Source organism: Harmonia axyridis, chromosome 1, assembly GCF_914767665.1.
Source record: "Harmonia axyridis chromosome 1, icHarAxyr1.1, whole genome shotgun sequence".
Classification (NCBI taxonomy): domain Eukaryota; kingdom Metazoa; phylum Arthropoda; class Insecta; order Coleoptera; family Coccinellidae; genus Harmonia; species Harmonia axyridis.
In genome coordinates, this window is record NC_059501.1 from 43,517,166 (window position 1) to 43,589,254 (window position 72,089).

General features: G+C 36.5%; 3 protein-coding genes and 1 long non-coding RNA gene across 4 annotated transcripts; 1 reads left to right on the top strand and 3 right to left on the bottom strand.

Moving 5' to 3' along the window:
- Positions 1–6,990: 6,990 nt before the first annotated feature.
- On the bottom strand, positions 6,991–8,585 carry LOC123670663 (the record flags this gene model as incomplete). The annotated part of the gene is made up of 1 exon (XM_045604182.1): positions 6,991–8,585. A coding segment is annotated over one exon (651 nt), but the record flags the coding sequence as incomplete, so codon positions are not given.
- A 9,491-nt stretch (positions 8,586–18,076) lies between these two features.
- Positions 18,077–20,892, top strand: LOC123671449 (zinc finger MYM-type protein 1-like). The gene is made up of 2 exons (XM_045605309.1): positions 18,077–20,361; positions 20,457–20,892. Exons 1-2 carry the CDS (start codon positions 18,492–18,494, stop codon positions 20,807–20,809), a joined length of 2,223 nt encoding a protein of 740 aa, XP_045461265.1. The 5' UTR covers positions 18,077–18,491; the 3' UTR covers positions 20,810–20,892.
- Positions 20,893–36,596: 15,704 nt separating this feature from the next.
- On the bottom strand, positions 36,597–39,941 carry LOC123670676. The gene is made up of 3 exons (XM_045604200.1): positions 39,785–39,941; positions 38,427–39,467; positions 36,597–36,673 (listed from the first exon to the last, which is right to left on the bottom strand). Exons 1-3 carry the CDS (start codon positions 39,939–39,941, stop codon positions 36,597–36,599), a joined length of 1,275 nt encoding a protein of 424 aa, XP_045460156.1.
- Positions 39,942–52,536: 12,595 nt separating this feature from the next.
- Positions 52,537–54,172, bottom strand: LOC123671450. Its single transcript, XR_006746099.1, has 3 exons — positions 54,085–54,172; positions 53,900–54,015; positions 52,537–52,868 (listed from the first exon to the last, which is right to left on the bottom strand). It is a non-coding gene; the product is annotated as an uncharacterized LOC123671450 (long non-coding RNA).
- Between the last annotated feature and the right edge of the window lie 17,917 nt (positions 54,173–72,089).

Genomic DNA, 72,089 nt, shown 5'->3' on the forward strand with positions numbered 1-72,089 from the left:
TCTCCGGTCGGTACTTGTAATATGACATTTTTTCTGAATGAATTCTTCTTTCCTACTGCATCGTTTCTCTCTTTATATTAATTTCCTGCGAACATTTGACATCCTCCCGTGATATGTTGTATTGTCTCATTTGTTGGACACCCATATCGGCATCGATCGTCAGTAATAGTTCGATCCTTTATGATATGCCTGCAGTAATTTCTAGTTGGGATCACTTGATCTTGGATGGCTAAAAGAAACCTTCCGTTTCTGGGTACATTGCATCTGATGTGAGCCAATAGTTCGACGCTTCAATGTCGACATGATCCTGGTTCACCTCGTTGAAATGTCTTCCATGCAGGGTCTTCTCTCTCCATCTTTCCAGTTTTTCTTGGTTTGTCTGGTGGTTCAATGTAAATTGCTCCTTGTGAAGTTGTAAAGGTGTTGATTCGTCTGCTTCACACAGTATTTTGTAGAACTCTGATGTACTTGCTTGATCTCTGAAGTATTCCTGTAGGCTTTCTATCTGCCCACTAGCAAGTTCCATGATGTCCGTAAGACCTCTGCCTCCTTTATTTCTCGGCAGTGTAGTCCTCTCAGTGCTGCTTTTCGGATGGTGCTTGTTTGCTTTTGTCATCAACGTTCTCATTTTACGTTGGAAGTTTTCGATGTCTGTTTTGCTCCATGGGACTATACCGAATGAGTATGTTAGAATTGAACATGCATATGTGTTGATGGCTCTCGTCATGTTCCTGCTGTTGAGGTTTGTTTTTAAGATTTTTTTGATTCTCCTAATGAACTCAGTCGTTAAGTCTTGCTCCATTCTTTGGTGGTTGATTCGTCGGTTCTGTTTCATTCCAAGATATTTATAAAGATCATCCGACTTCATTGCTTCTATTTGCTGTCCATTTGCGAGAGTGATCGGTTCATCTTGTATTCTTCCTCTCACTACGCTGAGAGTACGACATTTGTCTAATCCGAATTCCATACCTACATCTTTCGAAAAATGTTCCACTAGTTTGACCATAATTTCTAGGTGGTTCTTATTGCCTGTTATCAGTTTCAAATCATCCATGTACAGCAAATGATTGAGGGTGGTAGTATTATTATTTCCTTTAATGTTGAAACCCTTTTCAGTAGCGTTTATCTGTTTAGAGGGTGGGTTCAGCGCCAAGCAGAACCATAAAGGGCTCAAGGAGTCTCCTTGGAAAATTCCCTTCTTAATTGGAATCAGTTTGGTTTTTATGGTTGCCGTGGAAAGCTCGATGTTCGTTTTCCAATTGTCCATTGCAAGCTTTAGAAAATTGGTTATAATTGGATCGATCTTGTATATCTCCAAAATTTTCTTCAGCCAGCCATGTGGAAGTGAGTCGAAAGCCTTTTTATAATCAAAATAAGTCATGAAAAGATTTCTACGTTTCTTGAAGGCTTGGTTGCATATGATGGAATCTATTACCAGTTGTTCCTTCGATCCTTATGCATTCTTGGAACATCCTTTCTGCTGTGTTGTAATTATTTTATTTTTCTCGCAATGTTTGTAGATACGAGATGCTAAACATGATGTGATGATTTTGTATATTGTTGGTAGGCATGTTATAGGTCTGTATTTTGATGGATCCATAGTGTTTTGAAAATCCTTCGGTATTAGGTAAGTGATATCTGTTGTTAAAAATGTTGGCATTTCTGTTGGATGATTTATTATGTTATTTATGTATTCGACTAGCCTGCCGTGCAGACACCAAAACTTCTTCAACCAGAAGTTGTGAATTCCATCTGGGCCTGGAGATTTCCAATTGTGAGTGTTCTTCAATATTTCCTGTAGTTCTTCAGACGTTATTACACTATGTGGCATACTTTCTATGGTCTCACATGATTTCTCCTCTCTTCTTATCCAGCGCGCTTTGGAGTTAAAGGGAGTTGGTGTTGACAGTTGATCGGTCCAAAAACTCTCCATATCTTCGGCGCTTGGAGGACTCCCTAATTTTGTTGACGTTTGTTCATTAAGCATTCTATAAAATTTCTTTTCGGAGTTTTCAAAAATCATATTGTCATGTTTTCGTTTATAGCTCTCATTGTATCTTCTCAGTCGTTCAGAGTATACACTTAATTTTTGTTTGAGTGTATCTAGAGTTTCTTGAGCACTCTCATTGTTGGCGTCGTAGTTTGCATGTCGCCTATGGCGATCCATAATTGCATCCACTATTTTTTGTAGTTTTCTCGACGGAGAAACTTTTTCAAATTGTGTTAACCTTCCTATATCTTGTCGGAGGCCATGTACTTTTGCTTCTAGCCTATTTTGCCAATGTGGTTTGTTATGCTGTTTTTTCTGTGGTGGTTGCTCTTTTCTAGGTTTTGGCTTCACGCCGAGCACAGCTGATATTGTAGAGGCTGCACAGTAGGTAATAAGATGCAATGACTCTAGGTTCTGGTCATTCGAAAAAAACGTTGGAATTATCTCTTTGTTCATTATGTGCAGAATATGTGAGAGTTTTTTCGATGTCTTCAGTCTAGGAAGAATTGGTCTTTTGAGAGGATCAGTACCCTCGAATTCTATGAAATATCTATTCATTGTAACAGATAATTGCTCTAATAGATCTCTTCGACTTTCTTCTAGGTTTTCCATAGTTGCAGTTTGTATATTCCGCCATTGCTCATCTCTTACTAGTGCCAAATCTCCGCTGTTTTGTTCCTCAGTATTAATTTGTGCATTTGTGTTGTGTTTGTTTTCAGCACAATCGTAGTTTTCTTCAATTGTCACTTCGTTGTTAGTGAGGTTCCTATTCTGTAGCCTCAGTTGGACTTTTTTTATGGTGTTAAGTCTCTCTTCGGGTACAAGTTTATTTCTCAATATGACCCGGTTTTGGTCGGCTACTTTTTGTTCAGAAACTTGAAGTTCGGGATAGTTTCTGTGGAATTCTGCAAACAGCTTTTGCAGGTAGCCTATTTTATCCTTTTCCATATTAGTTACTTCATAGTATATGCGCATGATCGTTTCATTTATCGAACTTGTCCAATTCATGCGTCTTCTTGGTAGACCTGCTTGGGTGAGTGCTGGTTGGGGATCCTGCACAGCACTTTCAGCAGTTAGAGAAACACGTGTTATTCTTCTCCTAGAATGTTGAGATTGTGGAGGCGTAGCATTTTGTTCGACAGACGCCCGTCTCCTTAGCACTCTGTCACCGACGTCCCGCATACTGTCATGTCCAGCGCCGGCTCCAGACACGCCCTGACGAACCTCAGGCAGCGGCTGTATATTTCTATTCCTTAAATTCACCATCATTCATGGGTTCCTCCGTGTCGTGGAGGAGACGGCCTTTGATCGCTTTTTACGATCCGCAGACCTACGGTGGGAGAATTCTTGAGCTGCTTTCCACACGGCTTCGTCCGTTACCCTGGACAGGGACCCTTCGACAGGTTACAGCTTCCCGGGTCAGGGAGATCCTGGAATCTGCGGTGGGCAGGAGTCGATTCAACTCTCCTGATAGGTGAATAGCTAGGGATTTTCCTACCCGCTACCCTACCCTACCTATTATTATTATTGTATGCATATTCATTTTGACGTTTTCTATATAGTGTACTCTGTCTTAAGGAAATAAAGAAATATTATTATTATTACCGGGGAGTGAGAATCCAGAGATGTTGTCCGCGAGTTCAGGCACTGAAGCAAACACGTTTTGACGGAACGTCTATGGACAAAACCGTGCTGGAACTCAGGGATGATATCGTTCGAAATCAAAAAAGGCACCATCTGCTTACAGATGGTGCCTTTTTAACGAGTCTACGATATGTTGATCGAACTACTATTATTTCAATGGCATCATACAACAACTTCTGAGTGGTATGATCTGAAATACAACTATTAATTACTTCCGTTTTATGATGTGTTAAGTTTGTGATGGTATTATCTATAGAGCTTCCCTGTTCAGCTGTTATCCTAGTGAGCTCTGAAATTGTGAGCGATGAATTGAATGTAGCCAGCCATAATAGAAATTTATTGCATCTCACGAAAATGCCAAAATGGTTTCTAAATTAACTTGAACAGTGGCATCGAAAATGGCGACTCAATCAGTTCAAGTCACCTTCACAACAAGAAAAGCCTCCTGTCAAAATATTTGAAAAAGAAATAACAGTCGACACCAAAACAAAATACCTCGGCATACATTTAGACCTGCGCCTCAATTGGAGACAACATATTAATGTTGAAAAAACGGAATAAATCTGAGGGTCCGTTAAATTTCTCGGCTCATAGCCAGGAAATCTAAATTCAACCTTCGAAATAAGATACTAATTTACCAGACAATCATCTAACCAATATGGACATACGGCATCCAATTCTGGGGTTGCGCCAAAACATCAAATATTCAATCATACCAAGTCTTCAATCTAAAATATTACGTTCATTGGTTAATTCACCTTCTCCAACCTCATCATCCATGATGATTTGAGATTCTCATATGTTACCACCGCAAAAAAAAACTACTCGAGGAAATACCAACAGAAGCTAGAAGGACATGCCAACCAGCTGATCAATCAAGTGATAGAAAATCCATTAAACTCACGAAGGTTAAAACGGACATGGCTAAACGACATAATGTGATATAATTTCAAATTCATTCTGATTCCAATAATAGTTAGGAAGTATTTATGTTTAATACCTTTTCATAGTATATGCATACACAAATACATTTCACTAAATGCTGTAAAAAGTAGATTGTAAACCACAATGAATACTGAAAAAAAAAAATAGAATATTTCGAGTTATTGGGATAAAAGGTTTTCAACAGGCTTTCTAATGAAATAAAGAACTGAAATATTTAAAATTCAATTTTCAATAATAATAATAACTTTATTTCCCAAAGCAAATACTTTACAGTATAGGTATATTGCAGAAGATCGACGTCAATTTAAAAAAATAAGATTGTTATTTTGACGAACCCTTCAAGATTTTATAGTGAATAAATATTACTACCATAACTCGATACATTGCTCTCCTCAATACATTGAATGTTCTAGAAAATCTTGAAAACTTCTCAGACCCCAAAAAATATTGAATATCCTTTTCTTTGCACAATATTCATCCAGACGCACTGAATATTTCACACAAAACCGGCATCTTCAAATTTTTGTGCAAAATGTTTGCCAGTGTGAGGGACCCTTTAGTTTGTTGTTTTGCATTACTGGAATGGAGTTGGCTGTCATTTTATATTTGGCAATAGGTTTCTGTCAACATGTTAATTTTTCTTTTCTTATTTTCAATATTACTAGTAGAGAGTAGATCCAAATCATCACAACCACGATCATTAAATATACAAACTTGCTCAAATCAGTCACAATACAAATGGATAGTTTCTATTCAAAGTAACGAGAAACATACTTGTAATGGTGTGATTCTTGATCAGAAATCTATCCTCACAACGGGACTATGCTGCCTGGAGAAACTCAAATGCAGTGAACACGGAAATTTCGACCACTTGAAAATTATTCACGGAACTGCAGCAGAACAAGGATTTCCTACTGGCGACAATTGTATGATTACAGGAGTCGAAAAATGTATCATACATCCCAACTTTAAAAAGCAATATGGTTTCGTGGAGTACGATACAGCAATTATTGTCTTGAAGCGTAATATGAATCACTTCACGATAGCCCCATTCTACGAAGATAAAAATTTAGACAAGGATTTTTCAGAGTTCTGTACCAAAGGCAGTGTAGTCGGATGGTGGCTACATGATAAACAACAGAAACCGAAAGCCTTGTTGGAATGCTTTTCTGTAACTATTAAACATTTAAAAAAATGTGCTGAAGTGACCACTTTTGTGTATGTCAAACAAAGTAAAAATCACACATTAACTTGCAGTTACGATGCTTCTAACAGATATGAGGTTTGTTCGGCATTTTATGGAGCGCCGTTAATATGTGAGGGAAAAATGGTGGGGATGGTGTCCCATAAATACAATTTATCTGAGCAATGTTTAGAAGTATCTCCATTCTATTATAGCAGGTTAGATTGGAGCTGCAATTTCAGGAATCATTATGTTAAAGGGCAAACTCGCAAGAAAACCGCTAGATCTATTTTGAATAAAGCAGGAGAACCAAAATGTGTTCACAACGTACCATTCTGGTTACTTCTTCTTATAATTTATAATATCGTATCACACCAAAATAATGTGAGATGAGAAATAAAATATTTTTCCACATGTGTATAGTTGTCCTTGAAAATGAAAATAATTTATTATGATGACCATAAGTACTATCAATTTCAATGTTTTCTGTCATGAATGCTTCTCGAGATCTCTCAACTAATTAGAGCTTGTACGAATAAGGGGAACCTGTATCCCATAGTGGGAAGTGTAGCACTGTTTATTATTTACCAACATGTGATATACCCAGCTAGGTTAGGTTCGGTCAATCGTTATACAGTAGAAGGAATGGTTAATTAATACTCTGCAGACTCATCAAAGGGTATTTATTTCTTACGCCACACAGAACTGATCACAGATGATATCTCACATGATGTAATTCAAGAATGTGAGCATCGAATGAATGAATTACAGAATACTACTGAATAAGATCATTATTACCACTTCATGTATCTAGCGACATGATATATATTTAGTATTTATATTGTATATTCACAACAACCTTGAGAGTTGATAAATACAACACGATCGACAAAGGTAAACATAGTAAATATATTTATATTTTAAGATGGTGTTTGGTTATACGGACCTTGTCGTCTCAAGTATGAAAATATACAGGTTTTCATACTGATACATACTACAAACATGATTGAATGATGGATGGTCTCCCATAACCAAAAATTTCTTTTTCGCCCCGGGACTCGGAAGGTATTGGATTCTAACCACTAGACCAACATTTCTATTCCTCTGTGAGACTGTGAAACTCGGAACTCCCGACACTCGGCTCTCTGTATCTTGTTAAAGCTACAGTTCCGAGTCCCGGGGTGAAAAATAAATTTTTGGTTATGGGAAACTACCCAATCATGTTGGTTCATACTAACATACAGAGCCGGCGCGAGCAATTTTGCCTGAAGCAAATAATTTTATGGCGCCCCTGCTGAACAGTAACAATAACAACATGACCTCCTTCATAAAACGCACCCTCTTGCCACACAAAAAAACATCACCTGCTCCAATGATAGTACAGAACTATCTACTTCCGATGAAGAATCTTGTTATCGTGCTTAAAAAAATTAAAATCTAGTGAATAAAGAACATTGAAATATTTTAATATACTATTGTATCGAGTTTTTCAAAGGTTTTTTAATTAAATATAACAGCCACTTACACTGTAGGTACACAAACTGGGCTAAATTGCCGCCCCTCGAAGAGAGGCACCTGTTTCACCCCTAACATACCGGCCCTGCTAACATATACTAACTAAGGGCCCCCGCAGACTGCAGACTTTTTATCGGCCGATAGTTTGGTCGGGTTGGGCAGAAAGGGCGCACACCGAGCCAACAAAACAGTTTGGTTGGTGAACAGGGCGCAGACAATGCTACAGCCGGCCGACTATTCTCGAACTAGTTTGTAACTGACTGTTGAAGCGGTCGCACAATGAAAATATTGTCCAGAAAAATTATTGCTCTCATCATACTCCGGAGGAGGAAAATCAAGAAGAGATTCTGAGAGTATTGGGTGCATCCCATTCTCAGTGATAGATTAGTTAGTGGAAAATTTAACACTATGCATTCCAAATTACTTGATTACCCGAAAAAATTTTTCGCCTATTATCGAATGAGCATTACCAGCTTCAATGAACTTGTCAAGCTAATTGGTCCAGCAATAGCGAAGGAGGATACAAATTTAAGACTTTCTATACCTGTGGAGGAGAGATTGAGCGTTACGATAAGGTAAGATAAACCAAAAATACTTCTCAACTATTTTTATTAGAATTAATATTACAAAATTTGGCGTTTTGAGAAATGAAGTAATTTACAAGTCATATATTTGCGATTCATCTGAAAAATTTGAATAATAAGACTGGGTTGTATCGTTGGAGTTGCCAGGTGATGAAATGTTTTGAGTGGTTGTCGGTTGCGAAATTGGAAAAGAGTACAAGGGTTGCTGTACTCTGTTGTACGTACATGTTGGCTTCGAAGTAGACTGAACGCACCTAGCTAATCTTATCTGTTTAAAAACGTTAAGAATACTGATTTTAGCATCAAGTTTTTCTTCTGCGGTTAAATTTTGGAGTGAAGGGACCAGTGACAAAGCAAAGTTCACATCTTCATCAGTATTAGGCTCATTTAATGCCTTTAATAATGCTTCATTCACGTCCGTCTGCTTCGGTACATTAGGTCTCTTTTTCCGCTGACGAATATGGGTGGGAGTGGATGAACCAGCTTGATCATCATCCTCATAATTTGATAGAGAATTGTCCTCTTCCAGGTTACTTTCAGTAAGTCGATTCTCCATGCATGGAAGTAAAAATAATAACTGTTCAAAGTAGACATATCTACGCCTTTTATTCGCAGCTTGTCCCGACTTAGTGTTCTTTTGAGCGTTTAATTCGCGACGAAAGCAATTCCTTAAATTAGCCCATTTTTTCTGCACATCACGACCTAAAAAATATTGAAATTTAATTATTTTTTAATTTTATTAATTTTCAATTTTTTACAGATATTGGAATATAATCAATTTTTATTTTTTTTTTACAGATATTTGGCTACAGGAGCTAGTTTCAATACATTATATTTTGATTATCTGATGGGAGCTTCTACAATACGAAATATTACTAAAACTACATGTGATCAAATATGGAATATACTTCAACCATTGTATATGTCAACCAAAGAAGAAGGCGACTGGATTAAAATCGCAGACGAATTCTATAGTCGCACAAACTTTCCAAACATCATTGGAGGAATTGATGGCAAACATATACGGATGATACAGCCAGAACATTCCGGTTCATCATATTTTAACTACAAAAAGTTTTTTTCGTGCGTGTTAATGGCTTGGACAGACGCAGATTATAAATTTGTGTATATAGCCGTTGGTTCTTATGGAACAGCTAGTGATTCGGAAATATTTAAATCATCAGAAATGGGTAAACGGCTGTCCCAAAACCGATTAAATATTCCCTCCGGAAAGCATTTGCCTAATGTCGGAGATGTTATTCCATTCTCTGTCGTAGGGGATGAAGCGTTTGGACTTGGCAATCATATACTACGTCCTTATGCAAAAATAAATTTAAACTACACCAAACGAATTTTCAACTATAGACATACAAGAGCTCGACGAATGGTTGAGTGTACTTTTGGGATTCTTGCTAACAAATGGCGTATATTTCACCGACCAATGGATGTCAATATCAATTTTTGTGTCAAAATAATTAAAGCTTGCTGTGTCCTGCATAATTATGTAAGGATCAAAGATGGAATAAATTTCACAGAAACTCTCTACAATTGTCCCATGAATAACTTAACTATAAATGAAGACAACCGAGGAAGAAATAATATGAATAACGTGCGACAGTACATGTCGTCATACTTTATTTCTCCCGGAGGCGCGATTCCGTGTCAATATAACAAAGTGTAATAATTGTAAATAGATAAATAAATAAATAAATAAAAATTCACATAAAACTCTAATATTTTTATTTTTACGTTCCTACCTTTGTCTGTTTTTTCCTCGGCGCTAAGCCGATTCCAATCAAGAACAACTGCTTCGCAAACTTCCTCCCACAGTTTTTTCTTCACATTCGCGTCGGAGTACTCTTTTAAACTTTTTTTATAAAGCGCAGGTCTTTTCTCGACTTCTTCAATCAACTTTTGACGGAATTTTCTACAATCAACAATTGTGATTTGGGCGACGCCATATTCAAAATACACGCACACGACGCAAAATCACAGAGGCCGACTAAACAATCGTCATGTATGCGCAGGCGTGTATGCGCCAATACTGATTAAACAGTAGGCCGATAGTTTGCCGCCAGATTAGTTTGAATGTAATCGGGTAGCACATCAAACTTTTTTATCGGCCGATACTGAATCGCTGTAGTGTGCGCATGTGCATTCCTCTCCATACTGATTAAGAAGCCGACCAAACTATCGGCCGATAAAAAGTCTGCAGTCTGCGGGGGCCCTAATACTAACGTATCAGTGCCCAGTGGGCTTTCACACACAAGTAGCATGCGACGTACGACCTGCTGACAGGAAGCACGTCGCAAACTGCGACACTCTAGTTCATTTTCATACCAAAGTCACATAGTGCGACTTCATTTATAAGGTTTCTGCAAGTCTACAACCACTGCAATGCACAATTAAATCGTAGAATTTTAGACACAGATGTGTGCCCTCTAGAATTCTTCTTACAATTAAGTAGAGCATTCGATTGTGTCGTGTCTATAATCATATAATTTCAAATTATTAATTTCAATTTCATTGTTTTTGAGCTTTGAGGTTTTGGACCAATTTCGCGAAACCATAATATTAATACTGAAAATTTTACCATGCTGAATATTGTGATCATTCATTATTTACAGGCTAAAATAAGGCAAAACATTTTCACTACTAATATGGCTGCGTGAAATTGTTCAAAAAAACGGAAATACATCTTTTGAATTGAGATTAATATTTTATGTAATTTTTGTTGAAACTATTGAAAACATGTATCATATAAAACAGCAAATTAACATAAGACAACAAATACAAGCCAATCGATAATATTAGAATATTGATTATCAAATAATTGTTAGCAAAACTTGAACTATGATGCAGAAAACTAAACTGAAATATGTGCATAAGATAAGATAATTTTTATTGTGCTAACAATAACAATTTGCAGTCTGTTTACACTCTTCAAAATAATATAAATATAAAATTTATATACAAATCAAACAATGAGAAATATAGAATTAAAAGGTCATAAAATGGACAGAACAAAAATATAAATATTGTACAAAAATATATATAAATATAACATATAGCTACATATATAAAGTATATACACTGCGCAAAAGAATTAACGCACATTATGGAAATCTCAAATTTATTCTACAACTGAAGGTGTTCTCAATGATAATTATTTTTATCAGAATTATGCATCTGAAATCAGTTGTTTTCGATCAATTCTAGTGATCAATAGTTTTTTTTTTTTTCGTTTGATTTCCTACACTCGATCGCTTTGCAACGCGAAAGACGCAATTTGACCCAAGAGGAATGTGCCCAAGCGGTAGTTTTGCGAGAAGAAGGGTGGACATACACAGAATTGCAGAAAGGTTTGGAGTTTCCCATACAAGTGTGTCCAGAATGTTGCAGCGATTCAGGGAGACAGGTATGGATGTCCGAAGACCAGGACATGTGTAGACAACTGCCATTCAAGAACGTTAATTGAGAGTTTCGTCGTTGCGACAACGGTTTGCAACCGCTCGCCTCCTTCAAAATCAGCTTGAGCAAACTCATGGGGTGCAAATTAGCACTCAGGCAATAAGAAATCGCCTCAGAGAATATAATTTAAGGCCTCGTGTCGCGGCAAGAGGCCCAGCTCTTACCCCAGCCCATCGAAGGGCGCGTTTGGATTTTGCGAGAGAGCATATCCATTGGGAAGAGGCTGATTGGGAAAGAGTGCACTGAGCATATCTTTCATGTGGAAGTCTGTATACAAGGGAACGTCGATCACAATGGTAGAGGCAGAATTTAGACTCATCTGTGAAGAGAACTCTTTCCCAATCAGCCCCTTCCCAATGGATATGCTCTCTCGCAAAATCCAAACGCGCCGTTCGATGGGCTGGGGTAAGAGCTGGACCTCTTGCCGCGACACGAGGCCTTAAATCATATTCTCTGAGGCGATTTCTTATTGTCTGAGTGCTAATTTGCACCCCATGAGTTTGCTCAAGCTGATTTTGAAGGAGGCGAGTGGTTGCAAACCGTTGTCTCAACGAAGAAACTCCTGTCCTGGTCTTCGGACATTCATACCTGTCTGCCTGAATCGCTGCAACATTCTGGACACACTTGTATGGGAAACTCCAAACCTTTCTGCATTTCTTGTGTATGTCCACCCTTCTTCTCGCAAAACTACCGCTTGGGCACATTCCTCGTGGGTCAAATTGCGTGTTTCGCGTTGCATAGCGATCGAGTGTAGAAAATCAAACGAAAGAAAAACTATTTATCACTAGAATCGATCGAGAACTACTGATTTCAGAATGGAGCCAATACATTCAAAATCTGATAATCTCATCTTTTTTATTCCTACTGGGAAAAAACATCTGTATTGAAGAAAAACGTTGAAAGTGGATAAAATATGCATGCATAATTCTGACAAAAATAATTATCATTGAGAACACCTTCCGTTGTAGAATTAATTTGAGATTTCCATAATGTGCGTTAATTCTTTTGCGCAGTGTATATACACACATACATATATCACAGTGAAGGTGTAGTGCCCGACTCTAGGAATTTATCGAGTGAGTAAAATGCTTCATTCTCTAAATATTGACGCACAGCTTCCTTGAACTGTTTCAAGGGCAAACATCGCAGATCCTGACGAATTTTATTGAAACATATACATGACAACACGATATAACTCTTCCTCGACTTCTCCAGTCTTACATGTTGCGCACGCACGTCATCTTTATACCTAGTGTTATGACTACGAGTGTCGCCATTTTTAGTCAAGACATCATACCTCCGATAGGCATACATGACACACTCATAAATGAAGATCGACGGAAAAGTCCTCTGAAAACGGAAGATCCTTCCACGACCCGAACAATTACCCCAGACAATGACAGAATATCGCAAATGCGATTCTATCAAAGAGTGATGAGCAACTTTGAGTATTCTGCCTGAGATATCTACCGACACACTTCTCAAGACAAAGATATTTCTTACAAGCTTGCCTGCTACAATGTCCACATGATAATCCCAAACGAGACGTGAATCCAGACTGATTCCCAAGAAACTTACATGGTCACCAGTATTCTCGAAATTGAAACTTTTTAAACCAAACACCATCTTTCCTGTTTTTTTCTACATTGCAATTAACATGTTGTCTAAGAACCACTGTTTTGCTCTCGACTCCACCGTGCGCCCCAATTCCTCTCGTCTCTCCTCAATGTCAGGAGCGACAGTCAAACAGGAGTCGTCCGACAACAAAATTTGCTCGACAGATCCCATAAAATAAATATTATCATTAATATAAATGAGGAAGAACAACGGTACAAGAACAGACCCCTGCGGCAAACCAATTCCCAGGGGCCTCTCCCCAGACCACCGCCCATCCAAATAAACTCTCTGTTTCCTGTTATTAAAATAAGAGTCCATCAATGCCGTACTTCTATCTGTAAATCCGTAAAATTTTAGCTTTTGCAGAAGAACAGAGCGCACAACGCAGTCGAAATCCTTACTTAAATCGAGAAATATCGACAGTGAAAAATGACCCTTCTCAAAACAACTCATAGTGAAATCTATGAAACGTAAAACAGCATCAGCTGTTGTTGATTGTTTTCTATAACCAAACTGATTATTGTAAAGAAGTCCATGTGTCTCAATATATAATCTATTACCTGCTTATATATAATTAATACAAGAAATCATATAAAATATTTCCCCACGGTAATGATATTCGACCTCACTTATCCGTAAATAGCTGTTCCATAATAAATTCAAATTTATATTAATACGGAATATTCCGAGTTGAATCAACAATCAACCTCCAGAGGGCGCATTACCAACCGAAATATCCAATGGTGTAAATTGAACCGTTACATCTACTAAAATAAATAATATTTCCCAAAGTATGAGCAATACATAGTTTTGAAATTGAGTAAGCTATGAAGAATACGCTACTTTTCATAGCAATTGTAGGAAAAGAGTTCTGTGAGAGGACAATAAAAACCTGTGGTAAAGTGTGACAAGATTCCGATCTGGCATTCCCCCCATCATGTGGCAAAGAAATTCTCTGCCGACTCTGTCCCTCCTCTCAACAAGACAATTTCTGTAACAAAGGAACCACCCTAGGAACTAACAATTCATCCCCCAATGATTCATCCTCTTCATTTCCTCCATTTGACCTATGTGAGGTCTCAAAGAAAACCGCCGTTCTTCATTATTATTTTTCAATAATCTTCTGTCTAATCCTGACATTCCCCCATCACTTGAAGATACAATAGTTTCCCCATCTGCAACCCCGAAAATCTTCTCAAGACCTTAACAGTTACCGCCCATTGCCCTCACCTCATGCCTGCTGAAATTACTAGAATCCTCACTGGCCACTAGAATGGAGAGAGATTATGAACTCAGCAAATGAGCAACAATTTGATTTGAGAAAGGGCAAATGTATGAGCAATGCACTTTCTGCCTTGACAGTCCCCATTTTTGTAGCATGAAATTTCCCTTGTTGTGTTTCTCGAAATCAAGCTTACGACTCCGTCAACTTAAATTTCTTAAAAGCTATTCTGATAGACGAAGGTATTCCCCTCCAGGTAGTCAATCTTTTCGAGATTTTTATTATTGGCAGAAGGGTTTTCTTTCTGGATCCCTACCTCAATGAATTGGTTTGTCCAGAAACATCTTACCTTGGTGTAGCTCAGGATTCACCTGACAGTAGTCCTCTCTTGAAGTTTTTTGTAAAGGACCTTGTGTCCTTCTTGAACATCTAAGTAGTTGAGGTTCTATAATATGCAGAGAACACAAATATTATCCCTACTGGTAAATCCTTCAAGGAATCATTTGACAACATTTCTCAGGCATTATCGACAATGGGCACAAAGTAGGGGCCTCTCCATATCGGCTGAAAAATCTAAAGCCATGTGCTTTCACAAGAGAAAGACCCTAATAATTTTCCCGCTCTGAATATCTTCGGATGCGATATTGCCTGGCCACCTCTACTAAATACCTTGGAGTGACACCCCAGATGAACTTAGACTAGTCTCATCATGTTGATTATATGTACTCGAAAGCTTCTAAAAACTTCAACGACATGAAAGCTCTGTTTCGTACTTGGTGGGGTTCACACCCCCATACCCTACTAACCCTGTACAAAGCAATAATCCTTCCCTTCCTGGAGGGAAAAAATATGGATCCATATTTTTGGGTCGGTGCCCAAATGCTGCGCTTCCTCGACTCGATCGCATTCAATATTCTGCAATACGTGTGGCATTGGGATACATGAAATCCCCTCCCGTTAATGTTTTGCTTGCGGAGAGCAGAGAACCCCCCCTTTCCTATCATCCTACCTGGTTAGCTATCAAGTATATCTCAAAGTTGGCCAGATCTCAACTAATCCTCTGATGGAGAGAATCTCTTTCCTCGCATCCTGGCGGCACGCATAGTGTGCTAGATCTACTCCTCCCATACTAGAGGCCTCTTAGTCTTCTCCCTGACGTGGACTCCTTTGATACTGAGGTCCCTTTTTCGTTATTGTAAGCCTGTGTGCATATTCTTTTTTTTTGTTTGCCTCTGTGAAAGCCTTAATTGTTGTTTTACATGTAAGTAGAATATCTAACCGTTTTTTGTATTCACTCACCTCTGTATTATGGTGATATTGCTCGCTTTTTTTTGTGAGAGCGCCTTTTTTTTGGAGCACGAAATATCAAACGTCTTGTGAAGCATTGCATGAAGTTGTCCTATTTCTTATCAACTTGTGACACCCCTAAATCAAATACTGTTTTCCAATCTTGCTCACCTAATCTATTTTACATATAGATCCTTGTTGGTATCTTCATTCATTATCCTTTTATGGGTGTATATAGGTTTCCTCTGCGAGTTTCTTAATTTCAAGTTTATGATTTGAGCTGTGTTCTGAATATTCTGAAATAGTTGTTGCTACAGTATGTCAAAGTCCCTGATATTTGTTATAATATTAACTGTACATGTTTTGCTCGTTGCTTCGTCACCGGCGTGAACTAAGCAGCCACTTTTCAGCAGCCGAATTCATTCCAGCAGCCAAACGACCAGTGGCGTCGGTAGAATTTGAAACTAACGAATAGATCTGTTTTTGGGGTGCAACGCAAGAATTTGCTTCTTGAGTTCACTTGAACGACTTCAGTCAAGTTTTTATGACATTTCAATGCACAAAATAATATTATAGATGAACTTTAATTATGCTGATCAATGAAACGACGAGGTATATACAAGTATTTTCACGAATGAAACCTTGAAAAATGTTTAGAAAAGTTGATATTTGGAATACTTAATTCTTACATATATAAACACGCTTGTGACAGTTCGGCAAAATCACAACCCAAACGGGACCATCTAGAGCAAAAATGACAAGAATAAGACCCCCCTCAAAATCATCTCGATATCCCAAGAAAAATCCAAAACCTTGGATTCTCCTCGCGGTTTTCGAGTATACGGGGTGTTTCGGATTATTTTGACATTTCAAGTCCCATATTTCTGTGGTATCTGTGGACATGTTAATAATAAATATTCCATTTCGATATATGAACGTTCTTGAGAAAGTTTGCAGTTTCCAAAATTGTTATTTAATACTTAAATAAATGCCGACAGATAAAATGCAAAGTCTTCGGCGAATCAAAAATTCGATAGATATTTGTCAAAATTTGGAAATGAACATTGATATCATCGAATGCATTTTTCTCAGTTCAGGTTCGTTTGAAGGGTTTGTATTATTGATTCAATTGGTTGAATGTTACTTCATTTCAGGAATTCTTCGTTTATTTTCCACAAACTATAAAACTACATTCTCATTCGTGAGAATTTGAATCTATTGCGACAGCAGATGGAACTACAAAAGAGAACAGAAGCTTTATTCATCAATTCGGTCTTGGATTGGAGTAAAAGTTGTGTTACTATGAAACAGTATTAAACAGATAGAAAAACTCCTTATAGATAATTCACAATTAGCTTTATTACTGGAAAAAAGAGCCAAGTTAGTCAGATGACATTCAAAAGTTTCCATGTGTTTTTTGAATACCTAAAATATACACTTTTACGACAGAAGAGTGCAAAAATATAAGTGACCAATCCGTTTTTGAAGAATTTGAGTGCAGTGCTGTTGAATTTATAATGAATAAGTCCAATCTTTCATACGAATAATTTCAACTATATGTACCCTGTTATATTTTTTGCCGCTCAACTGAAACATGTATTAATAAACCTTGGAAATTGAAGACTCTCAAATATTCATTCGTTAACATGGCGCCACGAAACAACACCGCTTCCGATGTATCGTGCAAGAAATGCACAAAAGAAGTTAAGATATTTGTGTTATGAGGAAAGTGTGAGTCCAAATATCACCCTAGTTGTGTATTAAAAATACCTGGTACTTTTGTGAACTCGAAAGGTACTGTTATTTGCTGTGGAAATCAACAAGAGTGTGAAGGTAAGATCAAAGATGACGAAATTATTCGATTAAAGATGAGGATATCGAATATTAATGAATCACTGTTCGAGAAGTCAATTATTGAATCAAATAATTCTGAAAATTTGGAAGTTGTGGAAGTTCGAGAAAATATTGAAACTAATAAAGCCGCTGTCAGTCTCGAACATGGTGAGTCCCATGTTCTGAAAATAATTATTGATCATAAAGATTACATAATCGCTGAGTTAAATGACAAAGTCGACATTCTCAGAAAGCATATAAGTCTTTTAGAGAAGTTAGAGGTCCCTCGCATCGAGAATAATAATAATAATAATTCTTTATTGTCATAACAAAGTGTTACATCATTTATTACATTGTGCAATAGGTGAGCATATCACTAAAGCGATATCTTCCTGCCTACCTAAAAAATGTGTTAAAACAAGATATGACGAGACTCATTGCTTATGGCCACTAATCTAATACAGAACTAAAATTCGACTACACACGACTGAGGATACAGGATTGGAAAGAAAGGAGAAGGGAAAAGCGAAATTGCACAGCGCGATGAACCTACCTTCATCTTTATATCAAAGTTCGTTAGTAAGTAAGTACTTCTTAAGAGCAATCCTAAATGATGAAAAAGTAACACTTCGAGTGATAGAAGGAGGAACATGATTCCAGAGCTGGGAGAACCTCAACGAGAAATTGTTGGACATAATACTAGCCCCATGTGCTGGTATCCTGAGAGTAGTATTGGAATGGGCTCTAGTATTATAGAACTCACCACCCGGACCACGAAGCAGGGCCGTAGCCAGGGGGGGGCATTATGGGGCAATGCCCTACCTTTAATTTTCAATGCCCTACCTTAAAAAATAGTAACAATTTAAATAATATTCAAAGGAAATTTCATTATGTGACGTGAGGAAAAAATTATCACTCGCAAATCAATTCTGAATTAATCACGAGTTGTTAGAGATTGCGAACTACATCAATAGAGTGCACCGTGGTCATTGTATATATACAGCACGCTGTATTTTCAGAAGCACCTCATGTGCTTATTTTCTTGATTCCGCACATAGATGGCATTTGAAGTATGTATGGGACCTGTACTGGAATATACGCCCCTTGGTAGGGGGATCCCCATATAACCCAAAATAGAGTTTAGCGAAATAATTGTTTGTTTATTGAAGTGAAGTGAAGTGTTGATTGACTCATTTAGCGATGGATATAAGGACTTTCTTTACCAAAAAACGAAGAGTTGAAGAGGGAATTCATCACGATGAACCCCATTGCTCAAAACCCACTCCTAGTTCTATGGAAACTAGTTTGGCAAAACAGGTTGGTAGAAATAGAATTAACTATGGTATTCCTTCGGATATTGCACGAATCGGAGAACCGATAAAACAAATTATTTTAAATATATATCCCAAAGAAAATAATAGGGCCTTTGTTGCGGATTGGTTTAAGCGATATAAATGGTTGCAGTATTCGGTCGAGAGAGATGCTGCTTTTTGCTATCCTTGTCAACAATTTTTACCCCATGGAAGCAAACAAAGTTCTTATACTTCCACAGGATTCAGAAACTGGAAAAATGCCAGTGATACAAGAACTGGGTTTCCAAAACATGAGAAATCAATTCCTCATACACAAGCCATGGCGATGTGGCAAGACAAACTACGCAGAATATCTACAGGTAGCAGTGTCGAAACTTTGATAAATCATGAAGTTTTAGAAAAAAACCGGTATTACATGAAATCAATTGTTGAAGTTATACAATTTTTAGTTGTCAACGAGTTAGCTTTGCGAGGAAATTATGTTTTGGAGGAAAAAAAAGAACAAGGATTATTTCAGAATTTATTTGAATACACGTGCATGAAAGATCCGAATTTGAAGGAGGCTTTCAGCCATATACCACAAAATGCGACATATCATTCACCGGAAATTCAAAACCAAATAATTCAAGCAATGGTTCAAGTAGTACAGAACTCCATTGTCAAAGATATCAAGGAATCTGACGTGAATTGGTTCACTCTAATGGAAGATGGAACGAGGGATAAGAATAATCGTGAAAATATTGCTATAGCAATACGTTACGTTAAGGATGGAATCGTCAATGAGTCGTTGCTGACAGTTACAACAACTGAACATCTTGATGCAGCAACATTTACCGAATTAACTTTAAACACTCTTACGAAAAATGGCATTGATCTCTCCCGTATGCTAAGCCAATGCTATGATGGAGCAAGTGTTATGAGCGGAAAAGTTTCAGGAGTTGCGACTAGAATAGAGAATCAATTGGGCCGAAAAATTCCTTATGTCCACTGTTATAACCACCGCTTACATTTAATAGTTATCAGGACTATCTCTGAAATGACTTTCATCCGTTTATTTTTTGATCAATGCATCATGTTACATGAGTTCTTTCATCATGGAAAAATAGCTGCAATGTATGGTGGAAAAATAATTGGCAGATTACTCGAACAACGTTGGTCAGGACACTTGGCGGTTACAAAAGTTGTAAACGATAATTATTCAGAGATTTTGCTAACTTTAGATAAAATGAAAAATGACAGATTCAATGGTGACGACGTTGCCAAGAGTGTCGGCATCAAAAAAATTATGCTTAATTTGGAATTCCGAATGGCTATGGTTGTGGCCAAAAAAATACTATCCATGCTTCAGCCTGCAGATGCAAGTTTACAAGCCCGAAGCGCAGGATTGAAAGACGCCCTAATAATCATAAATTGCGTCCAAAATGAAATCACAAAATTGAGAACAGATGAAATGTATCATCAAATTTTGGAAGAAGCTAAATCTATGACAAGCATTGATTCTGAAAATAGGACTCACACCCAAAAAAGGCAAGTCAGAAGATCTAATCGCATGGATGACTACTTGATGTTTGACTCTTCCTGTTCCTCAACGAAACAAAATGAAGAAGATCAACCATTTAAATCTGAGTATTTCGAAACATTGGACATACTAGTTGCTGAATTACAGAGAAGGTTTTCAGACAACGATGATCTGTTAAATTCTGTAGCGAGTCTCGATGAGTTGGATGTGAACAAAATGGAACCTTTGAAAAATTTAGGTGAGTGTAAGGCAATTAACAAAATGATGTTGCTGCTTCTAAAATATTACGCTTGTTTATTCATATTCAATTCACAATTTAAATTAACTTTTCAGGTATAACAATTCCATCAAATGAAGAGGCTACAGTGGTTAAAGCTTATTTGAGTCGTCGTGAGGATAAAACAGAAGACATAGTGCAAGTTTTGTACAGACAGCGAGAGGCTTTCAAAGATACATATGAACTCTTTGCATCTGTGGCGACCATAGGATGTAGCACTGCTGTTTGTGAATCTACTTTTTCAACCTTAACTGCAATCAATAGACCTCAGAGGCTGTCAATGAGTCACGAAAGAATGGCAGGCATGGTATTTCTGGCCTTTGAAAAGAGAAGGACTCAGTCTGTTGATCTGAATGAAGTCCTTCGCATATTTAATAATATGACAAATCGAAGGATTCAGCTGTTTTGAGGAAGTTTTTTATCATCATTATATTAATCACAACATGTTGAAAGAAATAATATAAACTGAAGAAATAAATATTTTTATATATACATACTACCATACACTCAAAAGTAGGTACGATGAAAATTGATTCATCAGATCACATCGAGTACAATTTTTTACTTCTGCCCTACCTGTAACCTTCATTGCCCTACCTTAAATTCATTTCTAGCTACGGCCCTGCCACGAAGACCCTCGCAGAGATATCTAGGCTCACGAGCTCTCATAACTTTGAAGCCCAACAACAACAGTCGCCAATAAAGGCGTTGCTTTATTGATAGCAATTTGAGTTCCCGACGAAAACTACTAACATGATCGAACTTTCTTAAACCATACACGAATCTTATGCCGGCGTTCTGCAATCGGTCGAATTTGCTGAGCTGCTGCGACGTCAGTCCCATATAGGCCACATCCGCATAATCAATTATGGGCAGTAACAAAGAATAAAATAGGGACTTTCTTACCACAAGAGGAAGAAAGTTCTTTAGGAGGCGTAGCTGGTGCATAGTGCGATAAAACCTTCCGTGGACAGAAGCAACCTGAGCATCCCATGACAAAGTTTCATCAATCGTTATACCAAGATTACTCACGTTGCGAGAATATGGAATATTACCTACTCCCATTGACAAAAATTCCATGTCCCTGTGGATTTATCTTACTCAGAGACATACGGGTACCAATTATTATGGACTGAGTTTTAGCAGGATTCAGTAATAGACACCCCAACTTGAGGCCACCTGAGATAAATGTGCCAAATCCTCATTGATCGACAGGACACAACTCGCAAAATTCTCTACAGTAGTGTGCAAATAAAGCTGCAAATCATCAGCAAAGAGGTGGTATTTACACTTAATATTTTCCATAAGAGAAGAAATATAAATGGAGAATGAAAGAGGACCCAAAACACTACCCTGCGGGACCCCCAAACGCTTTACTGAAATCTAAAAGTACCAACACGGTAAGTAGCTTACTATCCATTGCCTCACTTATATCACAGGTTATTTTGGTTAATGTTGTAGTTGTGCTATGTTCTTTGCGGAAGCCAGACTGAAACGGATTAAACAAGTTATAGGTGTTCATATATGATTTAATTTGTGAATGAATTATTTTTTCAAATATTTTAGAAAGTGTGAGCAGAATCGAAATGGGTCGAAAGTCTGCTACATTGTTAGTATCATGCTTTTTCGGTAGTGGTATTATCTTGGCATGCTTCCACAAAGTAGGAAAAACTCCGTTAGAAAATGAAAAGTTATATATGTGTTCTAAGACTGGGAGTATTCCATCAACAATAGGTTTGATGAGAGCCGTACCGATATTATCCAAACCTATCGCCTTCGATGTTATATCCTCCAGTGCTTTCTTGATATCATCGGCTTGAACAGAAGCAAAATCAAAAGGAGGTCTAGAAGGCAATGATGTGGTGTATAGTGATTTCAGCGTGGCCCTTTTTTGGTCATCACTCAAAGTGATAGGAATCGAAGAGAAATGATGAGCGAAAACGTCTGCATCGATACCATATGAATGACTAGGCTTCTGAGATCCTATGCCTACAGAACGAACGGTTTGCCAAACTTTTTTGGGAGAGACATTGGTGAGATTCTTATGGAAAAATTCCCGCTTTTCACTTCTATACAGATGATTACATCTATTTCTCAATACTCGATATGCTTCCCTATTTTCTACAGTGGAGTTCCTCAGATAAAGCGACTTCATTTTATCGCGTTCCTTCATCAACCTTTTTAGACCTTCGCTCAACCAGGGGCATGGTGGGTGTTTTACTCTTACCGGTCTAAGAGGTGCTACATTGTCATAAACTCTTAAAATGTTTGCGTTAAGATATTCAACTTTTGCATCAACCGTAGGCATCCTATATAACGGATTCCAGTCGACTCTACTAATTTCATGTTGAAACACTGTTTTATCAATATTAGTTAGGTTACGACAATTTATGACAAGTGGTTTCTTTTTGGGGCGCTTGAAATTAAGTGCAGCAAAAATAAGGTTATGGTGAGAGAACTGATAGGCGTCCCTTTGGCCGTGCGTATAAATTTTGTTAGGACTGGAAGTCACAATCAGATCGAGCAGCGTACTAGAGTTAGGCAAGTGATGAGTCGGCAAAAAAAGGCACTTAAGAGAAAACAATCAATTCTGGAACATTACTGGTGGCTCCGCAATAAATCCTGTGAAAGCAATTGAGCAGCAAACTGCACTTTTTGTGTCTAGAATCTCTACCGACACAACTATAGATCAGTTCACCTCCATGGTGAAGCATGCTTTCCCAGAGGCCGAATGCCAATCAGTCACATCAAGGTTTTCTGACAAGTATAGTTCTTTCAAGGTTGTTATAAATAAAAACAATTTTCAACTGGCCAGTAATTCCGATACCTGGCCAAAGGGAGCGTACATTTCAGAGTTTTTTCAAAGGAAGACGGGAATACAGATCGCAACCTAGAAAATATGACATATCTCAAAAACAATGGATCTAAGAGAACGAAAGATATTACGTATATGGGCCTGATGCATTTAAATGTTCAGAGTATAAGAAATAAAATAAATGATCTTGAATGTCTTATCTACTCTCAACAAACGAAACTTGATGTAATATAATCAAGATGGCCGTTACGTGCAGCAAGTGTTTTAAAGCTATTAGTCGTTGTGACGAATCTATACCATGTTCTAATAATGGTGCCCACTTCTTTCATACACAGTGTGTTGATATAACCGTTGACAAACTGGAAACTATGAAGAAATCAGGAGCTATCAAATCTTGGTTGTGTGTTGAATGTTCATCATTGGACATAACCTCAAAGACAGAAAACATTGAGAAAAGTTTATCGGATGCGAGAAAACTCCCTATCGATGAATCACTCGGCAGTATGGAAGATATAATTGCTAAGTCCTTCAGAAGTTTATTTTTACCTTTGTTCGAAAGTTTAAAATCTGAAATTTCTAATCTTCATGACGAAGTTTTGAGTCTAAGATCTGTCAATACCAAACTTCTGAAATATATTGAAGACTCCAATATCAAGGTTCCACCCTCATTTTCCGAAGTGATTAAATCAAGTGTGGATAGTAGCGTGAAACACAATAAAACTAAAAGAGATGATTCTAAAGTCAAAATTAATAAACAAACTCAACATATCAAACCGCCCTCGAAATCAAGGGAAACTACAATCCAAGTGGAGACGGATGTAGGTTCTTTTCCAAATGTGATCGAGTCAGCAGGTGAAAAGGAGAAAGAATTTATTCTTGTTAAAAACAAAAAATCCAGACGTAGTGACAGAACTATTGTTGGAAGTGGGAAAGCTGAAGAAATGTCTATTAAAGGTGTTCCAAAATATGGATATTTACACGTTTGTAAATTGGATCCTACACTGAAATCCGAAATGATTATAAAACATCTCAATAAAAAAGGTTTCACTGGTATTTTATGCGAGAAGTTGGAGTCCAAAAGACCTGGCGAGTACTCATCCTTCAAGATTACGGTTCCAGCTGATAAGTTCGAAGCATTAAAAAGTCCAGATCTATGGCCTGAAGGTAGTAGACTGAATCATTTTTTATTCCGTCTCAACAGAGGCAAAATACCGAATACAATACAAAATGCATAATTTTGCATCAAAATGTTCAATCTTTAAGAAATTGTTTACTTAGGTTAGAACAGTTTGTAAACAATCATAACGCATGCTTCGTAGCTGTCACAGAACATTGGCAGAGTTACTCTGAACTCGATGTACTCCATATGACAGGATATAAATTAGTATCTAAATACTGCAGAGCGATTGGAAGTCATGGTGGATGCGCAATTTATTGTAAAAATGAATTTGTCTGCAAGGAGCGCGCAGATCTTGTTGGGTGGAGTGTGCCTTATGTTTTTGAGTGTTCCGCTATTGAGGCTTCTATCCGTAAAGAAAATTATGTGATTTTGTCGATTTATAGACCAAATACTTATCCCAGGTGTGATATTGATTTATTCTTTGAAAGAATGAATTTAATTCTTCAAAAACTCACGTCTGAAAATAGTCAGTATATTATCACTGGTGATTTTAATATCAATATACTTTCTTGTAATTTAGAAACACAAAAATTCATTTCACTTCTGGAAGGTTATAATGCCAGTCTAACTATTTTTGAACCAACTCGTATAACACCAATTTCTTCGACCTGCATTGATAATGTAATCACAAATTTGAAAGACTACGAAACTGCTGTAATCCAATCTCATTTGTCTGACCACACCTCCCAACAATTTTCATTCACAATTCCAGATACTGCTTCTAAAATTAACTCAAAACAAATTCGATTGATCAATGAATTTACTATGCAAAAGTTCCTGGAATTGCTTTCTGCCGAAAATTGGAACGATCACTCAATTATTCAAAACAATATTAATGTGGATTATGTTTGGGATAGATTTTTCGAAAGATATGTATCTATATTCGATAGAGCTTTTCCCCTCGTTCACATCAAAGTTAAGAATTTCCACAAAAGATATGTTGATAGATCTCCAGAGATAATGAATATCAAACACCGACTAGACTATCTATACACAGTGTCTCTGTTTCGCCAAGAATATTCAGGTCTATATAGAGAAACTAAGAAATTGTATGACAAAAGCCTCAAAATTAATAAGACTAATTTTATCAGAGATCAAATAATAAATTCAAGAAATAAAAATAAAACAGTTTGGAATCTAATCAACCAAATAACTGGCCGCAAAACTAAAAGTAATGGACATATAACATCTGACAATCCTCAACATCTTTCTGAATCATTCAACAAATATTTCATAGATATATCTAAGACGTTGAAAACTCAGAGTTCCACTAATTTCACTTCTGTTTCAGAAATTCGTCCGATTAGTAAAAACTTACGATCCTTTTATCTGTTCGAAATTTCTGCAGAAGAGGTTATCAAAACTGTCAGTAAAATGGAAAATAAAAGCTCCTTTGGCTATGACGGAATACCGATGACTGTCATAAAAAAATCCATCAGGATCATCGCGGAGCCCTTAGCTCATATAATTTACATGGCGTTTAAAGAAGGTGTGTTTCCACAATCTCTGAAAATAGCAGTGGTGAAGCCTTTTTACAAGAAAGGAAACAGTGAAGACCTTGAAAATTATCGTCCGATAAGTTTGTTGACTTCTTTCTCCAAAGTATTTGAAAGAATACTAGTAGATAGACTTTTGAATTTTTTTCATAAGTCTCACATATTTTCGAAATATCAGCATGGGTTTTTGAGGACCAAGAGTACAGAAACTGCGATCTTTGAACTAACGCGCTCAATTCTCCAAGCCGTGGAGAGAGGTGGTGTCCCGGTGGGGCTGTTCATCGACTTTTCTAGAGCTTTCGACTGCGTGGTACATAATAATTTGCTTCGTAAGCTACAACAATATGGAATAAGAGACAAACAGTTAAATCTAATGAGGAGTTACTTAGAAAACCGGCGTCAAAGAGTGTCCATTGAGGTAAACGGAATTATCTACGAGTCATCTGATGAGTTGTTGGAGGTTGGTGTTCCCCAGGGAAGTATCATGGGGCCTCTCCTCTTTCTGATTTATATCAATGACTTGCCGGAGAACGTTATGACACATGGAAAAGTTCAACGGGATGTTCCTTCCATCGCACCAATCGTCGAAGAGTGCTACATGTACGCAGATGATACGAACCTACTGATCACCGCACCTAATATTGCTGAGAGTTACGAGGTGGCCCGAAGATCTTTTTCCACAGTCTCAAATTGGTGTCTACAAAACCAACTCTACATAAATTCTGCTAAGACGCAGTGTGTGATTTTTGGTACATCGCATTCAAAAATCATAAAACCAGAAGTTATTGAACTTATGGGAAAGTCCATAAACGTATCTACCAGTACCAATTTTCTGGGAATAATATTAGACCATCAGTTGTGTTGGTCAGAACACATAATTTCTATACGGAGTAAATTAAACTCTGTTCTCTATACACTGCGAATTTTGAAACAACAAGCAGACTATGATTTACTCAAAACAGTGTATTTTTCCAATTTTCAGTCTGTACTGTCTTATGGAATTATCATGTGGGGCAATAGCTCTGACATCATAAAAATTTTTGTTATTCAGAAGAGAGCCTTGAGAACCATGCTCGGTTTATCCGCCAAAACATCTTGTCGAGGGCATTTCAAAAGCCAAGGAATCCTAACAACCACGGGACTTTATATCTTCAAATGTATCCTTTTCCTGAAGAAATATGATCACTACTTCGAGGGCTATAGAAATCTGAATAATACACGACGAATTTTTCCTTTCCATTTTCCCATGTGCTCTCTTGTGTTAACTCAAAAAAATGTTGAATATATGTGCCTCAAATTCTTCAATAAGCTACCAAAAAAATTGCAAACGTTATCTGATTTCAGAGAGTTTAAGAATGCTACTCGAAAGCTACTACTGAACCTTGAACCGTACTCTATAAGTGAGTACCTGGATAACGACCTCCATATTTGAGACTTACTTCTGTAATTTTTTTTTTTCTGTTTCATCCTTAAGGTCTTTTTGTACTTTGACTTGTTTTCTATTCGGAATGTACTTTGATTATGAAAATAAATTTATATTATTATTATTATTATTATTATGCCTGACCGAACACTGGCTCTTTTCTGATGAGATTGCAGGATTCTGCATGAGGGGTTGGCAAGTTGGTCACGCATACGCTAGATCCAACTCGACGAGAGGAGGTTCCATGATTCTAGTTACAAACTCGACGACCTGTAGCGACGATTTTCCAGCTTTAGATACCATACGTCAACTAACTTTGGAGGTCCACTGCGAGATATCAGCAATTAAACTAGATAAATTAGGTATCATAGTGGTATGTATATATTCGTCTCCTTCTAGGGATTTCAACTTGTTTTTTCAAATATGGATATTCTATTATCACATTCGAATGAATGTAATTGTAAAATTTTATGCTGTGGTGATTTTAATGTTAAATTTAATTAATTCTTCAGATAATGAGGCAGAAAGCCTCCGGAATCTTCTGTTGTCCTACGGTTTCGGACAAAAGGTATTTAGACCCACCAGGAAAGAAAACTGCCTTGACAATATCTTTATCAATTTTGATACTCATAGCGAGGATGTCAAGGTCTTGAAAACTGTGTTTTCGGATCATGATGCACAGGTATTTCAAGCCAGTACGTTAACTGGTAAGTTTTCATATCAGTACAAGAAGGTTAGACCGCTCACGCAGATGGGATTTAATGTCATGCATCAGGTCCTTTCGGAGAGCTCGTGGAATTTCGTCGATTTTGATGGACCTGACGGTTTGAGTATCGACGATTGCTTCTGTAAGTTTCACAACATTATTGTGAATGCTTTCAATCGCGCCTTCCCGGAGAGGATGGTCAGGGTCAGATGCACGGATGTTGGCCACGGTTGGCTCACTAACGAGCTAAAATCAATGAGAGAGCACTTACTTATGATTCAATCGATGCATTCTCACTACAAATCGGAGAATTTATACATGTTAAAAAATAAATTACGTTCTAATTACCGGAAGGCCATCGAGAGCGCGAAGACAAAATTTTTTGACGAAATTATCCTTAATTCGACCAACAAAGCTAAGACCACTTGGCAAGTTATCCGTGAACATATACATGGAAAATCAAGTGGTTTGGAAGGTAACTTGGGCGCTGACGAATTCAGTGATCATTTTACTTCTTGCGTCGAAAGGGGAGTTGAAAATCTTCCCGCTTCCGTTTTGCCATTCCACCATTCCTTCAGAACACAAGTCTCGCCGGCATTGCAATTCTGTTTTCACGAGGTAGGCCAAATCACTATTAGGGACATTGTTTCGGGACTGAAAAATCGTCGATCAGCTGACTTCTATGGACTCTCGGTACGAGTCATAAAATCTAATATCAATTCGTTGATCTCACCGCTAACTAAACTAATTAACAGATGTCTGGTTGCCGGTGTTTTCCCAAGCTGCCTTAAAATATCTAAAGTTATTCCGGTCCACAAGAAAGGAAATGCCGATGATCCCAATAATTATAGGCCAATATCCTTGGTACCGGTATTCTCGAAAATATTCGAGAAAATAATATCGGGACAGATAGTGCATTTCTTCGAGAGCAATAAACTGTTTTCCGCCTCGCAGTTTGGTTATAGAAAGGGAAGAGCTACAACTGATGCTATAGTCGAGTTTGTCAATTATGCAGTTGATTGTTTCGAGCGTGGAAGTCATTGCTCGGCATCGTTCGTTGATCTAACGAAAGCCTTCGACTGCGTCGCTCACGACAAGCTCCTGATTAAACTCGAAAATTATGGATTTGGTGGATCCGCGATCAGTTTAATCGATTCTTTTTAAAAGAAAGATCTCAAGTGGTGTATATAAACGGCAAATTCTCCGGATTAAGACCCATTCGGACAGGTATAATTCAGGGATCCACACTTGGACCAGTTCTGTTCTTGATAACCATAAACGACCTTCCCGAGTTCGTTTCTGAGGCCAGAACACTGCTTTTTGTCGACGACACCACGTTTAACATTGATCACTCGGATATCGATTCCTTGCTGCTGCGATCACGTATGGCGCGTTTGAAGGCTACTGAGTGGTTCTCTCTAAATGGCCTTTGTATAAATAGGGAAAAAACTCAAGAACTTGTGTTTAGCCTGAGGGATATCGGGGGGAGCAATAAGCTGAGTTCTGTTAAATTCCTTGGAGTTTATTTAGATTCCAAGCTCTCTTGGGCAGACCATGTAAACTTTTTATCTGCCAAATTAAGTAGCTCGATTTTTGCGCTGAGAACTATGTCCCGCTCTCTTTAGAGGAATGTACTCAGGTCTTTACCTATATACTTGGCTTTAGTTGAGACGCACATGCGATATGGTATACTGGTGTGGGGAAACAGCTCCCATGCCAGCGCCATTTTCCGATTACAGAGGCGTGCAGTCAGGATTCTGGGCGGTCTTTCCTATCGCGATTGCTGCAGGGATACCTTCAGAAAATTGAATCTCCTAACATTTCCATCAATTTTCATTTTAGAAAATATAATGTATATTCACAAAAAAAGGATGATTTCCGTGTCCAATCGGATATACACGATCATGACACAAGAGATAAGTCCCTTATTACAAAAGACTTTTTTAGACTAAAAAGATCACAGCAAGGGCCAGAGTACTGGGGAATTTCCCTTTATAACAAACTTCCGGGTGGGGCCAAGAACCTGCCAACGAAGCAGCTAAAGTTCAAGCTGATAAAGATTTCAACGACAAGAGCTTTTTATTCACTTGACGAATTTAATAAGATGACAATGGACAACGAAGATTTTTTATGATACTTTGATCGTGAAATATTTATTTAGTAGGCATGTACCTTATATGTGTGTATGTTTATTTGCTTTTTTTACCTGTATATATATTTGTTTGCTTTTTAACCTATGTATACATTCCCACTGTATTGTATGACTTTGTCTATTTATACTCATTTCTGGACTTGTGAAAACAATTCTATTGTAACTCACCAATAAAATATCTATCTACCTATCTATCAAACTAATAACCTGATTTCTCAAAAAGGTTCCACCTAGATATGATATTACAATTGCTTATGAGGTAACACAAGCCATGGGTATTTGAAAGGCAAGTCTATTCATTCTGTCTCCTTTTAGTTTGTTTATTATAGCTATACTGAATATTTCTAAAAAAAATTCACTTTAGATGTGAATTAATTAATTAATTTTTTATATGACTAAATTTGAGAAAGACATTCTTCTAGACATTATAAGTCTTTTGAATAGTACTTTGAAGATATTGATTTAATAATGTATGGAATATATTCACTGGTCTTCTTTCAGTTGGCAATTAGTTTTTCTTCAAATGAATATATCCATTTTTTTGTGAAACAATCAAATTATTCATCAATGGCGAGGATATACATATAAAAAATCAGTTGAAATACTAGTCAAAATGTTACGACAGAAATAAAATTTAAAGGATCATTCAGTATATGAAGAATTTAAACATGGCAGTTACTTTTGAAATTGGTATCAATTTTCCAGCAATTCAATGAAGCTATAAAATACTTTAAAAAGTAACTATTTATTGAAACTTTCCATGTCATGAATGAATGATTAAACTCACATAAAAATGTAGATACCTATTTGTTCACCAAAGTTTCCAATCTTTCAATCGTTATAGGAATAGGTGCTCTATGGCCAGTTCAAAAATGCTATCCTACTGATTTATTCATTGCAATACATATTTGAAGAATATAAACAATTACTATACTACCTTTTTCATAATTTCTAGTGATATTCAACCCTAAACATTTTTTAGCGTTCCCTAAATTTTTTATGATAAAATTATCACTTAAATTTTCTATCAGATATATTCATTCAGAATAAACATAGGTTAAAACAAAAAAGTCATCCACGTGCAATGCAACAACAGTTAGCAAGTTATTTTTGGATTGTAAGTACAATGCTCAATTGTTGATCTTTTTCAACTAAAATCTGTCAAAATTTTATTTACTATATAGGACATAAATTGCCCTGTTCAATTTACTTCCAAGTAAAACCCAGAGCTACAAGCTTGCTCTATAACGTAGCGAACCATCACTATTAAGCTTTCGTTCAGCTGTCCTCCACTGAATCAGAATTATCTAGTGAAATTTTTATATCATCCCTTATATATGATTACTACATCTCGACTGGTACTAATGACATTGTTGTTCTAAATATATGCAACCTACCTATATAATTGCAAATTATATATTGTATTATATTATAAATGATGAATATAACCTACTATTAATCAAAATTTTAGATTTCAAAAGGGATCCTTCCTTGTATTCTAAATATATTCACATACAACCTATATAATTGTTGATCATATATTTTATTTCTTAATAAATTATGGAATAGAAGAATAATTTGTTGTTCAACTAAAAAAAGTATTGATGAACCTTGAAAATGAGGGACTTCTTATAACCTGATTTCTCAAAGATGTTACACCTAGATACTGTATTACGATTGCCTATGAGGCAACATAAACCATAGGTTTTTGAAAGGTAAATTTATTTATTCTGCATCTTTTCAGTTTATTAAAGCTATACTCAATATTCCTAAAACAAAAATTTCATAGATCTTATCGAATGATTATCTAAATTCAATATTTGTCAAAACTGAAAATAAACATTGAATGCAGTTTTCTTCATTTTAGGTAGTATTTCTATTGACTGATAATAACTCTCACATTTTGATTATGCATTTTTCCCCAAATTTTTCAAAGAAGAAAGAAATTGTCATTACTAGAGAAATGCGAATTTCAGATTTCAAAATGTCTCATTTCTCCAAAAATGACTAATTACCACTTCAAATATATACACCCTCTATAATTGTTGATCAAATACTGTATTTCTTTAAAAATTAGTTAATAATCAGAGGCTTCAATCCCAATTTTCAGACTCGAATTGGTCCAACATCTCTAGATACTTCTAATTGATATTCGACAAATAAATATCCTGTATACCTAATTATCCATCCAACCGAAAATAATCCATCTTCTGAAAAGAAAAACATAACAATGTTTTGTTTCTGCATTCAGCTTTCCAATTACATATTGAAAATATTCTCTACTTACGTTGTATATTTTGAATGAGTGAATTAAAAAAGACGATGCATGAAATATTTCTGTAATCGTTCAATTAGATTCCTTTCTTTTTTCTGAATTACAGAAGAAAATTTTGAAAAGCTTGACATGCGTCTGACTAACAGTTATGATGGAATCGTTACTAATAACTAGGGATGTCACATTGTTACGAAAAGAACCTAACAGGTTCTTCGCAACAGGTTAGCTCAGCCTGTTCTTTTTAAAGAATCAAACCTGTTCTTTTCGAACGATTCAGTGCTTCTGCGCAATGATCAATTGAATTTTCTCTCGAAAGTAGGAGCTGCTATAGGCGAATCAACATAAGCGCTACGCCACCTGGTGACAATCAGAGTAACTGAAAATGTTGACATGGTTCTTGCCTCAGAGGTTGTTGCATTCTGCTTTGTTTTTGTGTGATGTTCAACAAATATTTATATATTTTTTAAATCATTTTAATAGTTATGAGTCGTTCGAATCGCTTTTGTTCAGTTCCTCAGTGTTCTTCCTGGGAAAAAAAAGTTCAAATATCAAGTTCCATGCTTTCCCTCAAACTGGTAATAAATATCGAGTTTGGTTGGAAGGGAAATTGGGGAGTAAAGTGCTGATGGATCGACAATAAGCGTGGCAACTGAAACTCAAAATCTATAAACCAGTGACAAGAAATATGAAAGTATGTTCCCAGGTTCCCTGCACTTTATCTATGATGATTATTTTTATCGAGGTAAGCACTGATAGCACATGAAATTTTAGATTATATTTATGGGGATAATAATAATAATCGTTTACAGATTCCAGTTCTACACAGAAAATATTTTTGAAAAAGACTGCTGTGCCTTCCAGAAATCTTCCTGTTGGATCTACTACCACAAAGGAAGAACCAGAATGTTCTAGTAGTAGATCTGAAAGATTGAAACAAAGAAATATCAACAAAGAAAAACTTGTTTGTCATCAGTTTGAAATAGAGTTGATCAGGCCACCATTTTTAAAAGATGAAAAACAGTTGAGTACCGAGGAAGCATTGTTGAATGCTAAAAAAAAAGTTGAAGATATATTTACAATTGCTTGTGCTGTAACCGATTTGTCCAATTCAATATTTGCAGAACATAGATTTTTAAGGAATTAGATTATTTAAAAATAATGAGATACAGCATTTTCCAATTAGTATGCAGCAAATGGACTAGTTGTTCATTAATTGATTCTTCATAAAAATTATTTATAACAGACAATCAAAAAATCATACTGAATTTTTTGTTTCTAAGTCTTCAAATCTAAGGTACCTTTACACAATAATGGAAAAATTCCTTAGAAATATTTGGACATGTACTCTGAAATTCTATATATTTTTTTTCAGGGCACACTGATGATACTTCTCTATCACATTTTAATTATTTTAGAATAGTCGTATAATATGCTAAAAGAAATTCATTTCATAAATGAAATATTTTCAATTGAATTGTCGCAATAATATAATTGGATAAATAGGTATTAATATGAGTAGTTTTAAGTAACCCAATTATATAAATTTATTTTCAAAAACATTTTATGTAAATTGAGTTATCTCTTAATAAATAAATAAAAATGGATATGCGACTTTCTATAGTATTCCTAAAAATATTCAATACATTAGCATTGCATTTTGTTGGGACTGTATGATTGAAAGGTAACGTGAAATCATCAATTCGGATGAGTAAAAAAACCTTTCAACTAAAGTTTATTAGTCATGCAAAAAACATGTAATATTTTTATTATGTGACCATCATTTAAGACTTTTTCAGCTTCATAAACACTTCTAGAAGTGTTTGTGTCTTTAAGATAAGATACCCAAAGTATTCTACTAAAGTCAGTCTTGCCATTTGGACCAAAAAAGGTACTATTAGAATCCTGTAGTATAATAATGTTAATAGAACCGTTCACATATTATATGAGCACGATTGTTATTCGTCAGTCTTCCATCCTTGCATAACTTTCAATATCACTAGACTGAACTGAAACAAATGATGATACCTACCGGATTCACCTAAAATGATAATATTATATACACAGTAACACACTTGTTCACTATAAAAGTCTGAAAAGTTTTTATATTTATTGTAAAATCAAATTTTACTAACGCAAATACACAAACAACTAATACAACAAAACAATCCAATGTCAACATTTATAGTTCTACGTCTGCTCACCTTGGCGCTGCATTATTATTTCAGATGAACAGGTTCTTTATTTGCCTGTTCCGTAAAGAACAGATGAGCTGCTCAATGCTCCTGTTCTTTAAAAGAGCAGGTTGTTGGTTGTTCCGTAAAAAGCGAAGCTGCTCCCGTTCTTTCAAAGAACAGGCTGTTCCGAAAAGAGCAGTTGCTAAACTGAATGTGTCTGTTGTCACTAAATACATTTGTGCCTGTTGTCAGATATGATCCCGTTCTTTGAAGTGAAAAATAACGAGTTTCAGGCTGTGCCGGGAAGAAAAACAAATGAATCGTTTTGTTAAGGAGTATTATTGAATTATTTCATCTGATCCGTAGGAAGGAAATTGAGAATGAGAAATAAGACAAAAAATTCCTAGTTCGAAAATTAGATGATGATTTTTGTATCCCATTTTGAATAGCAATAATGGAATTGAAAATTGGTCGTTAATTGAAAATTTTTCCGATTATACTCAACTATTCATTGCATACTCTACTATTCAGTGAATATTGATTAAAATCCGAATAATTCAAACCGCAATTCATTCATAATTCCTAGAGCTAATTCGCAATCAAAAATTACCTACCACCATACATCTATAAAAATCCATGACCCCGGTGGGGTTATTATTATTATTATTATTTGAACTGGGGTCGTTTTGCTTCGGTAAGCCTTCCGGGAACTGCGACCATACAGATCTTTTGTTCACTACCCTACTCATTCATAGAAACCCAGGGAGGTCGTCAACGACGTTAATAAAATTGACAACCTCCCAAGGGGCCTTGGCCATTACCTCTCTGGTATCCAGGACCGGCTTGCCCATGTGAATGGTTCTTAGGCCAGCCAGCTCTGGACACTTGCATATCAAGTGTTCAGCCGTTTCTACTTCCGATCCACAGAGTCTGCAAATCTCGTCTGCTGACTTACCCATACGGTACAAATGATGTTTGTACCGACAGTGCTCCGTCAGCAGTCCCACCATCACCCGAAGCTCCGCTCGTGAAAGCTTCAGGAGTTTTCTGGTGCAAGTAGGTGAAATCTTCACGAATTTCTTTGCCTGAGCAAGTCTAGGAGTGTTAGTCCAGTGGATTGTCCTACTGTTCAACTCCCATAGCTGGACCGCAGCTTTGTATTGGTCTTTTCCTATCCCACAGAAAGGCTCAGGTCCAGCAGGTCTTAACCTTGATGCACTTTTTGCAAGCTCGTCCGCTCTCTCATTTCCTTCAACCCCACAGTGCCCTGGTACCCATAGTAGAGTCACCTTATTTCCTCTGGCCAGTTGCTTTATGGTGTTACGGCACTCCCAAGTCAGCAGAGACCCCTGACAGCACGATTCCAGGGATCTCAGCGTGGTTTGGCTGTCCGTGGTGATGTAGATATGCGCCCCTTTGAGGTTCATTTTGAGACACTCCTGGGCGCATACATAAACAGCCATTAACTCGGTCTGTAGAATCGAGGGCTCACTTCCCAGGGCTTTAGAGACCCTCAGTCTAGGTCCATATATCCCAATGCCGGTGCCCTTCTCTGTTGATCCATCTGTAAACCATATGGATGACTTTTTGTCCAGACGATTTATGAAACTTATTGCACTATGACGGTCATTTATAACCGTTTCAAAGGGCGTTTCAAAATCGTAGGTGGTTGGCATAATAATTATAATAATAATAATGCCTTTATTGAAGAGAATAAAAAATATTACAATTCCAAAAAAAAAACATCAGAAAAAATCAATCACAGGGCGGAGTTCAGATGGTGATGAAGCCATACACCCCTGCTCTTCCACTCAAACCCTGACGAAAAATATATGAAAAAAAGCTTTATACATCTCGAGACAATAATGATTGAAAAAGAAAAAAAAATGACATAACACAAAGAAAAAATTTCAATAACTTTCTGATTTCAAAATTTAATTATGAGTGAGTCATATGTGTCAAAAAAAAGAAAGAATTACTGATTACTGAGCCCGCACTGATCCCTATAAACTACATCCCTGACTTTAGCTCTGAAAGATGACACAGACAAATCTACAAATGAATTACAAATATATCTGTTATAAAATTTATAAATGGAAAAACTAAAAGATCTTTCAAATAGTGACAGCCTATGAGGAGGAGGGGATATAAGTCCTCTACTACGTGTGTTAAGATTATGTACATCAGACCTGAATGTTATCTTTCGATACAGATACGATGGTTTTTTAGACAATAGAAAACGGTGGTAACAGACTAAAGCTCCCACCAGAAATCTGTTACGCATGTTCAACCACCTGACATCCACCAATTTATGACTTATATGATCAAACTTTCGAATTCCATAAATGAACCTCAAGCAAGAATTTTGAATTCTCTGGATAGAGTTCAAGGTCACTTGATCCAAACAGGATATCTGATGATTTTGCGAGGAGGTTTGAATCTAGTTGATTCAGTATCCTCATATGTCCAACCCAGTTCCCAGGAAGGAGCTTTCCATTATGGGAGATCCTTATTGCTTCGAGCAGGCTACATTTCCTCACATGTAGGTGTAAGGGAGGCAAATCTAGTATGACCTCCAGCGCTGCCGTAGGAGCTGTGCGCATAGCTCCTGTGACACCAATGCACGCCAGCCTTTGCATTTTCTGCAACCTGATGCGTGTGGCGACCTCCTCGGTTTTTGACCACCATGCTAGAGATGCATAGGTGACAATAGGGCGTACCACCGCTGTGTATAACCACAGTACCATTTTCGTTTTCACTCCCCATGTCTTTCCAAAGAGTCTTTTGCATGCCCACATAGCCGCCGTGGCTCTGGAAAGAGTGTTATCTATATGTTTCCCCCAGTTCAGTTTACTGTCTAGGATAACACCTAGATATTTACACTCACTAGAGAAGTGCAGAGTCTGACCATTTAAGACCAGAGTTCTGAGGTCGAGATTCCTTCTTCTAGTGAACGGGATTATTGATGTTTTCGAGGGGTTGACAGTAAGCCCCTCTTCCCTGCACCAATTTTCAATAGTTTTGAGAGCAAGTTGCATTCGGCTACTTATTGGGCCCCCATGCTTGCCTCTAACCGTCACCACTATGTCGTCGGCGTAAGCCTGGACGTTAAATCCGCCTGTTGTAAGCCTCTCCAAGAGGCCATCCATGACCAAGCTCCACAGCAGGGGTGATAGAACCCCTCCCTGAGGGCATCCCCTGCACGTCAGCACAGTCACTTCGGTTTCTCCCAGATAGGCTGTAACGGTTCGTCCTTTCAACATAGCTGATATCCACTTAACAGTGGAGGGTTTTATCCCTTTCCTTTTGGCTGCATTGCATATGGAGGTATGTAGGGTATTGTCAAAGGCCCCTCCGATATCACCGAACATTGCAAGCAGAATCTCCTTTGCGTTGAGGGTGCCTTCCACCTCTCTAAGAAGATGATGAAGGGCGTCTACAGTAGATCTACCCGCCCTATAAGCAAACTGTTTGCTGTGGAGTTTTAAACTGCCTCTTATGTTGTTGTCAATTATTTTCTCCATGGTCTTCAGGAGAAAGGAGGTGAGGCATATGGGTCGATAGGATTTAGGTTCTGGGGAGCCTTTTCGACCCTCTTTGGGTATGAATACTACCCTCGCCTCCCTCCATGATTTCGGGATATAGCCCCTTGTAAAGCTGGCCTTAAAGAGCTCAGTTATCGGGGCTATAAGCACTTCAACACCTTTCTGAAGCATGGCTGGAAAAATATCATCCATGCCTGCTGATTTGAAGGGCTGAAAGCTCTTTATCGCCCATTCAATTCTTTCTGGTGTGAATAGTCTACCAGCTTTCTGAGAATCCCACCTGGTGGGGTTGTATACTTTACCAGCGGGGGCCCCATCTTCACTGGTAATCTGCCTGGAGTCAGGAAAGTGAGTCTCTAGTAGAGCTCTTAGGCTCTCTTGAGGATCATTCGTAAATTCACCACATGGCTTCTTTATTTGGCCAATTGGGTTTGAGTGATCCTTAAATAGTACCTTTTGAAGTCTAGCTGCTGGGGCCGTTTTATCTATTCCCTTACAGAAGCTTCTCCAGGACTGCCTTTTGGCTTTCCTGACCTCTTTGTCGTAGTTGGTCAGGGCTAGTCTGTAGGCATTCCAGCTGCCCTCTCGCTTAGCCTTGTTGAAGGCTTTTTTAGCAGTTTTCTTGAGCTTTTCAAGATGATTGTTCCACCAGGGGACGTCTCTGGAGATCGTTTTATTCCTGAGTGGACAACTGTTTTCAAATGCTCTCTTCAGACATGATGTGAAGTGAGCAGAGGCGTTCTCCAGATCCTCATTGGAGCTGATGTTGTATTTCAGGCCCTTCAGATCAGAACTCATGTGGGCTATGTAATGTTCCCAGTCTGTCTTCCTGGGTATCCTGCACTCAATATCAGCTGAAGCAGTTGCTTCAACGTTGAATTCTATTGCCATATGGTCTGACATGGATGGCTCTTCTGAGACCCTCCAGTTCTTGACCATCCACGCAATAAAAGGTGTCGCCAGTGTAAGGTCAATTACTTCCCTTCTGATCGCATTCATGAAGGTAGGACTATTACCCACATTTACTATCTCTATGTTAGTAGAAAATAGAAAGTCAAGCAAATCCTCACCTCTATGATTTATATCTGTGCTGCCCCATACTTTGTGGTGTGCGTTCGCATCGCAGCCCAGAATCAGTTGTTTCTTCTCTATGCGGCACCATTCGATGAGGCGTTGTACTTCCTCAGGTGGTGGGCTGATGGCGTCTCCTGGAAAATATCCTGAGGCGATAACAAGCTGCCTCTTGATGTTCTCAGTTCGCACCTCAACCAATGCCGCAGCAAGATCCCTTGTCAGGAACTCTGTAAGTGGAAGACAGGTTAGTCCCCTTCTGAGTATTATTAGGGCTCTTGGACTTACTGCCTTATCGCAGTATATCGTCTGATATACTTTGTTTGGTGGGCCTCTTACTTGGCCTCCATTGATCCAGGGCTCTTGTATCAGCCCTATGTCAACATGCCTTCTAGATGTTCTCCATCATAAGGCACTAGAGGCTGCCTTCGAGTGCTGAAGATTTATCTGAAGGCATGTCAGACATCTGCTCCTTATGAGGTAGGATGTCCGCTAGGCTTTTCGGAAGGAACCGCCGGTTTTTCTCCGTCGGACCCCCCCTTATCACGCCCTTGCGGATCAGCCCTCCCCCCAGAGCTGGTGGTCGGTTTTATGGCCTCTTCATTTCCTGGAGACTTCACCACCTTCTTCTTTACCTCCCCTTTGGGCCTTTTCGACGCCGGACCAAAGGTTGGGGCCTGAAATGCTCCTCTCCTCTCGGCCATTGTCTTTGGTCCCTTAAGGCGAAGATTTGTTTGGGCGAAAAAGGAATTTATCTGCCAATTCTTTGCTCTAAGTCTCTCGACCGATGTTCTATCAGCCGAGATGACAATCTCGAGCATGGGTCCTTGGTCCCCTTCGAAGGACTCTCCAGCTGGAGGTTTTGAGCCCTGCGTTCTGATTCTCTACCGCCTTGAGAATTTTCTCATCGGAGAGATCATGGCTGTCGGGGAGATATCCGACCAGGATCTCCGGGTGAGGCAGTTCTGCCTCTTCTGCTATCCTTAGATCAGCTCCCTCCCAAGGTTTGAGTTTTGGCTGTATGCTCTTCAGCCACTCCACAGTGTCAGAGCATGTCAGCCCAAGCCAGCCTGGCCTCATATGCAGTTGCTGGAACGTAGGCGTTATGGCGTCCTCGTTCCCCAGTGCAATAATCTCTTCCATTAGCGATTTTTTGATGGTCATTAGTTGGTCCATTTCCAAAATCACCTCTGGAAATTTTTTGTGCATTATCCCCACCTTCAGACCAGCGTTAGCCTGGCTGTAGGTGGGCCCATCTGATGCGGGACCCTTGGGAGTTCCTAAGGGCTGAGCCCCGGAAGCTCCCGAGGATTGAACTTTGGAGGCACCCGAGGCCTGAGCCCCGGCACCTCCTGAGGACCGTGCGACTTTTGAAGCCTTGCATTTGGCACTCTTTGGCTCCTTGCCTTTAGGCGTGCTGTCCTCCGACCTATTTCTCTTGGTCCCTCGGCCTGTTTTCTGCCTTGGACCAATTGGTTTGGAGGCTTCTTTCCTGGCATCGTCAGAAGCCATCCCTTTCTTTAGGAGGAACTTCATCCTCCTTGTGGCGGCCCCGGAGAGTCTATGTCTCCTGACCGTCAGCTTTTCGAGGCCAGCTACGACCTCTTCATCGCTGCTCTTCAGCAGCATTTCCTCCGCCATGGGGTCAGGACTTGCGCCCTGTTCCTCAGGCTGAGCGAGGCTTTGCTCTTCCTCGATTAGCACATTAGGGCTAGTGCTAGACCCTTCTTTAGTTTTTTTCTGTTTGGTCCATATGAAGTCCCACGTGCAGCTAGGGAATTTCAGTCACCAGAGGCAGAGCCCTGCATACCCCTGGAAAGCCAATTAAACCAGAGGTCGCCTGGTATCTGGAGTTCGCATATTCAGGACTAGATCCTCCCACTAGCCACGCAGACTTCGGCATACGCTGTTCCACCTTGTCTTGGGGAAAGTTTTTATTGTGTCTTTCATACACTCGGTTCAGGCGGTTACGCCAAATCCCCCGGCATGTGTCCTCTGCTCGCGAGGCATGACCACAGACATCAGATTCCACATGTCGGTATATCAGGCATGAAGTGCTGATCCCTTGCATACCTGGCATCGTAAACTCCGTGCAATACCCCAAGCCACGACACTACAGCAGGGTATGGGGAGTCGCACCGCGTTGGTCAGTGTCGGTCGATCACTGCCCAACTCTCGCCCCGAGGAGGCTGCGGTGAACCATGCCAGCACAGACCTTGGCATGGCTGGGGTCGACTAATCCCCCGAGAGGGGTTTGAACCCGCTGCTATCGGCATCTGGTCGACTCCATAAAAGAACAGGTAACCAAAAGAGCAGGTTAAAAGAACAGGTTCTTGCAAAAGAACCGAACAGTTCTGAACTGTTCTTTCATTTAACCTGTTCTTTAACAACTCTAATCGTTACGGCAACAACAGAGCATGTCAGAACTGTTTTCATTATACCTGTTCTGCAACTCGAGATTGGCATTGGATTCAGTTTAGTCCTCCTGAACATACACAGGGACATTGATGTTGACGAGGACGCTGTGATTACAAGGTTTTCAAAGGGTTCAAAGACCAAATTAGGTTTTGTATTGTAGTTGCCAATTGTCTTCTTTTTTTTTTCATATTAAACAATAGATTTACTATTTAATTTTCTTCAATTTCTACCTGAATGGTTGAAACCATGATAAGTAAATTGATATATTATTTTTCTTCTGTGTGGGAAGTTTCGTTTGACACTGGTATAGTCTATGGTTAGGAATGAAATTGTCAGAGGTTATCGGCGATTTGAGATAATTTTGAAAGATATTTTTTTTTGGAAGAGAATTTGACTTGAATTGGAGAATATATGATCTCTAATCATCCTTGTTATAGGCGATTATTTCTTCAATTTGAGTTTGGTTTATGGTATTGTGAATGTTTCTGGGAAATACGTTTTATACGTGATTATGAAAGTTTTCTTCCACAAGGCCCATCTCTTGTATTGAATTTACTCTGAAGATCTGAGAGGATTCGCTTCCCGGTGATTAGTTCGAACAACTGTTGAAATTACAAGAAGAATATCAAGAAGATCCTTTTCCCTCGAACAACAACTGAGAGGTATAAATTCCTTTTTATTTTGTGAACGATGTCTTATAGTATTTTATTAGGGTCCTTGTGCCTGGATATCTTTGAGCATCCTAGTGCCTGGTAAGAGTCTGGTTGAATTTGAAGAATCCTACTGCCTGGTTACGTTCAGGAATTCTAAGTCTGGTGTATAGTTTGGTTGGAGTTTATGGTATTATTTTCTGGTATATGGTGGTGAATTTCTGGTGCAGTTCTGATATATGGTACATTCTGATATATGGTACAGTTCGAGTAGATAGTATATTGCTGGCATATGGTGTAGCTCGAGTAGATGGTACATTCTACGTATAGAGATCTCACCGTTAGATTTGCTGTCAAGTCAACCTTCAATATTGATTTCGTATCAGGTAACCAGTGCTTGCACTGGCTTTAATGAGAATTGTGTTAAAATTTAACTTTGTAAGTAACGATTTAGTGTACTGATAGTAAATCAGTCATTTGAATAGGAATTAACGGTTTTAATATTAATTGTTATATACTGTCGAAATTGTACACAGTTTGCGGTGAGGTGCACTTCACTAACTGGCCATTTATTTTAACAGCTATAATACTTGTGTATCGCTTCAGGATTTGTAACTGGAATTTATTATTACTTTATTCAACCGGCTATTTTATACCAGCCAGTTATTGCAACCACTGTATTTGTATATTCCTTCAGGATCTTTGGTTGAGTTCAATCTTCTTGTTCAACTTGGTTATTTTGTCTGGTTTATTATCTGGTTTAGTTGGAGTTTGTTGAACTCCGTTTACGTTTAGTTTTGGTACTGAAGTTTTAGGTTTAGCCTAAGCCGAGTGTAGGCTGATATAAGGATTCTGTTTTCAGGATCAGTTAGGTATTATAGGTTGTAGGAAGCCCTTCTGGCATTTGTTGTTGATTATAGTTTTTAGGAAGCCCTTCTGGCATTAGATGTTGTTATAGTTTACAGGAAGCCCTTCTGGCATTTGTTAGTATTAGGTTAAGTTTTTGGGAAGCTGTTCTAGCTTTTGGTAATTAAAAGAATTCTTTTTCATTATTTTTTTTTTATTATCAACCACTGCAGAAATTTTAATTTTATTAAACGTTTGACTTGAGTGATTTGTTTTATTGCTACTCTGGTAGAGGAGTACGCAATTTATTCTTAAGACAGGCATATCTCTACCTGGCGCGTATTATTACCTCCCATCTAATTTTGAAGAACTCACTCCCATCTTCACTGAGTGTAGTCGCGAGCCGAATTTTAGGCTTGTGACCGGCTTACTCAAGGTCGACACGTCACAAATTGGCGCCCAACGTGGGGCCCAAAAGTCTATTCTATCTGACTTGCAATGGTTGATCGGTCTTGTCGTTATTATTGATATTTTTCGTATTCCGTTAGTTTTCAAATCTGCCTTGTTATCAATTTTTTCTGTAGTGTCGATTTCCGTTGTATTTATTGGCGCTGTCAATATTTTGTATTTTTGAGGTTAGGTAAGATTGTGTTTTTAGTATTTTGTTAAGTATGGAGGGGCGAATGGACGTGAATCGTCTTGATAAAGATGAATTGCGTTATGAATTAGCTGTAAGGGGTGTAGGTAAAGTGAATACGGTTGTTGAGATGAGAAAGAGTCTTAGAGGTTATTCGAGGTTAGAAAAATCGGGAATTAAAACCAAGTATCCTCCATATCCATATCGGTTCGAAGATGACTTAAAGGTGATAGAAAACTCGATTTCGTTGTTTCAAAGAGAATTATTAGACTTTTCGGGTGATGAAAAGAGTCCATCTTTTTTTAAGACATCTACACGCTTGGTACATTTATTTAAGCGAGCGGTAAGATCTCAAGCGCTCTCAGAAGAAGAACAGGTCCTCCGGTCAGGATATTTAGCGAAAATAATTGAATTACAGGCGGAATTAGGATCGCGAGCTAGGAAATATCGGAGATTATCGCTGCAAACTCAGTCACCTTTGGAGTTGAGCATGCTGATGGATACAGCTGGTATATCTGAGTCGGATGACAACTTACTGGAGCAGGGCATTGTTGAACCTTCGACCAGCCCCTGGTCATCCCCTATTCTTCTTGTTAAAAAGAAGGATGGCTCGTACCGATTCTGCGTTGATTACAGGAAATTGAATGCCGTCACAGTAAAAGATGCGTATCCTCTCCCCTATATTAATTCCACCTTGGATCGGCTCCGCAACGCCAAGTTCTTGTCCTCTATGGACATAAAGTCGGCATATTTTCAAGTGCCCTTAGAAGCATCCTCTCGCCCTTTAACTGCGTTCACAGTACCCAATAGAGGTCTGTTTCTGTTGGAGTCGTGGAATAATTAAATGAAAGGTTTAATTTATATTCAACTATATTTTCTATTTCCAATACTTTGATACACTTTTATTACAGCTATTCTCTCAGTCGTCATACGTACTCTACAAACTTCGTCTTAATAATGATCATTAAATTAGTTGTCAATGTCATTGTCATTGAATAGAAAACAGTGTTACCAATCATATAATCCAATAAATCCAAGATTAAATATTTATCATAAATAACACACCTCCTTAAATCTATAATCTTGATTTCTTACACTAAGCTTTATTAATATTTTCAGAAGACTAGACTAATCCTAATTCTATTCTATTTTTTAAAAACTTGTTCTTATCTAAACTTTTAGTTAACATATCTGCTAAGTTATGTTTCGATTCAATCTTTATAATGTCAATTATACCCTTTTCATAATTTTCATTTATGTAATGATATTGTACTTCGATATGTTTGGAATTTTTCGTAAAATTGCCGTATTTAGCAATGGCAACTGCTCCTGCATTATCTTCATACAATTTGATTGGTTCATAAAATTTTACATCAAATGATTCAGCCAACAAGTTTCTGATGAAAACCATCTCTGTCACTGCTTCAGACATAGCAACGTATTCTGCGAAAGTTGAACATTTAGTAACTGCATTTTGCTTATGTGTTTTCCAGAAAACCAAGTTCCCAAATAATCTAACTACAAAACCTGTGGTAGATTTTCTATCTACGTTATCGCCTGCGTAATCAGAATCTACCATACAATCAAGTACTTCTGAGTTAAAATTCTTATAGTACGTTAACTTCAAATCTTTAGTCTTGTACAAATATTTTAAGATTCTAATAGCATATTTGTAATGTGTTCGGTTAACAACTTTGATATCGACTTAGATAATTTACACTGTATGCTATATCTGGCCTAGTGCCTGTACTAATATATAATAATTCACCTATTAAATTCCTATATTTAATGCTATCATCTGTTTCACTAGCTTGTTCTAATTTCAAGTTCGTTTCCATAGGAGTATCATACAGCTTAGTATGTTCTAAATCATATTTCATTGCCAAAGATTCAATATATTTTGTTTGACATAAGGTCATTCTATTCTTATTTTCATTATAATCAATATCCAAGCCAATATAACGTTTAATTCTTCCTAAGTCTTTCATTGCAAATCTTTTCATTAAACTAGCTTTCACCTCAATTATTTTAATTTTATCTTTACAACAAATTAACAGATCATCAACAAATATCAGTATATAAACTGGATCTTTGTTTGTATTGTTTACAAATAAACAGTGATCATAGTTACTTCTAACGAAACCAAGTTTTTCAATGAATTTGTTAAAACAGTCATACCATGCTCTAGAACTTTCCCTGAGACCATAGAGAGCCTTTTACAATTTATAAACTTTATTATCCGCAGTTTCATAACCTTTTGGTTGATTTATAAACACTTCTGACTTAATAACACCATTTAGAAATGCAGTTTCAACATCCATTTGTTCTATGAATAATTTATTTTCACAACTGAATGACAATAAAATTTTTAATGTTTGCATTTTTCCTACGGGTGAATAAACATTCTCAAGAGATTCCTTTTGCTGGAATCCTCTCACAACCAATCTAGCTTTGTAGACATTATCATTTTTCTTTTTAAAAACCCACTTTACATCAATAACCCTTTTATCTTTTGGCCTATCAACAATTTGCCATGTATTATTTTTCATTAGGCTATTCATTTCAGAGTCCATTGCGATTTGCCATTTTTTAGAATCATGAGAGTTTGTCGCCTCCTCGAAAGTATTTGGTACATTTGCATCAATATAATTTACATAAACAAAATGCGATACTGGATTACCATATCTAGAAACCGGACTTTTCTTTCGTTTTGATTTTCTTTCTACCACAAGATCATTTGGATTATCATTATGACCATCAGAAACAGATTCAGTCGCATCTACACATTCTTCAGACTCACTTTTAACTATTATATCATCTTTTATATTTGAATCATTGCTATCATTTGAATCCCTATCATCCTTATTATCAAGTTTTTCTAAACAAATAAGTTGAGTGTTTTCTTCGACTACCTGAACATGTCTAGCATTAACGATTTTATTATTTACTAAAACTCTGTAACCATTCTCATTGTAACCTACTAATACTCCTAATTGAGCTTTATCATCCCATTTACTACTTCTTAAAACTTCTGGGACCCTGACATAAACTCTACTTCCATAAATTTTTAAATGCTCTACATTTGGTTTGATACCGAAAAATATTTCATAGGGAGTTTTATTCTCTACCGTATTGGCAATTGTACGATTTTTTAAATAAGCCGCCGTTTTAATAATTTTAGGCCAATACCTTCTGTGAATTTTAGCTTCTCTCATTAAACATCTACCTACATCCATAATGGACCTATTATATCTTTCCGCTACTCCGTTTAATTCATGGACATAAGGTGGACATGGTAATAACTCGATTCCTTTTTGTCTTATGAAATGATAAATGTCTTTATTTAAATATTCTTTGCCATTATATATATATATATATATATATATATATATATATATATATATTATCGCACTGTAATTTCTTTAATCTTTTATTAAATTTATTTTCTACTAAATTAACAAATTCTATGAAGCACTTTGCGGTTTCAGCTTTACTTTTTATACAAAAAACTCTTGTACATTTACTATAGTCATCGATAAATGTCAAAAAGTACTTTTCACCACCATAACCAGTTGTGTTATGTGGACCATTCAAATCAGTGTGAATTAATTCTAAAATTTCAGTTGTCTTTGTTCTATTATTCTCAAAAAGTAAATTTGTCATTTTGCTTTGTATACAATTTGAACATTTCATTTCCGTACCTTCAATCTTGTCTGGCAGACCTTCAACCAGTTTATTATTAATCAATTTACTCAAATAGTGAAAATTTACATGACCGAGTGCTCTATGCCATTTCTCTTTATCAGTCAATTTCGTTGTATTCACATATATTTCATTATTACCATGACAGAAATAATTTTCATCATCACTAAAGTTTGATACGAAGCTTTTAATGCAATAAAGATTATCTACTTTGTTAGCGACAGATATTAATTCTCTTGTCTGATCATAAATTTTTGCATATTCATTTTTAGCTACTATAGTGCAGGTTTTGGTAATTTTTGAAAAACTTAATAGATTTTGCTTAATGCTTTTTACAAAATAAACATTTTTTAAATTTATATGCTTATGACTATAATAGTTCTCAAAGTAAATTTTGACAGTACCTATTTTAGTTGCCTTTAGCATTTTACCATCTGGTAATTTCACATCGATAGGAGATTATAAATCTACATAATTAAGAAAAAATTTATCATTATTTATGATGTGATCAGTACATCCACTATCTAGCAACCAGTTGATTACACTATAATCACAATCATCATTTTCATTACACCTCACCTGATTTAATTCGAGACTAGATACTTGCGTTGTCCATGATTGTGATGGAGAATTTTCCTGCTGAGTGTTCGACAATTCACTTCTTGGGTGATCTCGACCTCTGCCTCGACCTCTGTGGAAACCAACTCGGTTGTAGCCTCTTTGGGATCCTCGCTGCCCTTGACTGGTTTGGTATCTTCCTCTGTGATTTTGCTGCCCTTGACCATACTTCTGACCATGCCAACAGTCCTTCTTGAGATGACCAGACTTTCCACAAATGAAACATAATGCTTTAGTCTTAGTTGTAAATGTACTCACGTTGGTCTTCTTGTCTGCTTCATCAGTAGACATGTTTTTTTCTTTTATTTTAGATTTGACATAATTCACTGTCCTGTTTTCTTCTGGAATTACATCGATAAAATCTCCAATATAGCTGTAACCTGGAGGTAGAGCCCTGAGTAGGTATCTCATCTTTTCTGATTCGTCTATCTTTCCACCAGCTGCCTTGAAGTCATTTGTAGTTCTTTCAAAATCAATAAAAAATTCTTCGAGGGTGTTGTAGTTGATAAGCTTAATTTCTTCAATCTTTGCTCTGTAGATTATTTGCATGGCTGTGGACTTTGTCAGGTACTTCTTGTCCAATCTTTCGATCATTTCACAGGCAGTTGTACATTCAGCGATATATTCCTATTGTTTATCGGAGATTGTGCTCATTATTATAGTCCTCGCTTTTAAATCCATTTTCTTCCACGTTGCTTCTTCATCTTTATATTTAATAGGCATTTTGGTAATTGAGGGTTCGTGACATTCTTTATATTCCAAGAGGGTTAATAACCTTAATTTCCAGCTTGAATAATTTGAGCCATCGAATATTGGTATTATAATATCTTCAATTCTCGCTTGTTGAGCCATTTCATTGATGAGGAAGTTTTCTATTTCGTCAAGTAAAATTTTACTGCGTACTTATAATACAAAGTGAGGTTACCTTTCACGTGTTCGTGATAATTCAGCTTTCTCACTATATTTCGCCAATCAACCACGCTCTGCTACCATGTTGGAGTCGTGGAATAATTAAATGAAAGGTTTAATTTATATTCAACTATATTTTCTATTTCCAATACTTTGATACACTTTTATTACAGCTATTCTCTCAGTCGTCATACGTACTCTACAAACTTCGTCTTAATAATGATCATTAAATTAGTTGTCAATGTCATTGTCATTGAATAGAAAACAGTGTTACCAATCATATAATCCAATAAATCCAAGATTAAATATTTATCATAAATAACAGTTTCAATTCCTCCGTCTGCCTATGGGACTATCTAATATTCCGGCTACCTTCCAGCGTTTGGTTGACAGAGTTCTTGGTCCGGATTTGGAACCATATGTGCTTGTCTATTTAGATGACATAATAATAATTACTGAAACCTTTGAGAAGCATGTAGAGGTACTAAAGGAGGTCTTTAACCGCCTCCGAGCAGCTAATTGAACGGTTTCAAAGAAGAAGTGTCATTTTTGTCGACCGGAACTCTTGTATCTAGGTTATGTAGTGGATTCAAAAGGTCTAAGAATGGATCCAGCGAAGGTTCAGGCCATTTTGAACATACCAGTCCCCACTTCTGTTTCGGAGGTTCGACGTATACTGGGTTTGGCTTCATGGTACCGGAGATTCGTACCAAACTTTGCGGATCTGACTCCTCCCTTAACGGAGCTACTCAAGAAAAATCAGTCATTCAGATGGAGTTCCCAATGTGATGAGGCTTTGATTAGGTTGAATGAATGTTTGATTATTGCCCCTGTTTTGTCTTGTCCGGATTTTTCGAGGTCGTTCACCATTCAGTGTGATGCGTCCGGTTATTGGATTGGTGCTGTCTTGACTCAGCAACAAGAGGATGGAGAAAAGGTGATATGCTATCTTTCCAGGTCTTTAACCCTGTTAGAACGCAATAACACCACCACGGAACGTGAATGCCTTGCCGTTCTATGGGCGATTGAGAAACTGCGACCGTATATTGAGGGGTCACATTTCTCGGTTATCACCGATCATGCTAGTTTGCTCTGGCTGGATCGACTGAATTCACCTTCTGGAAGATCAGCCCGGTGGGCCATCAGACTTTAACAGTATGATTATACCATTATCCATCGTAAAGGTAAAGAAAACATCGTACCGGATACTTTATCTAGGTCGGTACCTATCATCGATACTGTTGATACTCCTCAGAGTCATTCCTTGGATTTGTGGTATGACAAACTTCTAGGAAAAGTGACTCATGCCTCTCACCGGTTCCCATCCTGGCAAATTATTCAGGTTAAGCTTTTGAAAAATGTAACATCTCGAATTCCCGAACTAGCCTCTGACTCTGATTACTGGAGAGAAGTTGTTCCGCTTCCTCAACGAAAATCATTAATTAGGCAGGTCCATGAAACTCTACTTCATGTGGGAGTTTTCAAAACATATAGTAAGTTGGCACAAAGTTATTACTGGCCAAAGATGCGACATGACGTGGCTTCGTTTATTCGCTGCTGCAGAACCTGTCATGCCATCAAACCAAGCCAGGAGAAGCCTGCTGGCCTCATGCTCTCCAAACAGGTCTCAATTTCTCGACCATTCGAGCTTCTGTCTGCGGATTTGGTTGGTCTTTTACCTCGGTCTCGCTCCGGTAACCAGTATATATTCGTCGTCGCGAATTATTTCAGCAAGTTCCCTCTTCTTTTTCCACTGCGTACGGCTACCGCGTCAGCCATTGTGAAGATACTGGATACACATGTCTTTCCTGTCTTTGGGTGTCCCAATTCCATCATTGTCGATAATGGCGTACAATTTCGGTCTAAAGAATTTGTTAAGTTTTTACAATCTTATAATGTTACCATTCAGTATACCGCGCTATATCATCCCCAGGCTAATTCGGTCGAAAGAATTAATAGGGTTATAAAAACCATGTTGAGGTCCTTCCTGTCAGAAGATCAGAGAGGTTGGGATAGACAGTTGGTTAAACCAGCTTGGGTTAGCTATTCGTTCCTCAAAGCACGAAGTCACCGGTTACTCTCCAAATTTTATTGTTTTTGGAAGGGAAGTTTCGTGTAAGGGTGAAAATACTAGTCCTGATCAGATTAGTTTCGACAGGTCTGCCTTGACTAAAGAACGGAAAAAGCATTCACGAGAATATATGGTGACGTTAAGATTAAGTTAGCGAGAGCGTACGAGGCTAATAGTCGAACTTATAACCTTCGACGTCGGGATGTCCAATACACTGTTAACCAGTTGGTGTGGAGAAGGAATCAGGTACTTTCGGACGCCGCTAAATATTTTACAGCTAAGCTGGCACCGAAATATGTTGGACCTTTCTTGATTTCAGCACGGGTATCCCCTTGGACTTATGAACTACAGGGTGAGGACGGTAAATACCAGGGAGTTTGGCACATAAAGGACTTGAAAGCTCATCCACCGGATCAACTGACGGATGAACAATTGTCGGACTAATTTTCGCTGTTTTTGTTTGGGTTAAAGGATGGTTAACCCTTGCCTTGAGCATAAATTTACTAGGGTGGTCACTACCCCCATCTAGTGGTTGACATATGCTTAACATCTTTTGTTTCGTCAGATCCACGATAGCAACATGCTATATTGTCCATCTCTGTTTTACTTTGGTGATATTGGACATTTGGAGTTAATTCAAGTGTGACAATTCTGGTTTTAGTTGGGTCGGTATTGGAGTTTTTGCTGGTGTCGTTTTCTTTAGGATTCATTGAAGTGTTGTCGTTATTTGGTTTACCGTATTTGGCTTTTTGAAGTTACTGGCAGAAAAAAATTTTGACCCTTCTGGTAATTTTTTTTTTTTTAAAGTAAGGGGGGAATTGTAACGGTTCAATTTACACCATTGGATATTTCGGTTGGTAATGCGCCCTCTGGAGGTTGATTGTTGATTCAACTCGGAATATTCCGTATTAATATAAATTTGAATTTATTATGGAACAGTTATTTACGAATATCATTACCGTGGGGATATATTTTATAATTTCTGGATTTCTTGTATTATTTTTCTTCTGTGTGGGAAGTTTCGTTTGACACTGGTATAGTTTATGGTTAGGAATGAAATTGTCAGAGGTTATCGGCGATTTGAGATAATTTTGAAAGAGATTTTTTTTTGGAAGAGAATTTGACTTGAATTGGAGAATATATGATCTCGAATCATCCTTGTTATAGGCGATTATTTCTTCAATTTGAGTAATTCCCTGTTTGGTTTATGGTATTGTGAATATTTCTGGGAAATACGTTTTATACGTGATTATGAAAGTTTTCTTCCACAAGGCCCATCTCTTGTATTGAATTTACTCTGAAGATCTGAGAGGATTCGCTTCCCGGCGATTAGTTCGAACAACTCCCGAAAAAGTTATTAAATATAAAACTTATATTGATTATCAGAAATTAAAAAATGATTTAAAGGAAATTGATTGGCACGAATTGATGAAAAATAAAGATGTAGACTCATTCGCAGAATTGTTTATTGATTTATTAAAACATTACACACAGAAACATACAACAAAAATTGAGTTGAGCCATAGGAAATCTGGGAGAAGCAACTGGATCACTCAGGGATTACTAAAAGCCATAAACAGAAAAAACTATTTATACAAGGAAATGATGAAATATCAATACAATACTGAGTTGAAACAACAATATACAAGATACAGAAATATTTTACACAAGTTGATCAGGAATGCTAAAAGAGATTACATGAACACCTTTGTCACGAAATACACTTCAGCAACAAAATCACTTTGGTCTTACGTGGATAACCTCTGCGGTAGATCCAAACCTGCAACAGAAATAAAATCTATCATTAATAATGAAGGACAGGAAGTAACCAACACGGAACAAATTGTAGAGGAATTCGGAAGATATTACAACGAAGTAGGTAAAAAGCTAGCAGATAATATACCTTATAGTTTAGAAAAGAAAGAGGGTGAAATTTTTTGTAATGAAACATTTTTTCTATTTCCAACAAGTCCAAATGAAGTGAAAGAAGTGATACAAAAACAAAAAAACGGAGGATCTCCTGGCATTGATGGAATTAGATCAGAACTGCTGAAAAATATTCAAGAGGAAATTGTTGAACCCCTTGTATTAATGACCAATATGTGTTTCGAGTCAGCTAAGTTTCCTAGAATTCTCAAAGTGGGGGTCATCAAACCAATTTTTAAATCAGGAGATAAGGACAAGATGACAAATTATAGACCGATATGTCTTATATCGAATGTAGCCAAAATTGTAGAGAAATTATTGAAGATCAGAATTGTCAAGTTCCTAGAAAAAAATAAAATTATATCTGAACACCAGTACGGTTTCAGAGAAGGTAAATCGACTGAAGATGCGATTAGGAGAATGATAGCGAGGATATACGGTTGGTTAGATGGTAGAAAAACTGGTCTGTGTGTCTTTGTAGACCTTGAAAAGGCCTTCGATACTGTTTCACACAAAAAACTTTTAGATAAACTCTACCGAAACGGCTTCCGGGGTAAATCATATGAATTATTGAAAAGCTATTCAACTGATAGAGTCCAATTTGTAAAAATAAAGGATTATTCTAGTAAGGTGAGGAACATCGAATGTGGAGTACCCCAAGGAACAGTGATGGGACCGATATTGTTCTTAGTTTATATGAATGGTTTATTACAAATGGAGAAGAAAGGTGAGGTTATATCAGTTTTGCGGATGACACTGCCATATTGTACGAGGGAAATTCTTGGCAAGAACTGAAATCTGAGTCTGAAAAAGACCTTTTCAAAATAAAACAGTGGTTTGAGATGAATGAATTAACAATGAACGTAAAAAAAACAAAGTACTTACCGTTTACTTCCTATGAGTCAGGTCTTCCGAACTTGGGTCCTCTGAAAGTCAACGATTGCACAATTATACCCGAAACTGACTCCATCAAGTATCTCGGCATTACCATCGATAGACATCTAAAATGGAACTTACATATAGACAATTTGGTAAGAAAACTTAGATGCCTTCTATCAAAGTTTAGATACCTTAAAAAGTATTTGGAAATAGAAAGGCTAATGCAGATATATAATGCTCTATGCCAATCGCTGATAAAGTATGGAATTATTGCCTGGGGTGGAGCTTACGAATGTCATATAAAAAGAGTAGAAGTGGTCCAGAAATGGTTGCTCCGTGTAAACTACGGAAAGCCCCATTTGTTTCCTTCAGACGAATTATACTTCTTATCACGGGCAATGAATCCTCAACAGTTATTTGTATCCCAGATATTAACGGCCATCTGTTCTAGAAGAATACAACTCACATTAAGACAAACCGATTGCAGTTATGAAACAAGAAGTAAGATAATTCACGTGATTCCTAGAGCAGAAAAGCGAATTGGACAAAGATGCTTCACATACCTGGCTCCACGCATTTATAGTATGATCCCGAAGAACCTGAAAGACATAAGACACAATAAGAAACAACAAATTATGATAAGGAAATGGATTTTTGAAAAAGGAAGAAAATATATTCAATCCATAATCAATGGTTGAATCATGGATGAAACCTCATATCCAAGAATTCCTGCCTACCTTAGATCGGCCTCTAGATGATGCACCGGTAATCCTCAACTGCATGTCACCAAAGTTACAACACTAAAGAGTCATCACTGAGTTCTCGACACTTCAAGTTATCCTCATTTTGATATGATTCGATCAATTCCATTATCTATTCAGTTTTTATTCAGATTTATTTCAAATGTGGCTATTGTAATATTGTTCATATGTTAATTGTATATCGCGTACAGGCTTCAGCCTCTGCGATTTATGTTTATGTCACAATAAACTATTTAATCTCCAAAAAAAAAAAAAAAAAACGGTTGAAATCACAAGAAGAATATCAAGATCCTTTTCCCTCGAACAACAACTGAGAGGTATAAATTCCTTTTTATTTTGTGAACGATGTCTTATAGTATTTTATTAGGGTCCTAGTGCCTGGATATCTTTGAGCATCCTAGTGCCTGGTAAGAGTCTGGTTGAATTTGAAGAATCCTACTGCCTGGTTACGTTCAGGAATTCCAAGTCTGGTGTATAGTTTGGTTGGAGTTTATGGTATCATTTTCTGGTATATGGTGGTGAATTTCTGGTGCAGTTCTGATGTATGGTACATTCTGATGTATGGTACATTCTGATGTATGGTACATTCTGATGTATGGTACATTCTGATATATGGTACAGTTCGAGTAGATAGTATATTGCTGGCATATGGTGTAGCTCGAGTAGATGGTACATTCTACGTATAGAGATCTCACCGTTAGATTTGCTGTCAAGTCAACCTTCAATATTGATTTCGTATCAGGTAACCGGTGCTTGCACTGGCTTTAATGAGTATTGTGTTGAAATTTAACTTTGTAAGTAACGATTTAGTGTACTGATAGTAAATCAGTCATTTGAATAGGAATTAACGGTTTTAATATTAATTTTCTATCCATTGATAGTTATATTGTAAATATATTGAATAAAGGTTGTTTAATGCTTGTTATATACTGTCGAAATTGTAAACAGTTTGCGGTGAGGTGCACTTCACTAACTGGCCATTTATTTTAACAGATATAATACTTGTGTATCCCTTCAGGATTTGTAACTGGAATTTATTATTACTTTATTCAACCGGCTATTTTATACCAGCCAGTTATTGCAACCACTGTATTTGTATATTCCTTCAGGATCTGTGGTTGAGTTCAATCTTCTTGTTCAACTTGGTTATTTTGTCTGGTTTATTATCTGGTTTAGTTGGAGTTTGTTGAACTCCGTTTAAGTTTAGTTTTGGTACTGAAGTTTTAGGTTTAGCCTAAGCCGAGTGTAGGCTGATATAAGGATTCTGTTTTCAGGATCAGTTTAGGTATTATAGGTTGTAGGAAGCCCTTCTGGCATTTGTTGTTGATTATAGTTTTTAGGAAGCCCTTCTGGCATTAGGTGTTGTTATAGTTTACAGGAAGCCCTTCTGGCATTTGTTAGTATTAGGTTAAGTTTTTGGGAAGCTGTTCTAGCTTTTGGTAATTAAGAGAATTCTTTTTCATTATTTTTTTTTATTATCAACCACTGCAGAAATTTTAATTTTATTAAACGTTTGACTTGAATGATTTGTTTTATTGCTACTCTGGTAGAGGAGTACGCAATTTATTCTTAAGACAGGCATATCTCTACCTGGCGCCCATTATTACCTTCCATCTAATTTTGAAGAACTCACTCCCATCTTCACTGAGTGTAGTCGCGAGCCGAATTTTAGCCTTGTGTCCGGCTTACTCAAGATCGACACGTCACATAGACCAATAAAATTGGGCTTTTGAGTCGTTTCTATACAAACGCAATAAATTAGCACATACTGTCAACGAAGGCCATTTTGATTTGAATTAAGTCCATTACTAGAATTATTGAAATTTGTGCAGTTGTAGAAAAAGTATAGTGTGCAAAATGTGGAGAAAGTAATTTTCTCGCGAGTGTGGAAGTTTGTGGCACGAGCCTCAAAGGCGAGTGCTCGTATGTGTTTTACACAAATTTCCACACTTGCGGAAAAAGAAGGACTTTCCCCACTTCTTGCACAATATACTATTAAAAGATGTTTTTTCTTGTCTTTAATTTTTTTTTGGCCATGGCTTGTTTTTTTGGCATTTAAACAATTTTTTGGTGTAGGTTGGAGACGGAAATTTGACGTTCTTAGTTTTACTTTACTATGAGAGGTGAGGTTAGTATGAATATGAGAATGATTTATGAATGTATGATTTTGGTACAAGTTTTACAGCTTCAAAGTAGGAGATTTTTCAAGAGCTATGATGTTATGATATGTAGAGGCACGGTTACCAGAGCAAAAGAAACGTTTGAGATTTGATTTGTTAAGGGAGTCTAATTCATCGTGTTTTTGTCATAATTCCGACATCTTTTAGACTCGGTTGGAGTGTCACAATTTGTTTTAGTGTGACCATACCTGAGGCAGTTGTATAGTATATCCAAAGTCACTCGGAGGAAGTCTGAATATTTCGATTATACAGAGGTTGTCCCAAGTTTCCAGAAATTCCTTTGGGGCCAGTGAATTTTTTGACTAACAATACTTTCAAATGAATCCCGGTATTTAGCGGATCGCGGTATCCATTTCAAAGGGACATGTGGCCAATCTTTTTTATGGACTAGTCGACTAGTTCAAGTGACTTTGGATAACACTGTACAGGGTGGGCAAATAAGCGAGGTAAGCGGCTATATCTCAGGATCCACTCATCGTAGAGACTTTTTTCAACCAATTTATCATTAATATATTTTGTTCTCAATCAACAAGATATTATCTCTCAGACGAGATCTAATTTGCTCAAAAATGTTGAGCCAAACTGAAGTTACAGGCATTTCAATCAGTCAGATTTCTCCCTTTCACCTACCCTTAATTGATGTCGTAAAATGGAAAGTGACAATTCAAAAAGATAAAGAATTTTCCAAGGATTACAGTGATGATATTTTTCCTTCAACTTCATATGAAACATTTCCGAGTAAAATTCATTTTTCTACTCGACGGTAGCTATTACGCCCCCTAGCGGTAGAGGTAAGAACTCCAAAACAATTTCCAGTGTGTTTTCTTGTACACTTTAGTGGTAAAAATTTTTACCGCAAGTCTCTACGATGAGTGGATCCTGAGACATAGCCGCTTACCTCGCTTATTTGCCCACCCTGTACAGGGTGGGCAAATTTCGATGTTTTAGCACTACAACTTTTGAACCAGAGGAGATAGACAAAATCTGATACCCACTTCTCGATCTCTTTTTCTGAGAAACTAACTAGGGTAGTATTCATTTTTGGCCACCTTCTTTTGTTTTCGAGTTATAAGCGAAAATTGGAAAAATATCGATATCGAAAAACATTTATATCTCCGCTAATACTGATGATAGAGCTCTGAAATTAAAACATTATACAGGTACTTTTTTACGTAGAATCCAGTGGCGTGCTCGTATCTCCAAAAGGGTTTTTAATTACGAAGCTTTGACCCAAAGTTATGTTTTTTCAAATGGAAACACTAGATTTTTGTGCCATTTTCTGAAAGCTCAATTTTTCCTGATTTCAAAAATATATAACATCGTATGATTCGTAGCAAAATAAATAACAGAAAATGGTCAAAAACCTTTTTTTTCTTAAGAGTCTCAATATTTCTATGGTTTCAACTGTTGATGAGCCTTTCTATAACAAGAGCAGTGTCCTTCCGTCAATCTGATTATTTCTATGCTTTTCACTTATTTCTACAAAATTTGAATCTATATTTATTTTATACAAATAGTTTCGAAAAGATAAACGAACTTGGAAAAAGTTTCCTAGGTAGCTTGAACACAGTTTCAAATATTCATCTATTGAAATATCGAGAAGAGGTGTCGACTGTGCATTGTGCAATTGTTATCATTATTAGGTTAAATATAATTTCTTGTTTGTCCCTTCGTAATTAAAATTTGAGTTCAATCATATATGCATTGTTTCATATGCTGTTTAAAATGGATTGGTACTTGTGCGTATTGTTTCTGGAGACCTATGTAAATAATCTCCTGATACATGCATCTCAATACAACTCTTTCGATTGAAAAATTCGATCTTGTGGTTTCTCCGTTATTTCCAAATCAATTTTTAGATAAAAAATTTATAAAACATATCTACATTCGAATTTTGTAGAAAAGAGTGAAAAGCATAGAAATAATCAGATTGACGGAAAGACACTGCTCTTGTTATAGAAAGCTCAATTTTTCTGTGTTCATCAACAGTTGAAACCATAGAAATATTGAGACTCTTAGGTGAAAAGAGGTTTTTGGCCATTTTCTCTTATTTATATTGATCCGAATCATACGATGTTATATATTTTTGAAATCAGGAAAAATCAAGCTTTCAGAAAATGACACAAAAATCTAGTGTTCCCATTTGAAAAAACATAACTTTGGGTCATAGCTTCGTAATTAAAAACCCTTTTGGAAATACGAGCACGCCACTGGATTCTACGTGAAAAAGTGCCTGTATAATGTTTTAATTTCAGAGCTCTATCATCAGTATTAGCGGAGATATAAATGTTTTTCGATATCGTCATTTTTCCAATTTTCGCTTATAACTCGAAAACAAAAGAAGGTGGCCAAAAATGAATACTACCCTTGTTAGTTTCTCAGAAAAACAGATCGAGAAGTGGGTATCAGATTTTGTCTATCTGCTCTGGTTCAAAAGTTGTAGTGCTAAAACATCGAAATTTGCCCACCCTGTACAGTGCATCCCATTTTGGGTGAGACTGCCAGGTTTCTCGCTTGTTATTTAAGATAGAGCCTTGCGGTTTTCACGTTCCTGTCCTACTTTTTCGTGAAACTCAAGTTGGTCTAATCAGATTTTGCATAACTGTTTCCGTTCAAGAGATACAGGGTGATTTTGGAAATTGATACTTTTCGGACCCCTCCTTTATCTCCGAAGTTATTAGAAATAATGCTGAGGTGAAAACTACATCTGAATCAGAATTTTGCGTAGAATCCAGTGGCGTACTCAATTTTTTTTTTCGGGGTATGGTTTTGAAGATTCAACACAAACCTATATTTTTTTCAATGGAACACCCTATATATCATTACCTCGTTGAATTCGTTATTTTTTTCCCTTCAAAATGATATATGATACTATATAGGTAGGATGGTCAGAAATGTTAAAAAAACACTAAAACATCAAATAATGATGATTTTTTGTTAATGAGCAATGGATTTCCCATATGAAAAAAAGGTTCAATTGGATAATTTTAATTTGTGATTTTTATAAATAGTAGAGTAAGCTAATAAAGATAAGACACTCATCACTAACTTGAAAAATAAAACGTAGGTACCTACCTAATAACAACAAATAAATAATACAAAAATTCATAAACATTGCATGATATCTTACAGCTTAAACTGTTCAAATTACTGTCCATTTTCCTCTAATACGTAATTGACAAAACTTTTCAATACGCCTGAGTGCATTTAATATTATAAAAGGGCGGTTTTGTAAATCCTGGAAAACTGCCTCTGTTGATGCACGAAGTTCTTCGAGACTGTTATGTCTTTTACTGTAGTATATAATATGTATTAGGGAAAATGGACAGCAATTTGAACAGTTTAATCTGTAAGATATCATGCAATATTTATGAATTTTTGTATTATTTATTTGTTGCTATTAGGTAGGTACCTACGTTTTGTTTTTCATATTAGTGATGACTGTATTATATTTGTTTGCTAACTCTACTATAAATAAAAATCACAAATGAAAATTATCCAATTAATCCTTTTTTTTTCATATGGAAAATCCATTGCCCATTAACAAAAAATCATCATTATTTGATGTTTTAGTGTTTTCTTAACATTTCTGAACATCCTACCTATATGGTATTATACATCATTTTGAAGGGAAAAAAATAACGAATTCAACGAGGTAAAGATATATAGGGTGTTCCATTGAAAAAAATATAGGTTTGTGTTGAATCTTCAAAACCATACCCCGAAAAAAAAAATTGAGTACGCCACTGAATTCTACGCAAAATTCTGATTCAGATGTAGTTTTTACCTCAGCATTATTCCTAATAACTTCGGAGATAAAGGAGGGGTCCAAAAAGTATCAATTTCTAAAATCGCCCTGTATCTCTTGAACGGAAACCGTTATGCAAAATCTGATTAGACCAACTTGAGTTTCACGAAAAAGTAGGACAGGAACGTGAAAACCGCAAGGCTCTATCTTAAATAACAAGCGAGAAACCTGGCAGTCTCACCCAAAATGGGATGCACTGTACAACCGGACATATAATGACATATTTCTCATTACTCCGAAAATACCCACTTTATCGGGTGGAAGCTTTCCATGGAACGTAAGTTTACCCAGGGTTCTTTTTTTTAGTTGGCGGGCTCCAATGATTCTTACTCTAGAGTAAGAATGCTTCAATATGTCCTCTTCCGTGATGGTATATCCCACATCCCTAATGACACCTCTACTTGAGACCATCCAGGAGGAAATGAAAACGTCGATATTAGTGTCTTCGCTGAAAGGATTTTCAGAAAGAAACTTGTTGGCATACAGGGGTGTGGTGAATTCAATGGAGATTCTTTTTCTCCTTTTTTTAGATTTTTAACACCTGTTACTCTGCGTCTAGCTAATTCTCATCCAAAATTCATTGGATGTAATTGTCCGCAAAGAGGGGTTTGCGGTCAATTTCAGATGAATTTTGCTACTAATATTGAACAACCAAAAAATTGTGAAATGCAACTTACCCCAACGGGCTGCAGAAGAAACCTAGGCGAATCACCGCTAATCTGGTTCCAAAAAGGAGGTTCCGAGGAAGGGAATTCAGGGGAATTCACCTCCCTTAAGTACCTATGGCTTCACCTGGTTGATGATGAATTCAGGGCACTTCACGAATAGTTGTTCAATATTATTTTGTGCACTAACACTAGTAGAAGACGATGCAGAAGATAGATGAAAATAAATCAAACTTAATTATGATTATTCATCAGAAGATTAATTGATTTGTCTCTTTTGAAACTTTTCTATTTAGCACGTACGATCGATATTGAAAATCTGTTCTGATTCTCCGCTGACAGCCGATACGAAATCAGATTCTACCGGGGTCGTTCGAGAAGAAATACGACCGTAGTTCACGACTGAACAGGATGAATATTACCCATGTTGCCGTCTGCTTTTGACTCAACTATTACTAAGAAAGGACCGCAATCGGCCATAGAATAAGTATGGGTAATTTCTTTCTCCGGTCTATACTGGGGGTTTTCAGAGAGATGGGATAAAAAGAAAGAGAAAGACTGAGAACTAGTAGCCTCTAGAAGCAATTCTGTCATCCTGAAAAATTTCTTTAACACTATTAAACTCCATAAAGAGGAATGCAACATCTACTCGAGAGAATTGGGTTGAGGGCTAGTCCTGAGGATATTTTAAATATTATTTGTAACTTCAGATCGAATGCAGTGGGTGATGTTGGAATTTCTAGAGTTATGATATTTACCAGATTTGTTGCCACCAATTGCAAACATTATCAATAGCTCCTTGGAACTTGGTCCATATCCTGCCTCTTGGAAAATAGCAGTCGTTAGTCCACTCCCTAAAGTATCCCAACCGCAATCTACAGATGAACTCTGACCAATAGGTATTTTACCATATCTATCTAAAATATTAGAGAAACTGTTTCATTATTTCTGCTCGTTGTATGATATTTTACCAGTGCATAAGTCCGGATTCGGAACAAATCACAGCGTTGGTGCAGCACTTACTCATATACTTGACGTCTTGCGTTGGTACAATGGTATGGTTACTGCACAGGTTTTTTCAGACATTACTAAAGCCTTCGACGCAATCAATCATGAACTGCTTCTTTCCAAGCTGGAGTATTATCAACTTTCTGGAATTGTTTTGAATTTTTTCGAGACATTTCTGTGTAATGTCAATATGTGATGAGGATGGAGGGAGGTAGATCATCGTGTGTTTATATTTCAAAGTGTACCACAGGGTTTGATTCTAGGTGAACTCATGTTTCTGATCTATACTGCTGATTTATGAGGCTGGTAAATTTTGTCGGTTTCATGCTTTTGCTGATGATATTCAGATATACATTGGTTGCAAACCGGCTCAGGCTGCATGTTCACAGATAAATGAAGATCTTAGTTCCTTGGCATTGAAGGCGAGGAATCATAGTCTACACTTGTATCCTGATAAGTCTGATTTTTTGATAATTAGAAGCGCTAAATCTTATATCCAAGCATGATGCGTTTTCTATCAGGGTTCTCAACAAGATTTTAAAGCCATTGAAAACAGTTAAAAACTTTGGATTGTATATTGATTCTCAATTAAAATTCCCATTCATGTCTCTGCTTACATCGAGAGAGCCTATTCATCCCTCAGACTCATTAATAATAGTCGTAATTTTTCTTCATGAATATGATGCTCTCTAATCAACTCGTCTTAGCATATCTTATTTTCTGTGATGTTGTTTACGACCCCTTTCCTTGATGCGTTCAGGGTGTATACAGACTGTTCCGCATGGTTGTTGCCGCTTGGTTCTGAATTTGGGGAGGACTGTTTCAACCTCAGCCTAAATAAATTCTATGGGTTGTATAAACATGAGGAATCGCCGTAGACTTCATTTATCATATTCCATTCATAAAATCATTCAGCTGAGACAACCCCAATCTGCATCAAAAAATTATATATGAAATGTGCACAGTGTCGATGTCCGTAGTTCTTCAGGTATCAGCATCCCATGCCACATAACATCTAAATTCAAACTTTTCCTCTGATTTCAATTCCCTTTTTAAACATAAAATCTGTGTTATTATGGGCTTAACGAACGTCCCTTAGCATATCCGTACTGAATTTTGGGTTTAGATCGTTTGTACCTGATGCTTAGTTATTAGTAATGTTGTCAGACCAATGGTTAGAGTGAACATATGCAACCAAGATGATTAGACTTACTGAATTGAAATATCATTTTTATTTAACATGGATACATATTACATATGAATAACGTTTATTAATTATTACTCAATGATATATATATATATATATATATATATATATATATATATATATATATATATATATATATATATATATATATATATATATATATATATATATATATATATATATATATATATATATATATATATATATATGTATATATGATATATTAATTTATACACATGGCCCATAAATGATTTATAAATTATAATGTATTTGCAATATCAAATGAATACTTCTCTCAGTGTACGTCTAGATTTCCAATCTTTCACTATAGTGAAAACGCCTTCAGAAATATCTTGTGAACTGTTTTTATCTAATATAGCATTTGAATTATTTTTCTTGTTGCTAAAATAAGAAGTAGAATCGTTGAACTGTTTTTATCCGATACTGTGTTTAAATTTATGTTTGTTTGGATTGAGCTGTTGTTCGACTCGCTAGATATTTGACGATGTGGTTTCTGGAAAACAAAAACTTCGGAAATACCTCCTAAAGAAGTCATAATAATAATAATAATAATTTCTTCATTTGATCCTTCATGTACATACCAATTAGGTGTAGATCATGTCAAAACAATAACAATAAACCTAAAAAAAAACAATAATTTACTTCATTAAAGTTCACTGAAATCTTTATCATTCAAGAACTCATTAATTGAATAATAACATTTTTTGATTAAAAATGTGATTAGTGATTTTTTTTTAATATTTTTACATCTAGTTTTGAAAACAGTTGGTAACATATTCCATATTGATATAATAGAATAAGTGATATTTTTTTGTACAAAGGTAAAATTAGGTTTTTCATTAATCAAATAGAATTTGCTCTTTGTTATATGGGCATGCTTCATTTCTAAGTTTTCGAATTCAGATGGACCATTTATTTTGTACATTACACATTCATATATGTATAAGCTATATAAAGTTAATATGTTAAATTCAACAAATATATTTCTACATGTTTCCGTCTGTTTCATTTTGAATATAGTTCTTAAACATCGTTTCTGCAAAATGGAGATTCTATTCGCATCAACTGATCTGGCCCAAGAAATAACCCCATACTTTATTTTAGATTGCACATAGGAATGGTACGCTGTCAGAGCCGCATTCAGACCAATTGTGTTTCTTAATATTCTGAGAGCATAGCAACATTTCACTATTCTAGACGCCACTGTTTCAACTTGTGGCCTCCAACTCAGCTCACTGTCGATATAAATGCCCAAGAATGATAATGTATTCACCGTTTCGATTCCCATATTTTGAAAATTCAGTCTAATATTACTATAATCCCGATCTTTCAGTATTAAGAGTTTTGTTTTAGTCATATTCAAAATAAGATCATTATTTGTGAACCATGTTTCCATATTTTCTAAATCTTTCGTTAATCTAAATTGATATTGATCTTCACTGTTTCCTTCGCATACTAACGACACATCATCGGCGAACATAACGATATTGTTTGTTGTTATCTGAACCAAGTCATTGGTGTACAATATGTATAGAAGAGGGCCCAATATGGAGCCTTGTGGTACTCCTGCTTGGATACATAAGGCATTGGATATTAATTTTTTTCCACTTAGTGAAACTTCTACTGTTCTTTGTATTCTGTCGCTTAGATACGATCCAAATAACTGAAGAGCAACACCCCTGATCCCAGATTTTTCCATCTTTTGTAATAATATTGAATGATTTACCTTATCAAAAGCTTTAGTAAGATCTAAGCACAACGCGACTGTGATATGATTTTTATTCAATGATTTTATTACCGAATGAAGTGCTTGATAAATTGCATTAACAGTTGATTTCTTCTGTCTGAAACCACATTGCTCTTTCACCAGAATATTATTAATATCAAAGAAATGTATTAACTTATCAAAGATGATTCTTTCGAAGATTTTATTAATGTTTGATAACAATGATATAGGACGATAGTTGTCGTATTGCTCTTTTTCCCCCTTTTTATAAACTGGTTTTATCCAAGCTTCTTTGAGTTGTTCTGGATATTTTCCTACTTCAAGTGTTCGATTTATTAAATATGTCAAAGGTATAACCAAGGATGAAGCACAAGTTTTTAGTAATGCTACTGGTATCTGATCGTAACCTACTGAATTTTTATTTTTCATCTGCATGATATAGCGGCATACATCTTGTTCCACGACTGGTCCAAGAAATATACTGCTATTACAGGTTTTTATATGATTATTATTGGTTTTATTGATATTCTGACAAGGAACATTTTGGAAATGATGATTTATTTCTTTTAGTAAATCATTATCATTCGTATTCGGAAAAGACTGGAAGATGGTAGATTCCGAGTTTTCATTTTTTTTGTAATCTCATTAATGAGAATCCAAGTAGCTTCAGCTTTATTTTCAGAGTTGTTAATGAAGTTATTTTCAGAATTGATTTTGGCTAGTTTTATAGTTTTTTTCAGAATGTTAGAATATTTCTTATAATAATTTTCAGATATCATACCCGCTATCATTTCCTCAAATAATCTTCTTTTATTTTTACATGATGTCCTGATTCCTATTGTGAGCCGAGATCTTGATTTTTTTAATAAATTTTTTATTTAAATTTTTTCAATGGAAAAATTTGGTTGATAAGTCTTGATAATGTCAAGATGATATTGCTCTTTTGTTTCGTCATTCTGATTTTGGAATTATTGAAAATACTTTCAATGATGATCTAAAAATTATGGAAAATTATTTTCTTGAGTGGCGCTTATGCCCTAATCCAAATAAAACAGAAGTCTCCTGTTTCCGTTTGAATAATCAACAAAAACACAGAAAATTGAGAGTAACTTTCAATAATTCCGTCTTGAATCATAATTTTGCCCCCAAATATCTTGGAGTTAAACTTGATTCTTCTTTGAATTTCAAGGTTCACTTAGAAAATTTGCGTATGAAATTGAAGTCGAGGAATAATATCTTCCAAAAATTAGCAGGATCTTCATGGGGTGCTGATGCCAACACTCTTCGTACAGCAGCCTTGGCCTTGGTTTTTTCTGCTGCTGAATACTGTTGTTCTGTTTGGTTTAATAGTGCTCATGTTCATAAAATTGATGCACAGCTTAACGTTTCTATGAGGATTATTAGTGGGACTATTAGATCTACTCCTTTAGATTGGTTACCGGTGCTATCACATATAGTTCCGCCTCATATTCGTAGACAGGTTGCAGTCAAGAAATCTTGGGATAAATTTCATTTTTACCCGAACTCATTTCCAATTTTATCCTATTTCCCAGATTCTAGAACTTCTAGATTGAAATCACGCAAACCTTTATGGACTAATACCTTCCTTGAATCCAATGAAAGCGACAAGGAAATTTGGCGTTCGGGATGGACTTCTTCTAACGTCTTCAACAAAAGTCTTGTCGGTGATCCCTCAGAAAAAGTTCTAGGTTTCAATCTTCCTAGGAAAATTTGGTGTATTTTGAATCGACTTAGAACTGGTCATGGTCGTTGTAATAGTACCCTCTTCAAATGGCATTCTATTGATAGCCCACTATGTGAGTGTGGTGTAGAAGAGACCATTGACCACTTGGTGAATGATTGTCCGATTTATAAATTTCATGATGGTTTCCAAGCTATCCATTCAGTTTCAGATTCTTTTTTAGAATGGGTAGTTAACTTCAAATCGATATAATGAAAACTTATATTTAGTATTCCTTTCTGCTTCTTTTTTTTTTTTTGTTTTAGGATCCATTTGGAAATTATAGAGTCGTCAACCGAAAAGAGAGGATAAAGAAAATTTCGTTTTGGTTGAAGAGGAAGTCCTTCAATATAAATTATGTCAGCTTATTCTGTGAACGTTTACACAAACCAGTCACTACACCGATACGGGGAGACGGAGTTTTTGCTGAGGTTTTTATCTGTTCTCTTGTATCATACGTTAAAATGTATGATGCCCCGTTACATTTCCTCTGCTAATACTGAGATTCATCGACACATATGCTTGATTGTTTGAAATTAATATTTTGCATTGCTCTTTCTCAAAAGAATATATATTTTGTATGACCTATCTGGATCCGGCTCCGACAGCACAACACCCCAAGAGCACTCCTGCAATCTGAGAAAAAAATCATTCAGTTTGGTTTTTGTGAAAAATCTTTTTCTTGTTTCTTGGATTTCCTCTACTGAGTTTTCAATGTTTACATCATATACTGTTATAAATTGACACATATGATGTGAAAGCGATGAAGTTAAATTTAGATTACTTTTGTAACAAATTGCATTTATGAATATATTGACTATAAGTGAGGACGAGTTTTTTGTAACTCTAGTTGGGCTAAATATTGTCTGCTCATAATTAAAGATTTTCAATAATAATAATAATAATAATAAATCGTACTTTATTTCAAATCAGATTACATAACAAAATCATGAAAATGAAGTGAAACAGTGTCAATTATACATATATACATATATATATATATATATATTTTATCCCGTATAACTTGCCATATTAAAGGGCTCTAAATTTAATAGGAACTTGTATATTTTCTTCTTGAAAGTTCTGGTGTCCTGAATTGCTTTTATATTGCCAGGCAACGAATTGAAAAGTTTCAGGCATCTGTATTCCACTTGTTTTTGGCTTGTTGATAATTTGAATTTGGGAAATATGTAGTCCAAACTTCTAGTTTCGTGGAATGATTTTTCATTTCGATATTTTTGGAAAAGATGGTCGTTTTTCTTCATAAACAACAAGCACTCATGTATATATAAGGCATATATTGTCAGTATTCCATTTTTCTTAAAGTAAGTTCTACATGATTCATTGTATTTCAGATTGTTCACTATTCTAAGTGCTTTCTTTTGCAATATGAACAAATTTTCTATATTTGATGTTCCATAGAAAATCATTCCAAATCTCAGCCTTGACTCTATCGTCGCGTGATACAGAGCTTTCAGGGCTTCATATCCAATGTATCGTGCCATTGTCCTCAGGCCATAGATATTTGTTCTTAACTTTCCGCTTAAGTAATTCACGTGTTCATTCCAATTTAAATTCGTATCAATATACATTCCTAGTAACTTGGTGTGTTCTTCTACCAAATTAGTATTTTGGTTTATACTTAAATTTCCGCTATTCATGTTAGAGGGTGTGAAAAGTACCTAACGTGTCTTTTCTTTGTTGAGTACTAAGTTGTTCATCTCAAACCAATTTTCACTCTCTTTTATCAATTTTTCGCTCATCATCCTTAGTTCTGAAAAAATCTTATGAATAGCTAATAGATTCGTGTCATCCACATAATTTGCTGCAATCACCTGCCCTTCTTCAACTCCAAGGCATTCATCAAAATCATTTATGTATATTAAGAAGAAAAGGGGGCCAGCTATACTACCTTGCGGAATTCCCAAAATTATCTCCTCCAATTCCGAATTGAACACTCTTCCCTGTGACTCCACTTGTACCATTTGTTTCCTAGATGCAAAATATGACTTTGCCCATTTCAAAGCCGGTCCTCGTATGCCATATTTTTCTAATTTTCTTATCAACTCATCTACACTCAAACAGTCATATGCTTTAGTCAAATCCAAAAAAATTCCCATTGCATATTCCTTGTTTTCAAATGCTTCCACTATTTTCGATACAAACCTGAAAATAGCCGTTTGAATCGATTTTCCTTTCGATACCCATGCTGACTTTCCTTGAAGAACGCATTTTCTGTTGAGAAATTCATGATCTGCCTACAATACGCTATTTCTAGTACCTTTGAGAAGCTTGGTAAGATGCTTATTGGCCTGTAATTTCCGTATTCATTAACGTCACCTTTTTTATGTATTGGTTTGACTATTGCTATTTTCATTCTTTCTGGAAAAATACCACATTTGAGGGAGTTGTTTATAATGTGATTCAAAGGTTTAACTATTTCCTCAGCTGTCTGTTTAATTATTTTGCTTGATATTCCATCATATCCACTTGTATCTTTATTTTTCAACGACGTTATAATTTCTTTGGTTTCTTCTAAATTTATTGGTCTCAGTAACAATGATTTATTTTCTTCCACATACTGGTGTTCACTCCTGTTTCTCGTTATATTTGTTGTGAGTCTTGTAGCTGCATTTATGAAAAAGGTGTTCATATCATTGACAATATGGGTTGGATCTCCATTCACTTGAAATTGATTTGCTTTCTGAGAGTTATTCATTGATTTCATGAAAGACCACATAGTTTTATTTTTATTTTCTGATGTTTTAATTTTCCTGTCGAATTTATCTTTTGTTCTCCTTTTCAAATGATTATCATATTCTATTTTTGTTTTTCTATACATTTCCCTGAATGATTCATCGTGTGTGCTTAACGTAAGCAGTATATCCAATTTCTCTTCAATGGTTGCAGTTTCGGGATCCATTTTATCCATTTTTGGTTTTCCTCCCACTTTAATTTTTTTGATTGGGAATAATTCATTGAAAATTTCCTGGTATAACGCGTGAAAGTGATCAAACTGGCTATTTATGTCTTTCTTATGAATTTCATACAGAGAATCCCAATTTTGTTCTCTCAGTGCATCCTTGAAGAGTTGAAAATTTCTCTCTGAAAACATACGTCTGTATTTGAACTTCGTTTCTTCCTGATTAATGGTGAATACTATTTTTTGGGCTGTGTGATCTGATATGTGTGCATCAAAAATGCTGACTTCATATAGTAATTCACTATTTGTAAAAATACCATCAATGCATGTTGCTGAGTTCCCTGTTATTCGGGTCGGTTGATTAATTGTCTGCTCTACATTATATGTCCCCATCAAATCTAGTATGTTGCGTCTTTTACTTGATTTTTTTCCATATTTATATTGAAATCCCCTGCTATTACCACTTTCACATTTTCATTGTGTAATTTTTGTAAAATTTTTTCCATACCCTCAGTCAATATATCATCATTTCCGTCATTGTATACAGCGACGCAGACCTGTTTACTTTTTCCTATATAATATTCAACTGCCACACATTCAAATTTTCCTTTTTTTGAGATCTTCTTGATGTCTTTCCTCTCCTTTACTTGTAACCCATTTTTGGTGTAGATGGCTACTCCCCCATGTTCTTTTTCCGCCCTGCAAAAGTGTGTTTGCAATGTAAAGTTTGCTATTGCATGATATTGAAGCTGTTCTTCTGTCTTCCAATGTTCTGATATACACAACACCTTCACTTCCTCATTCTCCTTCAGTGCTTCTTCTAAAAGTTCTTTGGCATTGCCTATGGATCTAACATTTTGATGTAAAATCCCAAATTTATTAGACATATTCGGATGTTCATTTTGTCTTTGTGTACTTCTCTGTGATGTACCAGCAGGTGTATCTACTAAAAAGAAGGTTCTTTTTGTATGTTTAGTGATTGTAGGAATTCTCTATGTTTATCGAAATCAAAACGTTTGACCCCTACTCCATTTGGCCAGAATTCTGAGCTATATAATAGATCTTTTTTGTCTATCGGTGCAGTGACTACATATCTATTCAAACCATTTCCTTTCACTGGAATTTCTTTAGTCCAAACTTCATTATCGGTAAGTCCAGTTTTTTGTTTGAAATATCCATGAACTTTTTCTTCGGTGCAAGCTTTATTTACTCTATATATGTAAATCCAAAGTTTTTTCTGAACTCCCGCGAAATCATCATTAGTTGTCTCATTGCTTGTTCCTATTGTCCCCATTCTTTTCCTGTTCGGTCTTCTTCTCTGGTATTGCCATTGGTATTCTTTTTCATGATTCTCCTCATTGCTTTTTTCATTCTTTGCCATTTCCGTTTTGGAAGTTTTAATTGCCCTTATTGGTTGGGTTTGTAACCTATTCTGTTGTTCTTGGATTGAAACCTGTTTACAGTATATTTGTTTACGTTGTGTTGTTTGACTTTCCTTTCTCGGTTCACTGGAACTACTTTCTCTTGTGCCTACTCTGTCTGCATATGATTGATCAGTTTGTTTACGTTTGTTATCATCCGTTATCTTGATGGTTGGAATTACGGCGCAGTTGTTATCTATTTGATCTTTTCTAACCTCTCCTAACTTTTCTTGAAGTAGTTTATTACTCAATGTTAGGACGTTGTTTTTATCCCTCATTTCTTCCACAAGGAGCTTCAGGTAGTGTATTTCCACTTTTAGGGATTTGTACTCATCCTTATCACTTTCATCTTCATTTTTCTTATCGCAGCATTCAATCATTCTTTCGTTGATGATTTTCACATTTTTCATTCTTTTTATGCAGCTTTCGTGGAAAATAGCGAAACACCTATTGCATATGCACACCTTGCATGACTTTGAACAGCATTTGAACACTTTTTCACTGTTATTTTCACAATTATTTGCATAATCATCAGCCTCTCTATCAGACACGTCCGTCTCATTCGACGCCATTTTTAATAATATTCAACAAATTCAAATTCAACAAATCAATGAATTGCGTTTTTGTGTGATTATCATACAATAAATTAATATTGAAGCCACCACATAATATGACCCTATAATATCTACAGTGGATATATATTTTATTAAGAACATCCTCGAACCTATTCATAAA

Coding starts and splice junctions, on each gene's coding strand:
- LOC123671449 (XM_045605309.1), top strand. CDS start 18,492: ATGGATATAAGGACTTTCTTTACCAAAAAACGAAGAGTTGAAGAGGGA. Junction 20,362..20,456: donor GGAACCTTTGAAAAATTTAG/GTGAGTGTAAGG, acceptor TTAACTTTTCAG/GTATAACAATTCCATCAAAT.
- LOC123670676 (XM_045604200.1), bottom strand. CDS start 39,941: ATGGCCGAGAGGAGAGGAGCATTTCAGGCCCCAACCTTTGGTCCGGCG. Junction 39,468..39,784: donor GAGGGCTGATCCGCAAGGGC/GTGATAAGGGGG, acceptor TTCCACTTACAG/AGTTCCTGACAAGGGATCTT. Junction 36,674..38,426: donor GTGGGATTCTCAGAAAGCTG/GTAGACTATTCA, acceptor ATTCATTTGTAG/ATTTGTCTGTGTCATCTTTC.